We start from the raw sequence: 70,328 nt of genomic DNA, 5'->3' as shown, positions 1-70,328 counted from the left end.
ACCAAACACACTTTTAATTAAAATATCTCTCCTCCCCTCCCCTCCGTTAAAATTCCTCCCCTCCCCCCCCCCCTTCCCTCCTAATTCTCGAACCAAACGGACCTTATTCTCAATTTTTTTTCTTACTTTCTACTTTTTAAAACTTTTTTTAATCTTTTATATTTTTTTTGAAGGATTCTAAATAATGTTTTTATATATACCTCAATAAATATTATATTTTATTTTACTTTTCTAATTTTTAAACATTCTTTCTATTTTGCATAAACATCTCAATAAACTACATATATTACTTTCATCATATCCACTAAATATTTAATGTAATTTGTTACAATAAGCTTAATATTTTTTATTTTTTTATTCAACAAATTTGTTCAAAAAAAATTAAGATTATTTTTTCTTCAAGTTCTCTATTTATTTTTGTTTTGTTTTTCAAATTTTTTAATCTTTTTTTATTTGGCATAATATATCAACAAATTACATATATTACTTCGATCCTAGATGCTAAATATTTAATAATTTATTGGTAGAACTAATTAATGTCTAAAGTAATTTTAACATGATTTTATCAACAATTTTTTAATTTGTTTTTGAAAAAATATGTAATCTTCTATTTTGTTTATTATACACGGTGAATTCTAGGGTGAGGGTCCAATTAAGTCCCTCACCGGTGGACCACTTATAATAGCAATTAAGAACTATTAGATTAATCAAACATATACATCCTATTATACATTGTATACACTAGATCACACACATCTTTTTCATCACCCTCCTCCTCTCCCTTCTCTGCTACCAAACGTCCATATCCACCAATGTTGCCCTTGCATTAACATTTCTTGGGGTGCTTATGATGGCAGCCATGGAGAAGATGAATCAAGGTATTTCCCAAATGAAAGTTCTTGAAATATTATTTGGACCAATGTAAAGAAATAAGTCCTTGGTTCATCGACACACCTTTATTTTTCCATTCAATTTTGTTTAAGAAAAAGTAATAGAATTGAAAAAGATGTTGCAATGAAAATGAAATCAAAAGAAATGAGAATAATTGCTTGCTGCTCACTTTGTTTTATTTCTAATTCACTGAAATTATTAAACGAAATTATCTATAGATATGTTTTCCATTGTTGCCTCATGCCAAGGCATCAAGGACACGAAAACAAAGTTCAATTTAGGAACGTTCAGTTTCATTTTCTAGCCGCAACAATATCTTCTCTGTATGCTACTTACGTGACAACCGCGTATGAATTATTCAGATCTCCTATGAGTATTGTGGAAGATATGGGGGACATGATTGTGTGTAGCAATCTTTCAAAGTTCTATTTTTATTTTTAAAAAATCCGAACCTTTCATCAAATCCGACGATGTATAAAAAGTGGTTCACCGGTGAGGGACTTAATTGGACCCTCACCCTAGAATTCACCATCATATATGCATAAATTTATTTTCATTCAATATCTTTAAAAATATTTCACAATATTATAATCTATTCAACTAAAAGATAGTTTGTTTCAAAATATTTTAACTAAAAATAGTTTGTTTCATGGCTCCTATCATTTTATTAAATTATCAGAAGTACCTCCTAAAAAAAAAGTTCGAAGTAAATTTTTTACCTTTCTTCAAAAAAAAGAAGTAAGTTTTTAACTTGGGCTTCACGTATCCGCTATTCTCAACCCTAATTTCAAACTTATTTATAGAGAAGTGAGGGCAACTGGTTGAAAGAAAGTAAGTATAGAGAAAACGCAGAAGCCGTAATTCCTCTTTTTCACGTCTCAGCTTTGGAGTTTTAGTAAGTCAATTTACTTCAGAGTTTTCTTGAATAACTGGTTTTTTCTCTATTCTATTGATTTGTTATTATGCTCTTTGTTTGGTAGTTTAATCAAATCACAATCTTACAAGTTGTTGTATTTTGCAATCACACAGAAATATTTGACCTCTAACCAGCTCAAATCAATGACCAAAGAGAAAAGAATGAATTCCCACTGTGAATCAAGCAGCAAACGTAGAAAAAAGAATTTCCTTGAGGATGTTTCCCTCGTAAGAAAATCAAGCAGCAACCAAGCAAATGTTTCCCTCAGTATCGCTAAACATCTGTTCGCGAAACAACCTAACAACAACATAGTGTTTTCTCCACTGTCGCTTCAAGTTGTTCTCAGCATCATGGTTGCAGGCTCTGAGGGTCCCACACAACAACAGCTTCTCGACTTCCTCCAATTTGAATCCATTGATCATCTCAACTCCTTTGCTTCTCAGCTCGTTTCCATCATCCTCAAAGATGCTGCTCCTGCAGGTGGACCTCGCCTCTCTTTCGTCAATGGTGTATGGGTAGATAAAACCCTTTCTATTCAACCTTCCTTCAAACAAATCGTGTCTTCTAATTATAAGGCCACTCTGGCTTCCGTTGATTTCGTAACCAAGGTATGTTTCTGTATCTTCCTCTTTTCACTGCAATACATGCCTTGCTTTTATGCCATATTTATTAATTTTAAGCTTAGTTAGTGTTATGCATTATTAGTTGTAAATTAAATTCAATGGCTAGATGTATATCATTAGTATTAGTATTGCTATTGCAGTAGATATGTGTTATGGTATGTTTTGTGAAACTAATTAGTAATAATGGTAATTACAACATTAGTTGGTTCTGTGAGTTCCTTAGTCTCGCTCATAAGCTTCCTTATTAAATCTTTCCATTTCATGAATAACTTTCAAATTTTGTTATGGTATGCCTTGTTTGTTATTTTTTCCTTAATCTCGCTCATAATTAAGCTTCCTAATTTAATCTTTCCATTTAATGAATAACATTAAAAAGACATGAATGGAGATCCTTAAATTTTTCATAAAAGGGCATCCCATTGCACTAAAGTTGCCGCACACAAAGGGGATGGGAAGGAGTCACACCATTTTGGTGTATAGTACGTAACCTTACTCTCTTTTTTACACAAGAGATTGTTTTCAAAACTTGAATCTGTGACCTTTCAGTCACGTGACAACAAATTTACCGTTGCGCCAATGCTCCCCGTTTATCCGTAAACTTCTCATATTCTAGAATTTTGAAACTTAAATGTTCATTTGAGTAGGATTTTGAAGTAACACCTTAGGGCTTATTTATAGAAGGGAATGGTGATTATTACCAACATTATTGTCTCCTTTAGAATACAACTATTCGACTAAAATGAACTTAGTGCAACAAGTATCAACTTCTACGAAATCAATTGATGAATGCAACTTTTCTCTCCTTACAATTTTCTAACATCCAATTAATTTAGGATCATAATATATGAAAATATACCAATAAAAACTTCATTTCTTCTATTGAAATATTAGTGAAAAGAATTCAACTAATCTATTTGCATAACTAATTTTTAGACTTATAAGTTATAACTGATTTGTATAACTGGTTTTTAAAGGCTACTGAAGTGACTAAAGAAGTGAATTTATGGGCTGAAAAGGAGACAAATGGTCTTATTAAAGAAATTCTTCCTCAATGGTCGGTCGACAACTTAACCAGGCTCATCTTTGCAAATGCACTGTACTTTAAAGGAACATGGAATCAGAAGTTTGACGCTTCGACAACAAAACCCTATGATTTTCACCTTCTAAATGGTAACTCGGTCAAGGTTCCCTTCATGACCAGCAAGGAGAAGCAACGTATTAGTGCTTTTAATGATTTTAAAGTTCTCTGTCTTCCTTATGAGCAAGGAAAAGATAAACGTCAAATCTCTATGTACATTTTTCTTCCAAATGAAAAATGTGGTTTGCCAGCTTTGGTTAAGAACGTAGCTTCTAAATCCGAGTTACTACAAGACAAGCTTCCTTCCCAACAAGTCGAAGTAGGTGAATTTAGAATTCCAAGATTCGAAGTTTCATTTGGACTTGAAACTTCTGATATGTTGAAGGAGCTAGGAGTAAGATTACCTTTCTCACATGGAGGTCTGACAAAAATGGTGGACTCTCCTGCACATCAAGACCTTGTTGTTTCAAAAATATTTCAAAAGTCTTTCATTGAAGTAAATGAGGAAGGCACTGAAGCTGCTGTAGTCAGTGCTGTAACTAAAAGACGTATGGGTTTGAGTATGCGCACTCCAACTAGACTAGATTTTGTAGCCGACCATCCTTTCCTATTTCTAATTAGAGAAGATTTGACTGGAACAATCCTTTTTATGGGACAAGTGCTCAATCCTCTTGCTGAAAGATCCTAACTTCTTTTACCAGAATCAATTGCATCACCCGTAGATAACAAGCGAAACTATTTTTCTAATAGGATTGCAGTTTTTTGGAGGTAGTTTACGAATTTTAATATGATCTAATTGTGGGTCGAATAGATTAAGATTATGTCAGGAGTTGCTGTTCTTTTGAGGCTAATTTAAATTTATATTTTGATCGGATTTTGATTGAGGTTATTATTCATTATTATTTCCATATGAAATTAAAAACATGAATAAAAGGTAAGCCGGCAAGAAGCTGTGCTGCTAGGTGTTTTTCATGTGTGGGCATGTTGTTTTTTGGCCTGGTTGCTTTCTTATTTTGTCTGTCTTCCTTTATGGATTCGGCTATGCTGTTTTCTGACAGAAATAATTAAAAAATTAATTTCATTTTCCCTGATTGATTGATATAAATATCATTTTAGAAATGTTGCTCCATTTTATTGCCTATAAGTGATTGATGTAAATGTATTAACTTTTATTAATTCTTTTATTTTACAAATGAGGATGCTGATACATCTTAAAATTTGTAATCATAATAATTTCATTATGCTCTATGCAGCTAAGAAAAGGAAAAGTAGACTTGTGAACTCAGAATCCAGCTCACATAAGACTGATGCAACTCATAAAAATGCATCAGATCTTGTTTCAGATGATGAACATGGAAAGCAGCTTGTTAGGCCTCAAGAGAATGTTTTGAGGGAACAAGAAAGTAGTTTTTCATCTTAGATTGTTCTTCAAAGAAGGGATCAAATTTAGGATGAGAGAATGGTTTGAAAGACCATTTAATGGATGAGGAAAATTACAACGGAAATAATCACCACCAATTTGAACCGAGCCGACCAATTTTTTTTTTAACATCAAACAAATTTTATTTAGAAAGGTTATCTCAACCCACCAAAGTCCACCCCAATTAAACTATCTAGAAAGTTAACATACAACTTATAACACAAACAAAAAGACTCCGTTTTTTAACCAAGACAACCTCTTAATTGATTTCAACAGGCAATGCTCCAGTAGCTTCCTCGCCTTCATCTTGTTTTATCATGAGAGATCCCACATCTGGCATCCTGAGCTGTTGAGCAGATTTATTAAGGCCATTAATATCTCCATAAATATCTCCCTTATTATCTTTTACGTCCATGACAATTGGAGCAGCATCATCCTCCTAAATTAAAAGATATATAAAATTAATTCGGAAGAACAAATTGAGACACAAAAATAAAAATAAAACATAAACGAATCTAATCCAAGAAACCTAACATTGATGCTCGTTTTATGACAATGTCCCTTAGTGCATTCATACACTATTACTTCTTCGTCCATAAAAAAAAATTCCTCTAACAATATCATTACTTTAATGACTTAACACTATTTAATCTTTATTTTAACAATTTAATATATAATTTAAAGTCATACATATATTAATAAAGATTTAATGAAAATAGTTAAAATTATTAATGATATTTTAAGGTTTTTCAATGACATGTCATAGAAAAATATCACTTGAAATATGCAATGTGAACTTTTGTGAAAAAGAAACAATAAAATTGGTAACAGAAAATTTAGAGACCAAAATTTGAAGAAAGTTTTTAAAGAGACTAAAATATAAAAGTTGATTCCGTCAAAAAATTAAAAAGTTCACATACTTAGAGAAACCACAAACATTTTTTTTTGTCAACTAGCCTAGTTGCTAAAATTCACTTTTTATAGTGAATAAGAGGGGTGTCTGGGGTTTGAACTTCAGATTGACCTAGCAAACCACAAACATATTTATTCAGAATAATGTCACTAAATTGCATCCAAACTACAATAAAAAAAAAACACCATTTTGTTTCAAATTACTTTTATTAATTATATGATACAATAATAAAAATAAGCTTATATTGCATACCAAATAGTACGTTTTAATACTTTTTAATAATTTTATATATAAAGTATTTTTTTAATTTTCAAAGAAATGCTTAAAATAAACACATTTTCAATATGGAAATGAAAATAAAAACAATGACATAAAAACAAGGGAAAATTACACACACCTCCCTTGAGGTATGTACAAATGTCACTGACATCCCCTTGATTTCTCAAAAAACATTGACCTCCCTTATAAGTTAACACTGTTATAATTTTGACGGAACTTTTTTTTCCTCTATCAACTACAATTCTTTCCTACATTATTGACAAACAAATATATTGCACTCATGTTCATCCACCCACTTCCAGAATTAAAACACTCAGTAATTGTTTTCATGGCCATTTCCACTTAATAAAGTTAGTTCCTTTAAACTATAGTGAAAGTATCCGATTGACAAATTCAAAATTTGTCAAACAAGTTCCTTTATTCTCCAATAAATTTTTCAATTCTTGTATTCCTGATTTTCATTGAGTTAAAAAAAATTTGACCAACATTTGACTTTAAAACTATTCCCATATCAAATTTGGGTATTTTCTAAAAGAAAGAAAAAACGTATGGTTTGTATGGTTTTAATCGTTGTTTATATGAGATTGTTTGTGTTGATGAGTAAAATCTAGTTATCTCTTTACCAATAAAAAATTCTTGAGATATCTAGGAAAGTGGGGGTGTTAAAATCTGGTGACAAAATGAATGAATCGATAAACTAAAGAAGTAGGATGATGGAAGGGGATCTGAGAACGGAATCAAGCTAACGCCGTTTGGACAAAAGGGTAGAAGATACCTATTTAGTGAAAATTCAAGGGAGGTAAGTGTTTATTTAATAAATAGAGGGGGTGTGCGTGATATTTGAACAAACCTTAAGGGAGGTGAGTATAATTTGCCCTAAAAACAAACATATTTCTAAATCTTGAAAATTTGAAAATGAAAACAGTTTTAAGAAAATGAAAATATGAAATGATTATGCGAACAACACACACACACACACACACACACACACACACACACAGATATAAAGGATCCAATGACACCGGATGTAAGTGTTGTGATTAACAATCTCAACCATTGAATCCAATGGTCTATAATATACAACCTATCATATTAGAAAACAAATTTAATACGAGACACATGCAATTCTCTCTTCTTTTTCTTCTCTGGTATAGCAGTCACCGAAACCTAATTCCTCAAAGTGGAAATTGAAGCAACAACTTTTGTCTCCAATTGATATATTGTTGTATGGCCAATTAGAGATCACTCACGAATATGTACTGATATTTTCTAATTTCTTGTCAATGATGGAAGGTTCAAAATCTAAATCTAAGAACAATGACTTAAAGGGATGTTAGCCTAAGTCTTGGAACAATTAGTTGTGTAGAACCTACAATGCAGAATCAAGGTTTGTGAGATTATTGATGTTTCATAATATTAGACAATTAGCGGTTCTCGGATACACTGCAATGTGTTTTATTAGTTTCTTTTGTTGATATAATTTGAACCGTGAGATCAATTAAAATTAACGGTTGAGATTTGGTATAAGTCATTTGACTTGCACCTGGTGTCAATGGATCCTAACACACACACACTCATATATATATATATATATATATATATATATATATATATGTGTGTGTGTGTGTGTGTGTGTGTGTGTGTGTGTGTGTGTGTGTGTGAAAAATGTTGTATAAGGAACCTCACTTACCAGCTGCGTGAGAGTGCTATTGTACCTGAACAAAACAAGCGCAATTAAAAGACCCATAATTATGTAAACAAGAACCAAATGAGCATATATGCTAAATCATATAAATCATATAGAAGGCTCTCCAAGAATCAAGGTAAAGGTTATATAGACTGAATTGACAGAACTGGAAATACAAAAAATTATGAAAAGAAGAAAAGCAAATAGATATTTTTGTTAGGAGTTAGCTAACATCCAGACTAGCCTTATCCCCTTTTTTGTTGAACAAAAAACTCAATTGATATTCACATGAAATGTAAAGTAGCTGAGTGCAAAATGGTAGACTACATAATATTCCTTCTAAGACAAAGAATTATATATTCACAGCCCAAGTATCAAGCCTGTACAGTTCATCACCCATTGCTGAAAAGATTAATAAGAGACAAAAGTCACTGTCCAGGATCTCCACCACCCCGCAACCCCTATCCGGACAAAGGTTCCTCCAGAATTGTTCACGCAGACCTGCCCCACCATTCATTTACCAATAGGGATGTCAATGGGTACCCATGGGTACGGATAGTATGATATCCGTACCCGCCCTGTTAGATAAATATGATACCCGTGCCCGCCCCATACCCTCGTGGGTACCCACGGGTATTGAGGTATCCATGGGAATTCATGGGTACCCATGGATTTTTGATTTTTTTTTTGTACAAACAATAACTTTTTGTTAATTGCCAAAAAACTTCAACTTTTAAACATCCATTCAAAATTTCATAAATCATACATATAATTCATAGAAAATTCATAATTCTTACATAATCCATATGATATGTTTTATGATATGAATGAAGTAGAAACGTGAACTTAATAAGATGAATTAAAAAGATTGAAAATAAAAATAGTTTGTTAATGAGGAATCTTAGGTGGACAGCAAAATTTCTTTCAATAAGGTAACAATTTTAAGTAATAAGATAAGATATATAAGGATATTTTAGTAATTTACCTAATTTGTTATCGGGTATGGATACCCGTGGGTATGGGTACAATCAAATCCGTGTCCATATCCATATAATAATGGGTAGTCAAATACCCATTTATTATACCCGTTTAGTTGTCCACCCCGTGCCCGTGATGGATTTTACCCACGGGTACTCGTGGGCATGGGTATTTTTGCCACCCCTATTTACCAACAACTTACCTACAACAATTAAACGAGGTCCAATGTTTGCAGATGGGGGGAAGGCCGCACAAACAGGCAAATCTACTACCACCAACGAGTGGAATGGAGAGGAAAGCTAAGAGTTGAAACAGAGAAAGGCGGGGAGTATAAATCGACGATATAAGATTCCGGCAACTCCAATATTGCCACCAAAATGTTCAGTGGCCAGTGGGGAAGGTGGAGCACAGGTTGGGGGTGGAATGGTTAAATGCATAAATTATGTGGCCGTAAAATAATTACTTTGATCGAAACGACTAATATGTACTTATTAAATTTATTTCTTTATATATAGACAAGGATTGTCTAGTTTTTCAAGAGAAAAAAGGGAATATGGCTAAAAGCCCCATGATAGGGGGGATGTTAACTTTTCTGTTTTTAATATATACAAACACATTACAGGGGAAATTTGAGAACGAGTTTACAAAAAGAATAAGAAGAATGTGCTGATAATGTTTTTAAATATAAACCCAAATTGCATAGGAACAGATGAAAAAGATCATAAAATAATTAATGGGAACGAAAGGGAAACAACTGAGTAAAAAGCAAAGCAAAGCAAAGCTAAAATTACAATGTAAGCAAATTAGTGGGACCCGGGGCATGACACATGCATGCTGTTCTGAAATATCAAAATGTCAAGCATGAACATATTCAGGACAGGAAGCACGCTAAACATGGCAAATTAAAAACCCCAAATGACAAGCTACGAAAAAATGAGGCTAACTGGCTAAACATATGGTATGGTAAAGGGGGGTGGAAAGCATTGCTATGTATGAAATAATTTCAGATGCAAAGAAACATACTGAAAAAATGACAAACAATCTGGTGATAAGATTAAAATAAATTACCAAGTACTGGTCCCTTGCATCCTGATTCTAAAAATCTTTCTGAGATCCAAATAATCATAATCTCTTTTTCCAAATCCATACACATGGGCTTCGAAAGTTGCATATTCCTTGTCAGCATTCATGGCTTGAAATGTGATACGGTAAAGGAAAACATTAACCATTTGCGAAATAAACTCATCATTAACGACCAATTGGTAGTCGTTCTGAGTTTGTGAATTATAATCCCGTATTGCCAAAGTGACACATTTGATTAGCCTATCCTTTTCGATTTGATCTTTGATTTGATTAAAATCTGATAGAAAAGTAGAGAAAGGAACAATTAATCATCGATTAAATTAGCTACATTGGAACACATTATCATGTCATTAATCATCTTCCAACAAGTTAATTTCTTTCTTATGCTGACAGAATGAATATATATATATATATATATATATATATATATATATATATATATATATATATATATCCATTGAATTGCAGGGAGGGAATGAATAGTGAATCAACATAACGAGTAACAAACAGACTCACCACATGGTAACAGAGATTGACGAGAATAAGAAAGAAGAATCAATTATGATAGTTATAGAAATTAGGGTTTGTTCAAAGAGACGCTCAATTTCTCAAAATCCCTAAGCCCCAATTCTCTACAGTGGAACACATTATCATCTTCCATTAAATTCATTTAACCATATCCATTAACAAACATACAATATTGAGAATAATATAAATGTTAAACTCACTCACCAGGTGGTGGTGACCTTCGAGCAAATGGACCAAGACAAGATAGACAAAGACGATATCTGCTGACTATTTCAGAGGCGGTAGCAGCAGACGAAGACGAAGAAGAAGGATGATGTTGCATTGTTTGAAGTACGTCTGAGGGTTTGTTCAATTCCATTTCCATGACATCTTGTTTTATCACGAGTGATCCCACATCTGGCATCCTGAGCTGTTGAGCAAATTTAATAAGGCCATAAATATCTCCATAAATACCTCCCTTACGATCTTTCACCTCCATGACAATTGGAGCATCATCCTCCTAAATTAAAAAATATACAAAATTAATTCGGAAGAACAAATTGAGACACACAAAAATAAAAATAAAACATAAACGAATCTAATCCAAGAAACCTAACATTGATGCTCGTTTTATGACAATGTCCCTTAGTGCATTCATATACTATTACTTCATATACTATTACTTCTTCGTCCATCAAAAAAAATTCCTCTAACAATATCATTACTTTAATGACTTAACACTATTTAATCTTTAATTTAACAATTTAATATATAATTGAAAGTCATACATATATTAATAAAGATTTAATGAAAATAGTTAAAATTATTAATGATATTTTAAGGTTTTTGAATGACACGTCATAGAAAAATATCACTTGAAATATGCAATGTGAACTTTTGTGAAAAAGAAACACTAAAATTGGTAACAGAAAATTTAGAGAGACCAAAATTTGAAGAAAGTTTCTAAAGAGACTAAAATATAAAAGTTGATTCCGTAAAAAAATTAAAAAATTAACATACTTAGAGAAACCACAAAGATTTTTTTTTTGTCAACTAACCTAGTTGCTAAAATTCACTTTTTATAGTGAATAAGAGGGGGTGTCAGGGGTTTGAACTTCAGCCCCTGCATATAACAATGCATTGACCTAGCAAACCACAAACATATTTATTCAGAATAATGTCACTAAATTGCATCCAAACTACAATAAAAAAAAACACCATTTTGTTTCAAATTACTTTTATTAAATTAAATGATACAATAATAAAAAAAAGCTTATATTGCATACCATTTTACAATTTTTGTCTCCAAACTGTGAATTGATATATTGTTGTATGGCCAATTAGAGATCACTCACGAATCTGTATGTTATTTTCTAATTTCTTGTCAATGATGGAAGGTTCAAAATCTATCTGAGGATTGATATATTGTTGTATGGCCAATTAGAGATCACTCACGAATCTGTAATGTTATTTTCTAATTTTTTGTCAATGATGGAAAGTTCAAAATCTAAATCTCAGAACAATGACTTAAAGGGGTGTTAGCCTAAGTCTTGGAACAATTAGTTGTGTAGAACCTACAATGCAGAATCAAGGTTTGTGAGATTATTGATGTTTCATAATATTAGACAATTAGCGGTTCTCTGATACACTGCAATGTCTTTTATTAGTTTCATTTGTTGATATAATTTGAACATGCGATCAATTAAAATTAACGGTTGAGATTTGGTATAAGTCATTTGTCAATGGATCCTAACTCACCTTTTGTGAAGGTGTCTTTTATCAAGTTACTCTATGAGCATTTGCGAAAAGACACCAACTTACTTTTATGAAGGTGTCTTTTAGCAAAGTTATAACTAAAAAGTGAAAATCACACCTTAAGGTGTGACTTGATAAAAGACACCACCAAAGGGTGGCTTGTAACAAAACCCATATATATATATATATATATATATATATATATATATATATATATATATATATATATATATATATATATATATATATATGAAAAATGTTGTATAAAGAACCTCACTTACCAGCTGCATGAGAGTGCCATTGTACCTGAACAAAACAAGCGCAATTAAAAGACCCATAATTATGTAAACAGGAACCAAATGAGCATATATGCCAAATCATATAAATCATATAGAAGGCTCTCCAAGAGGTTATATAGACTGAATTGACAGAACTGGAAATACAAAAAATTATGAAAAGAAGAAAAGCAAATAGATATTTTTGTTAGGAGTTAGCTAACATCCAGACTAGCCTTATCCCCATTGTTATCAAAATCCCGACTTAAATCCTAAAATCCAGGATTTTGCGACTTTCTTCACCTTCAACGACTTAAATCCATAAATCCATAGTAGAATCCTAAAATAAGCAAAATCCATGGATTTTGATTGCGATTTTACAATTTTTTATAAACAAAGTCATTTATGACTATAAACTATTTATAACATATATTTAGTATTATTATTTTTTGGTAAAATCCATCGATTTTGATTGCGATTTTACAATTTCCTATATCGATTCTACAAAAGTCCTTGAGTAAAATCCTTCGATTCTGATTGCGATTTTACGAGTCCCGATTTCGCTATTCCCTTCGAACTTGAAGTAAAGTCCCGATTTTGACAACCTTGCTTATCCCCTTTTTCGTTGAACAAAAACTCAATTGATATTCACATGAACATGTTCAGGACGCTAAACGTGGCAAATTAAAAACCCCAAATGACAAGCTACGAAAAAATGAGGCTAAACCCATATGGTATGGTAAAGGGGGTGGAAAGCATTGCTATGCATGAAATAATTTGAGATGCAAAGAAACATATTGAAAAAATGACAAACAATCTGGTGATAAGATTAAAATGAATTACCAAGTACTGGTCCCTTTGATCTTGATTTGAATAACCTTTATGAAATCAATAACCAGTCTGAGATCTCTTTTGCTATACACATAGGCTTCGAAAGTTGCATATTCCTTGTCAGCATTCATAGCTTGAAATGTGATGCGGTAAAGGAAACCATTAACCATTTGCGAAATAAACTCATCAATAACGACCAATTGGTAGTCGTTCTGAGTATGTGAATTATAATCTTGTATTGCCAAAGTGGCACATTTGGTTATCCTATCCTTTTCGATAGGATCTTTGATCTCATTAAAATCTGATAGAAAAGTAGAGAAAGGAACAATTAATCATCGATTAAATTAGCTACAATGGAACGCAGAATATATATCCATTGAAGTGCAGGGAATGAATAGTGAATCAACATAACTAACGAACAGACTCACCAGTTGGTAACAGAGATTGACGAATTGCGTTTCTTCTGCGGGGTGCGCTTCTTCTGCGGGGTTTCAGAGGAGCAGCAGGCATTTTTTGACGTACGTCTGAGAATAAGAAAGAAGAACCAATTACGATAGTTATAGAAATTAGGGTTTGTTCAAAGAGACTCTCAATTTCTCAAAATCCCTAAGCCCCAATTCTCTACAGTGGAACACATTATCATCTTTCATTAACAGACAATATTGAGAATAGTGAATGAAACATAACGAACGAACGAACAACAGAACAATATAAATGTTAAACTCACTCACCAGGTGGTGGGGACCTTCGATCATATGGACCACGACGAGAAAGATGAAGACGAAATCTGCTGACTAGTTCCGAGGGGGTAGTAGGAGCAGCAGAAGACGAAGACGAAGATGAAGGATGATGTTGCATTTTTTGAAGTAAGTCTGAGGGTTTGTTCAATTCCATTTCCATGATTTCTCAAAATCCCTAAGCGGGCCTCAATTCAAAAAGGTTACAAACCCTAAGCCCCAATTCACAGAACAGGCAAGAAAATGAAAATTATTATGAACGGAAAAATAAATACCTTTGACGAGAGGAACCAAAGACGGTGAAGAACGAACGAAGAAGCGATGGAAAACGAACAAGGAAGAAGAAAAAAATCAACTCTCAAAACGCGATGAGATGAGCGAGGATTATTATCGAATCTAATGATGATGAGTATATATATATATATATATATATATATATGTTTTAGGTTACTTCAATTTACCATTTTAGCCTTCGGGTAAATTCTTGAATAACTGGTTTTTTCTCTATTCTATTGATTTGTTATTATGCTCTTTGTTTGGTAGTTTAATCAAATCACAATCTTACAAGTTGTTGTATTTTGCAATCACACAGAAATATTTGACCTCTAACCAGCTCAAATCAATGACCAAAGAGAAAAGAATGAATTCCCACTGTGAATCAAGCAGCAAACGTAGAAAAAAGAATTTCCTTGAGGATGTTTCCCTCGTAAGAAAATCAAGCAGCAACCAAGCAAATGTTTCCCTCAGTATGGCTAAACATCTGTTCGCGAAACAACCTAACAACAACATAGTGTTTTCTCCACTGTCGCTTCAAGTTTTCTCCACTGTCTCAACCTTCCTTCAAACAAATCGTGTCTTCTAATTATGAGGCCACTCTGGCTTCCGTTGATTTCGTAACCAAGGTATGTTTCTGTATCTTCCTCTTTTCACTGCAATACATGCCTTGCTTTTATGCCACATTTATGAATTTTAAGCTTAGTTAGTGTTATGCATTATTAAGTTGTTAATTAAATTCAATGGCTAGATATGTATATAATTAGTATTAGTATTGCTATTGCAGTAGATATGAGTTATGGTATGTTTCCATTCCAAATTAGTTGGTTCTGTGAGTTACTTAGTCTCACTCATAATTAAATCTTTCCATTTCATGAATAACATTCAAATTTTGTTATGGTATTTCTTGTTTGTTATTTTTTTCTTAGTCTCGCTCATAAAGGAGTCACACCATTTTGGTGTACGTAACCTTACCTTACTCTCTTTTTTTACACAAGAGACTGTTTCCAAAACTTGAACCCGTGACAATAATATTACCGTTGCGCCAAGGCTCTCCCTTTATCCTTAAACTTTTCATATTCTAGAATTTCACCTTTGTATGGGACTTAGCATGTAGACATACTTCTTCAAAAGAATCAAAGGCTTAAATGTTCATTTGAGTAGGATTTTGAAGTTACACCTTAGGGCTTATTTAGAAGGGAATGGTGATTATTACCAACATTATTGTCTCCTTTAGAATACAACTATTCGACTAAAATGAATTTAGAACAACAAGTATCAACTTCTACCAAATCAATTGATGAATGCAACTTTTCTCTCCTTACATTTTTCTAACATCTAATTAATTTAGCATCATAATATATGAAAATTATACCAACAAAAACTTCATTTCTTCTATTGAAATATTAGTGAAAAGAATTCAGCTAATCTATTTGCATAACTAATTTTTAGACTTGATAACTGATTTGTATATCTGGTTTGTAAAGGCTACTGAAGTGACTAAAGAAGTGAATTTATGGGCTGAAAAGGAGACAAATGGTCTTATTAAAGAAATTCTTCCTCAGTGGTCAGTAACTTTGTAATTTTCCATACTCCTTTGATCATATTAAATCTTACCATAGCTGTGCAATTTGTTCTTGAATCAACTCTTTCATAAGCTATTTCATCTTAAGATTCATTATTCTTAAACCCTTCTTTGGAAAATAAAAATAAAAATTGAAACATATGATTAATTAAAAAATTGGAACAGGGAAATGTTGTGGTTAATTACACCCTTAGGGAAGGAAATCAATGTGCGGATTTTTTTGCCAAGTTTGGTGCCTCTTCTGATGTTGAGTTTCTTCGGCATGAGTCTCCTCCGGTGAACCTCAAGAATCTCCTCCAAAGTGATGCGGCAGAAATTTTCTTTTTGAGAGAGTAGCTCTCTTTTTGCTCTTTTTCTTGTTTTTGTTTTAGCCTTGTACACCAAAAAAAAAAAATTAATTAAATAATGGTGAACCAATAAATTAATTAAATTCTAATTGAAAGTCTTAAATTTGTAAAAGTAAAAAAAGTCTTTTATCCACAAGAAACAAACATGGAACTGGATTCTTGGTGATATTTAAAACAAGGGGAAAAACATGGATCTTACTGTCCGAGTAGCAGAAAATGCAGTGACACTGAAGAGAGCCTTGTGGAAGGTTAAAATTTCGATATAGATACGAAATGTCCCCTGTATCTCTATTATTTGGTTAAACATGACTAGAGATATTAAAATATCAATGTGAATAGTTTGATTAAGAAAAACAAAAACCATAGCTTAGATAAAGCCAAAGAAAAACCGCTTGTCATATTAAATGTGTGCTTCTATATTTCTAACTTTTTTTTATTTTTTACTAGCGTTAAGACGGACGCTTCTATAGGATGTGTTATTGGTGTGGGGCTAAGGTGGAAAATGACTTGCATACACCTTATGACTGCCCTAGAGCAATGTCATGTAGGAGGTATTTCAATTCCTCTTATCTTACTTATTTCCTATGACCCCTTGTCAGGTTTGGTTCAAGCACCATGTTATGGCTAAGACGGGTTCGCTTTTCATAGTTGTTCTCTAGGAGATTTTAAGGAATAAAAATGAAGAGAATTTCCAAAATTTTCAGAAGGCTAATTGGTTTTTGTTAAAAATTATTATTTTTAGAGTAATATAAACCGGAAAATTTGAATAAAAAAGTTCAAAGGAAACTTAGAAAACGAAAAATGTTACATTTTATTGAATAACACAAGAAATTTTCAAAAAAATTATCAACACGACAAATATTTTCAAGATACTTTTCTTAAGGATGAATCATCAAGACACTTTTCTTCCTCGTTTTATACTCAAAAGGTGTCCAATAAAGAAAAGGTGAAAGAAGATGAGTAATATATTCTCAAGATCCTTGTTCCAAAAAAAAAAAAAATCTCTAGATCAAGAATGTTTTACAAAAATTAAATGAATTGACTTTATTATAGATTTAAAAAGCATCCAAAAACTCAAAATTTATAATTAAATTTAAAAAGGCCTCAATTTTTTAATAGTAGTGTTATTTGAACATCCATTTGTTTGACAACCAAATTGACAATCATATTTTTACAAAGAAAGATATGTATTGACATGAAAATTAAAGTAATAGAGAGAAAAAATAAAAATATGATATGAGAATGAGAGAAAAAATTGTCACAAAATTTGTTATAAACTATAAAGTGGTTGTTAAAATATCATTTTTCATTTTTTTTATTTGCACCGGGCCTCAATATGTGTTGTCTTGACCCGGATTAAGGTCCTATATAAACAAACCTTTCAAGTTTCATCACATTTGTTTTCCAAACTCTCTCAAAAAATAAAACAGCGTGATTTCATTTTCAAAATGGATCACAAAACTATGTTCTTTTTTGCATTCATCTGCATTGTTGTCGCCGGCATCGTCTCAGATCAATCACCTTCATTAAAGCTGTCCACATCACCTGCAACTACTCCGGCTTCATCATCGACAACAGCTCCTTCCAAACCAACATCACCAACCCCCGTTGCCTTTCCCATATCATCTCCTTCCAACACTGTCGTGTCTGGTCCGATGACCAAACTACCGGTTGCAGCCACTGTTAATACACCACCAAAACCAGCACATATATGCTCTCCATTGCCGACAGCTCCAATTTGGTCACCCCTGGCCGTTCCAGGTGGAGCCATGGAAGATGCAGATGATGAGGTTATTTTCTCATTCCTCTTTAATCGCTTCTTCTTCGTTGTTTCTATGTTTGACATACGCGCTAGTTTTCTGCAACGTACGTACGTTTTTCAAATTGGTTTACATGCTTCTTCCGATCTTAAATATAAAAGATTTCTGTTGTGTTTATTATTTTACTATTTTGTCAACCCAACTCTAAGGCCAAATGGTGTATAACCTGAACTCAAAGTTTAAGTTTGAAGTGAGCCACGCCATTGACGGTGGCTTGATTAGGTTAGGTTAAGTAGTTAACTCTCTTTTTCTTAAGAAAAAAAATTAACCCTTTTTTTTCTTCCATAGAAGGTAATTTAACTCTCTGAGTTAATTCAATTAAGGAAGGAAAATTAAAAAGAATAATTAAGGAAGGAAAGAAATAATTAAGGACGGAAAATTAAAAAGAATAATACGCACACTTAGGACTGAAATAGAAAATATTTTGCTACCATAAATAGTAAGGCTTAATTGCACTTTTTCCCCTATCTTTTGCTAATTGTGCGATTTTGCACCCTCTTTTTTTTTTTGAGCAATTTTGCACCCCATCTTTTTGCCCCCTTTCTGGTTAGATGAATTTTCTTGTGTTTAATTGCACTTTTGCCCCCTATATTTTTGCCAATTGTGCGATTTTGCACCCCCTCTTCCCTTTTTTGAGCGATTTTGCACACTATCTTTTGCCTCATTTTCCCTCTTTTAATGATGATTTTGAACAAAACACAATTGGCAAAAGATTGGCAAAACACAATTGGCAAAAAATTGGAAAAGTGCAATTAAGCCAAATAGTAATTTATCTATTTTTTTAGGGGAGTAAGACCATCCACAATGGTGGGTGCTTCACCTATTTAGCACCACATTAAATAGGCACCCCCATTGTGGAGTATAATCCATGGGTGGCTATGGAGAAGGGTGGTTATGGAAGCACCCCCTCTCTCTTCATTTTTCATGGGTCTCATTTAATAAATCTTAATAAAATAAATAAATTTTGTTGAAATGTAATAATATAAAATTATTTGTGTGTCCTATTTAATAATTTCTTTTAAGGTGCTGGGTTGGAGAAAATTGGTACGGTAAAATGAGTGATGTGGACATATGAATTCAATTTAAGCACCCAATTTAGGGTGCTCTGTTGTGGATGGTCTAATTATTCAAAGTAAATTAATTGCACATATATAATGACAGTACTTTATTACATTAGTTAATAGTAATTAATATTCACTAAAAAAATAAATAGTAATTAATATTGACGTCGTGATTGTTAGGCCGAGCATCGTGATTCCAGAATTCAAACACCATATACTTGTGTGTGTGTGAGTTTCAATGATTGTTTGTCATTTTGTTTATCTCAAAAAATACTGATTTGCTTACAACACTTTTCTTGTCGGAAAATGAACTAAAGATCTAATATTAAATAAATTAATTAAGTCTTAAAAGATAAAGTGTGTATCTGCATTTTATTTGGAAATATATTTAAGACTTAATTTAATGTTTGGTCCCTTATATTTATTTTAAGTTTCTCAAAAGAAGAAATATATACACTGTTTTTCCTTAAAAAAAAATATAATTATATACATTGTTTTGGAGTAACGTAAAGCCGAAGCAAAAGTTTTTCCATACTATTCGAAATAACACATAATTTTGACTATAGAAAACAAATAACATTGGCTTATGTTGTTTATCAGATCACAACACTGAAGTATGCTAGCATTATGATTATGATGGCACTTTGTTCTATCATTACTTTGGGAATATGGGAGCATCATCTTGCAAGACCAATAATGCACAACGTTAACAAAGTCTGAGGCAAAAAGTGGATAATGAAAATGGTTACTCTTGTTTTTAGGTCTTGCTTCCATAAGGAAAAGAAGGTTATATTTTTAAAAATGAAAACATATAATTTTGCCAGAAGCTAACACTATGGGAGGTTTCTACACATTGATCAAATAGATTAAGTGTTTAATTTGTTATATTTTCACATAGCTCGCGGAAGATCAATGTAATTCTCCCATAAATTTAGTGTACATATTTTTTTTGTTGACTAGACTTTTTTCAGAGGGACAACACTTATTTATTGTTCATCTATATACCATGTGTCTGTTTGGTAAGGTATAAAATTCAGCTTATGGTTTATAGTTTATAAGCTTTGTATGATTAAAAAAGACCCATTTGACAACGCCGACATTTTTAGACGAGCTTATACTTATTTTTATGAGCTTGCGGTGGTTTTTGATAAGCTAATTCAAGTAGCTTATAACTTAAAACTTATAGTTTTCCACTCCATCAAAATGGAACTCATATTCCATTCCATCGTTTGGATAATTCATGATGGGAACTGAGCTAACTTTACACTCCATTGTTTGGAAAGTTGACGTAATGGAATGCTTCACAGTTGCTTCACATTATAATTCCAAGTTGTATTGTAATTTCTCTACCTAATTCAATAAAAATGCTTCACATATAATTTCAAGTTGGTGCACTTGTCTTGTCACCTGTGTGGCACAAATTGGTGTAGGTTCCATGGGATGATATTGTGTAGCTTTGACTCGTAGAGATCTACTTCACGTACCACTTTATTTTTGTTTGTGATTCATTGCACTCTCACGCAAGAGAAAAAGAATGAGGAGTACAGGCGCAAGAAGGAAGAAAAAGGTAAAATAGAAAAGTAGGGACTAAATTGTAATTGAGTCAGTAAAGAATCAGAACATAAAGATTAAAGTTGCAGAACAAGAAGATTCTCGAAGTGATCAGCAGCGAATCTATTCAAGAATTTGCGAAATAACAAGCTTGAATCGATTTAAGAAACACTTGAATTAACTCAACACACCAATCAGAAAACCTGAACAACAAAAATGAAAGGCTGGAAGAAATGTAAGGAAAACTCCCAATTTTGTGTACTATTACATTTTTTCTGTGTAGTATTTGAAAGATCACTAATGAAGAGCCAATAAAAGAAAAAAAGAAGAGTGAATTTATGCAATTTGCCTAGCGAACAAAACCATTGGATGAGCTAATTTGGGGTCTTGCATTAGGGCTAATTTGCCTGGAGAATTATGCTAGTTTAGTGACCCACATGGATGAGCTAGAAAAGACTTTAAGACCAAGAAACCACAAATTTCCTTTCCTTGCTAGCCTACAAATACCCTAGAAAACTATCACTTTTTAGAATCAATAAATAGAGTACTAATTCAGCTAATTTTTAACACATTGATCTATCATATTGGAAAATTGAGAAAAATGCAATAAGAGCCAAGGTGGAGCATTGGAAGCTTGATTCCTTAGGTCATTCATGCAAAATATTGACATTTCCATATCTTTGCTGCAAGTTAAATAACTATGTGCAACTAATTTTTCATTGTGGTGGAATTAAGTGTAGTTATGAATCTATTGTAAATACTTGATCCGGATGGTTATATATAAATTTTGTTTCATTGTATCCATTTTTCTATTCCCATGCTTAATGTTTTTTGACTTGCACTCTGAAATGGATATTTTGATTTAAAAAGTGCTGGACATAGAATTTTTATCTATGGTACATGAAATATGAACATTTTTAGATGCTAGTTGTGAGACATTGAGATATGTTCAATATCACATACACACTATCGGAACATAATATGCTTCTTTATCATCTAATTGAGCAGGACATCAAAAGTTAAATGATAAAATAAATCTTTCAAGACATCGGAGATCTATAGAAGAGAGCAATAGATCAAGGTATTGCTGAAACTTTAGGGTGTGTTTGTTTCAAGTTTACCAAATTTATTCCTAGGAATAATATTCCTTGGAACATAAAGATGGAAATATTATTCCAAGGTATTTAGAAAAAAGATATTTGCTTAACATTATAATATTCCTGGGAACCATAAAAATAGGAATTATAATAGGAAATTACTCATGAATTTACGTTTTATTCCCGGGAATAAAATTTAGTAAACTTGTAACAAACATAGGCATGTGTATTCCTATCGTTTTATTCCCGGAAATCTACGAAGATAACTTGAAACGAACGCTCCCTTAGGATTATATATATATATATATATATATATATATATATATATATATATATATATATAATCAATAAAGGAAATACATTAGTGGATTAACTAATGAAACTTAATCCCTACAAATTTTTCTAGCTTGATACTTTGACAATCAACTTTTAACAAAACCTTAACCTAAAATAATTGAAATAGTTGTACCGTTCAAATTACCAAGTCATTGTGGATCGATAATTTAAAAATTCTTTGATACTGTAATTTGGCTTTTAGGATGATACCTCCTATATGTCTTGAATCGATTCAAACAATTCTTGAATCAATTCAAGACGTGGTCTTGTTTCAAAAATGTTATCCAAGCCTTAATTGAATTGATTCTAAACAATCCAGGTTATCCAAGCCTTAATTGAATTGATTCTAAACAATCCAGAATTGATTAAAAGATATGAAAAGTGATTAAAAACATTTAATTTGAAATGCAAATCGATGAATTTTAAAAAGAGTCTCTTTATGTGTGTGTGCCGAAACACTATTTATTTGGTCATGTGACCATAATAGAATGCCTTTGGTTCAAATATTAAAGGGATCTGATTGATCATATCTTTTAGAATCAATTACGGTTTTGTTTTAAAAGATCATAATAGCACTTTTTAGAGCTGATCTAAGGCCAAACTTGCATACTTTGTTTTGGAGATCAAAATTTGTCAGATTTTTAAAAACACTAAAACACTCATAATTTTCTCATTCATTAACCGAATTTGGTTTTGTTTGTTGCTTAACCACGGTGGAATCAAGATCCATAATCTAGTTTCTTCCTCATCGTCCAACAATGGTTCAGTAAGTCAATAAAATGTGATATCTATTATGTTTCCATTTGTTTACAAACCTTACCTCAAACTATTGTTCTTGTCCTTGATTAATTGTTAGTGATTTAAACCTGAAGTGATCATTTTCTTTCTTCCTTGATATTCATGAACATTCGTCTTCCTCTAAGACATGTAATTGATGTAGGATTCATCAAGTTCTTGTAAAGTATCTTTCGTTATCATTATCAAAATCCTTTAATCAGGTGTGTGCTTTTTAATGTATAACAAATCACAATTCTTTCATATTTGATATATGAGAAGGGATCCATTGACTCTAAGAGTAAGTATAAAGAGTTACTCCAAATCCTAACCATTGATTTTAATATTAGTTAATCGTTATGATCAATTGCTATTAATCCTCATTATTAGTTTTATATACTCCTTCTTCCTAAACGGTACCAGTTGTAAACAAAAACAAAAAAAAAAATGGCACCAGTGATACGAGAATCTTAATATAAACACCTTATTCCTGCCGAAGGATTTTTGATTCATTGTCTCAAGTCTCAACAATAAAGGTACTGAATAGTGTTGTATTGACAGCCACCAACCTAAAAGAATACTCAACCTCGAAGCAATGGCTTTATAAGAATTTAGGAAATTAGGGTTGTGATTCGGTGATTCTTTATGGTTTTTTTTACTTTTATGATTTTTATCCAACTTCTTTCTTGCGTTATGAGTTTTGATTAGGAATAAAAAAACATCATTCTTGATCAGTAGAATTCTTGATCAGAGAATGGTAAAGACAACGAAATTGGGATATATGTTTTTTAGGTTCACTTGTGTATCTCAAGTATTTGTTCCAGAGAAGGGAGTGTAAAATGTTCACACTAAGAATTAATAGCAATTAATCACAATCATTAATTAATATTAAAATCAATGGTTAGGATTTGGAGTAACTCTTTATACTTACTCTTGGAGTCAATGGATCCCTTCTCTTGATATATAGTGCGTGGATGTTGAATTATAGCAAGAAAAAAGAATGAAATATTATGTATTTTTAAATATTTAAATGATATCTATTTTAATGTATGTGTCCAAATGTTGTGCCCAAATCTTTGTGAACATATAAGTAATTTCCATTATGAAAAATGAATAATTAAGCTTCTAGATATTAAATATAATGATAAATGAATATTTTAAGAAATTAACCTTAGTTCATAAGAAAGTGAGGACAATTAGTCCGTACGTATCTTGAAAATAATGTACAAGCAAAAATATTTTCTTAAGCTATACAATTTCATTTTGCATTGAAGTCATGCAAATTTCTTTCCCTTATTAAGGGCCGACCAAAATGATCATTTCCTTTCCAATGTCTCTATAAGATAATTAACGTGCTTTGAAATCAAAGTAGAGGAACTTTTTCATCCCAACTACGTTAACAATATATATTTACAGAAGTTTACCATTGAGTGTAAATTAAGAAGCAAATTGAGATACGTACATAAGATAACGTATGTATGTACATTTGCTTCATGTGCTTACTGTGAAAATAAGGCCTTAAATTTCCATAAGCCATGTGTTTTTCCAACTAGCTTGTGTGGAGTTTAATTTTCCACAACCCTTTAATATGTCTCAATTGATCCACTCTACGAACATTATGCTGACTAAGTTAGTATCTTGTTGAAAATAAACTTTAGATATAAGTTGTTTTATTTTATCAATAAAGAGAAGCAATTATTTAACTTCTAAAATGTGCTTCCTAATAACTATCACCCTTATAAATAGAAGCAAAATGTGAGGCATGTTACATAGTCGTTGAGGGTGTGAAATACCTTGTTCTAAAGCACAACAATGTTTCATACAATGGTTAGGATAAGACATAATCCTGCTTTTATCATTTTTCACATTATGGTTTTAGTCAAACACATATGTCATTATGTTTATGTGTGTTGATTTTTTTTTAATCAAGTGCACTTACTTACTATAAAATGTTAATTTCATGCAGGAGTGTTTTTTCACATTGTTAATGATTCTAAGTATGTTTAAACTCGGATTGAGTAGCACAACAACTTTCAATGTATTGCAATATGGAGCAGTTGGAGATGGAAAAACCAATGATTCTCCTGTAAATTAACTATGATCTCTCATCATTTTATTTAGTTGCCTCAAAATACTCTTCTGCATGTGTAACATTAATAACTTATTATTTCATTTGCTCAATTCCTAATAATTTAAAGTATATGCTATAATATTTTTTCAATAGGCTTTTCTGAAAGCATGGAAAGATGTGTGTCAAAGCAAATCAGGCACATCTCGTCTCATCATACCAGCAGCCAAGACATTCTTACTGAGGCCAATAGCTTTCCGTGGTCCATGCAAATCTAATTATATTTACATTGAGGTACTTCTTAATTAATTTGATTATTTTTGCAATACATAACCTCATCAAGTGAAAATTTTGGAACTTGGTCGGTGGCTAAAACTTAAAAGCATAGTAAACATTAACTTCTGTGTTGTTTCAACTTTCAACCATAATTCCTTCAACGGAAAAAATAAAATAAAATAAGGTATTAAAAGGATGGATACATATTTGATAAAATTGTTGTTATATTTTTTTTTATAACCATATCATTGATCCTAAGTATTCACTTTTAATGAACCTCTTCTCTCAACCACATTTCTTTCATCCACAACGTTTGAACTTAAGACATTGCATAAGCGGTCCAAGTATAGTTCTACTCAGACCAATGTAACCTTGTGGTTGATATGTTACTTTGTTTAGGATAAGTATTCTATTTAAAGAAAATTGAATTAAGAAAAATTTCACCACCATTAATGTGAAGATCAATTAAGGGAATGAATTTTAAGTTTATAACAAATCATTTTTGTAATAAAAAAAAAAGTTTAACATAGTCATAATTTGCTATATATGAATGAATAAGTGATATCAACAAACATGATAGTGTGACACAAGTGGTGGGATGTTTTGATCTATTAATTATTTGATCTATGATTCAATCGTTTGTCGATGTTTATGAAAAAACATATGTTATAAGAGGTCAAATTTTTAAATGGATATCAATTACCTCGAAGATACCTTAATTTACCAAAGTATTTTTAAATGGATATCAATTACTTCGAAGATACCTTGATTTAACAACAAAAAAAAAAATGGTATAACAATCCATGGCCATCAATCTTTGATGTTATCATCATTGAGTTTTTCATTTTTAGTACTTTTCATCAAAAGTCGAAGCTTGCCTTTAGACAAGTAGTAAAATTCATTAAAGGTACGAATAACGAAATACTTTACAATGGAATAAAAAAAGAATAAAATAAAATAATCCACAAAGGAGAACAGTCTCTAGTTGACTAGTATTTTAATATAATATTTGAGTTAAAGTAATCTATTTAGTACTTTTGTGAACTCAGCTTTCAGGGAATATTGTTGCACCTAAAACAAAATCGGAATATTCAGGATCCCAAATAAACACATGGATTGGTTTCTCATTTGTGAATGGTTTGATTATAAGTGGAAAAGGGACTATTGATGGTCGAGGCTCTATGTGGTGGAAACAACCTTGCATAGGAAATCCACCACCCGTAAGTAAATTTTTATATGTATAGTTTTTTTAAGGCCAAATACCTCCCTGGGTCCTTTAAGTTTCACGTTTGTAACAGATAGGTCCTTTAAGTTTCAAAGGTTACAGATATGTCCTTTAAGTTTCTAAGGTTTCAGATAGGTCCTTTAAGTTTCGAGTTTGTTTCAGATAGGTCCTTTCTATCAACCTCCGTTAAGGACCTATCTGAAACCTTAGAAACTTAAAGGACCTATCTGTAACATTTGAAACTTAAAGGACCTATCTGTTACAAACGTGAAACTTAAAGGACGTATTTGGCCTTTTTTTAACTTAACCTTTCAACTTATGTTACTTAAATAATACACTATATACCTTTATAGTAATACTTGCATCATTTTTATGAATTTTTTTTTTTCCTTTTTCAGGGGACAAGTTGCCGTCCACCAACAGTAAGTAGTACCTACTCTTGTATTGATCCTTGCAAAATACATACTATAGACAATATTTTTGTTACAAAATTAAATTTTAGCTGTTACGTACCATATGAACTGGTATTTATTTTTGTGTGTGTATGGATGTATAGGCAATAACATTGAATAGATGCTATCGATTTCAAATAAAAGGATATACAAGTGTTAATCCAGCAAGAAGCCATATAACTCTAACAAGCTGCAAAAAGGGCATTATCTCTAACATCCGTTTAATTGCTCCTGGAGAGAGCCCTAATACTGATGGCATTGATATTTCTGCCTCAAGAGACATTCAAGTGCTTAACTCTTTCATTGCAACTGGTAATAATGTTTTAATAATTTGAACTCATTTCAATCTATATTAATTATTAGATCATCTTAGTGTATGTAAATAATCATATTGATTGTATCTAATCATATTATAGGTGATGATTGCATTGCTATTAGTGCTGGATCATCAGTAATCAAAATAACTGCTATAACATGTGGTCCAGGACATGGTATCAGGTTAGTAGTACTTCACTAATTGTGTATTGAGTGTTTTTAAAAAAAAAATATTTTTAATTAAAATGTTCAAGCTACTTTACCTTAATTAAGAAAATACTTATTTTAATTTGTTGTAGCATTGGATCATTGGGGGCACGTGGAGACACCGATATTGTAGAGGATGTGCATGTGAAGAATTGTACGTTGACTGAAACATTAACTGGAGTAAGAATCAAGACAAAGCAGGTAGTAATTAATTCACCAAAATAACTAACATTATTGGTTACAAACTCCATGAGTATTAATTTCTTTAGCACTACTACTATAAGGTTTTTCACTTATACTATAATTTTGGTCACATGACTTAGGTAAATTATTTTATTTTAAATTTTAAATGTAATCATTCAATTTCTATTGTATTTCTGAACAGGGTGGAGGTGGATTTGCTAGGAGGATCACGTTTGAAAATATTAGATTTGTTCGAGCCCATAACCCCATTATGATTGACCAATTTTATTGTGTTAATCAAATGGTCTGCAAAAACATGGTAACTCAAATAAATCATCAATTCCATTTTTCTTATATATGTTACTCCCCAAAAAATAAACTAAATTTCTACAACTTGCATTGTAACAATTTTTTCATTGAATGTTATGTGTAGACTAAAGCAATCAAAGTGAGTGATGTAACATATAGAGGGATTAGTGGAACATCATTAACAGACAAGGCAATAAATTTGAACTGCGACCAAAATGTGGGATGCTCCAACCTTGTATTTGATCGTGTTTATGTAAGATCTGCTGTTCCTAAGATGAAGGTTTTCTCCTTCTGCCATAATGCTCATGGAAGAGCCTCACACACCAAACCAATTCTAAACTGCTTGCTCAAGTAGCTAGCTACCTCGGAGCTACCATATAATATATGCTAGTTGAATATCTTTTTTTCTTCTTCCTTTGGAATCATAATAGTTGCAGATTATTTAGATTGTTGTTGTGTGATTATTGAATAATAATCCGTGTACGATTACCGTGTCTTTGAATAAATTACTATTTAGAACAACAACGCGACAATTTCCCTCTAAATCCGACTCAAGGTTAGGGTCGCACTTGCTCCGTTAGCTCAATCATGCCCATTTGACATTGTCTATGAGTCATACCTAACAATCTCTACCTTGGTGAATATCAAACCACTACGAGTATTTGTTGTATAACGTTAACACTAAGAAACATGTAACATCGACATGTTTATCTCAATTTCCCAAATTTTTTATTTAAAAAAATAAAATAAAGAGTGAAATGAGAATAGACATGAAGCAATGAAAAAAGGAAGGAGAAGAATGAGTGCACAAATTACTCATGAACATGTTTCTACATAACAAAATTAAGCCTTGAAAATTAAAATACAAGAGAAAGAAAGTCTAAGAAGCCAACAATAGTAGTCTAATCCTATTTAGCAGGTTTCCACTAGTACAACACAACATTTCTTTACAATATATTTTTCTACTGCAAAAACATGTTCATTATTCTCAACCAAGTAAGTAACTGAATCAAATTTCTCCATCTTGATAAGATCCTCAACAAATCTGCAAGGTGTAAGAAAAATTCACTTCATCAAAACTTCTAGGATATAGCAAAAATCTAAAATAATTCAAAATTTGTCAAACCATTTAAAAAATGAAAATGTCACATAAAAAGATAAATAGATTTCAAGTCTATTTCATTTTCTAAACATTAACACCTAAGATGTCAATTTTCTCTTAACAAATGACAAAATTGTTGGGGGAAACAAAATGAAGCTAATTATATGAGTTCAATTTTGTACCAAATTACCAAAATCTAATAGTATCTTATTAATCTTAGTATCTTCGTATATATCCTGCATAGTTTTCACTTATCATCTAACATAAATTTTTCTCAAAAATCAATGGCCAACACTTTCAACATGGACGTAAGAGAGGATCTACCATACACATGTAATCAACATTCTATCAATTTCTCAAGTTCACAGTATAAAGCCAAAACAACATACATGACATGATTAGATACAAAATTGCAATATGGATTTGATAATTATATGATGTAACATACCAATGCATAGAGACATACCATAAACTTAATTAGTAAAACCTATATGGAGGGTCTCAAACAGCTCCTCAGCCATCTTGTATCCAGCAACATATCCGAAAAGCTTTAAAACTTCATCTTCATCAAAGTAAGTAAGCAATCCGTAAATCGTCAAAATCAAAAGAAATCCGAGAACCTCCAAAGAATTTTCAGTATTTTCTTCCATGTTAGCTTTCAACTCACGCGCTAGCTTCAACGCTTCATCTCTTACACAAGATTTAATATTTGGTGAGATTGTCATCAGTTTTTCTAGCAGATAGATGCGGCTTTCATCAATAATCACAGCTTCGTCTCCCTTCTTAGGCAGTGGAATAATGGGGTTCAGTATTATATCCAAAACGATTTTTGCTGGATCTGATGATTCTCGCAAATTATCTAGAATGTCAATTTCCTCACTTGCTCCATCAATGGTGATGCTTAATTGATCATCCATGTAAGATGTATCTGCATATTTAGATAGCAGATAGTTAAGCTCTGTGATCAAATTTACAGAAACAACAAAAAACGAAGGTGATCATAGGAATTAAAAAAGATATATACTAACAGTTTCAAAGTCGATATAGAACCTTAAATGAATCACTGGAGTATTGTTTAATTGATTGATAATTATATCCAAAACTACACTATTGGCTATATGCTTGAAAAATTTAATGTACATTAATATAGTAATCTATCATTAGCAGTACCATATTAGTTTTAGGATTAAAATACAAGAGTTTTTTGCATTTAAGAGATTCTAAAAATGTTCATAAAATTATTAAAAATATCCACATCCATAAAAGAAGTTGTTGAAATGAAATTCTTTCAATAAAATAAATGAATAGCAACATTTACCAAATTCTTTTTCTTCATCATATTGTTTCTCTGTGAACTCAAGCTCCTTTGGTTGTCCACCAAAATTATTCAGCTTTGACTTAAGATCCTTGATTTGTACTTCAATCTGATTCTCTTTTAACTCGAGTGCTTTGACAGATTTGAGATTATCCTCAACTTGCTTTTCGAATTGCTGCATTTTTACTTCGAATTTCTCTTCCTTTGTTTCAAACATTTTCACTAGACCTTTAAATTCCTCCTCTTTTGATTGGAACTCCTTCACTTTTCTTTCAAATTCCTTTTCTTTTGATTCAAAATCCTTTTGTTGTCTCTCGAAATGTGTTCTTTCTGATTCAAAGTTCTTTACTAGGCCTTCAAATTTACCCTTTTTAGATTCAAACTCATTTACTCGACCATCAAGTATATTCTTTTCGGTCTCATGTTCCTTAACTTGAGTCTCCTTATTTTCTAGCTCTTTGCAGCACTTCTCAATAGCTCTCTTTATGGACCGCAATCGCCTCGCTTCTACTTGTTGTCTGTTGCATTCCGCAAATGATTTTTTTAACAATGCAAGTTCTTTCCTCAGCGAGGAAAATGAATTATCAGCTGATTTTCCTGGCTTTTTATTTATATTCGATGAAGGAAGATCTTTAAATGGTGATGCCTTTGATTTCTTATTCGAAATTTTCAAGGAATTGTTGCTATCGAATTGCCTCTTAACTGGCAGTGTAGTAGTATCCATCTTCTGAACACAAGCATCGAAATTCATCATTCAACTATAGAATCTGAAAGGAAAAAAAAAATACATGAGAAGAAAAAACCAACAAGCTTCCTTGAAAAATTTATAGTCCAAACTCAATCATTGAGTAATACACACAAAGAACAAGGACAACGTAAACAGATGTAAGCGTTTCAACATATAAATATACACTTTTTTTGAAGTCTAAGATTGCAAGGCATTGATTTTTCTTGACAAAGACATCAAAAGCATGAAAAATAATAACAAGAAGTAGGGTTTTAATAATTAGTTCCAATTGAGATACTTACAATACAAGCAAAGAAGGTATTAAGATCCTACAAACATCCTAGGCTTCCAACAAAGATTCCTTTCGACAACAAAGAAAACACACTGGTCCTTAAATTCGATTGTCCACTATTTAATTTATTTATTTTTTTTCCTTAGAAAAAGAGTTCTAGCACTTTTTTTTATTATTAGATTTCTAGCACGATTCAATATTGTTTGCCAAAATCACGATCGATTCAAACCCAAACATAGACTTTTATAGATGCTGTTACATATTGAAACAAGAAAATTTGCATATAGATAATAAAGTAAAGCTGTGAGTAACTAGTAACATAGTCTAACTAACATGAAATCACAACTTGAAATAAAAATAACAAAGGGAAAAAAAAGTGTAAAGAGCATACCAAATAAGCTCTTTCAGAAACCGTTGTTTCTCCTTAGGGGCTTCTCTATATTTATAGTTATGAGATGAGATGAGATAGGGGTTTTGGAGTGATTAAGTAACAACTTTTTAGCGTGAGTGAGAAGAAAGTTAAAAAAAGCGAATCAAATCAAATCAAATTTATACCAAATTTAAAAACTAAGCTAATTTTACTGAAACAGTTTTATTTGATTTGAAAATATATTATACTCACATTATATATTTTCAAACTAAATCTAGCACCCCGGATATTTCGCGAGTGAATTTCGTGAATATAACAATTTTATTTTCCCTCAAAAAAACAACAACAAAAAAAATTGACAAAAAAAACAATTTTATTTATCTATTCTCTAATTATAAAACTTATTTATACCAAAAATAGAATCTTACCCCTTCTTAATCTTATGACACGTCATCAAAATTATATTCTTTTGTTTATTTTGTTTCAACTTCCCCCTATTTGTTCTCTTTTAAAAACAAATTAAAACAAATTCACTCAATAAAACACAGTAACTTAATCAACAAACAAACTTAATTTTAATCCCAATCTAAACAAATTTTCTTATAATTCAACTTTTATAATTCAACTTTTAAATATCTAAAGAGTTAAAAAAAACTAATTATGAAAGTTAATGATCAATAAAAACACAATTTTCCCTAAAAAAAAAGTAAAAACACAATTTTGCCACATCTTAATATTTTGACACCTCAACTTATATTTATCTTTTTGAGTCTTTTGTAACAAAAGAACCTATTTAGCTAAGAGAGAACATAAATTTCAAAAGATTGATATGATTTTGCAACAAAAAGTTTCTTTTATATTGATGTATCTTTTTTTGGTGGTGGCCGGGGTTTGAACCTCAGACCTTACATATATTATGCATTGTCCCTACGAGATAAGTTCACGAGGACTTATATTGATGTATCTAAACAAACTACAGTATATTATTTTTTTAAAATGATTTTATATTACCATAAACAAACACAAAATAGATTATGATATTTTTATTAAAATTTAAAAAAAATCACTAAATTATTGAATGTCAATATTATTTTTATTTTAATTCATAACAAATAAGCCCTACGGGGTTTGCTATAAATCTAAAAAAAAAAACTTTAAACAAGAATATAATTTTGTAACACAAAATCCATTTTATATAGTTGTATCCAAACAATTTTTTTTTCAAAGAGGTAAAAAAAACTTTAAACAAGAATATAATTTTGTAACACAAAATCCATTTTATATAGTTGTATCCAAACAATTTTTTTCAAAGAGGTAATTGTTATTATGATAAATAAACAAACACAAAACTGATTCCAATTTTTCAAAAATAATCTCTAAATGATTGCATATCAAAATATATATAACTTTTTATTCAATATCAAAATATATTTTTATTTTATTAAACGCGAAACATATATTCAATTTACATTTATTAAAAATAAGTTTTGTGATTGTACCAATTTTTTTATGATGTTCATGTGCTTTTATCTAACACTGAGTCTATTCGATGCACATAACTAACTTCCTATGATTTTATAGTTTTTAGGATGCAATAGAACTACCTTCCTATGAGTTTTTCTTTTGTAGGTAATCCAATGAAAAAAATGACAATTGTTTGCATATTTAGACTAAAAAAAATATTCATAAATACATTTCACTTATCAATAAAATAACAAAATATGGTTGAGACAGTTAACTTCGATACTAACAAAACATTGAAAAAATATTTTCATTACGAAAATCAAATAAAATTCAATAATTTCTGATTGATAATCACAAAATAACAAAACATCATTCTTAAAAAAAAATAACATAACTTCAAGAAGTTACAAAATATTTATTACAAGGCATATATCTATTTTTCAAAAAATTAGTCATTTTCAAGATTGCTTCTTTTCTAAAAATACTCAGTCAAAAGAAAAATTATATTAAATAAAAAGAAATAGATAAAGAGTCTGAGGGCATTAGACCTGACTCAGGTACAACTCAAAATGGGGATACAACAAAATAAACCAGACCAAGTGGATAAACCCAAATCTATCCTAACAAAAATTCACTAATCACGGGCGCAACCTAGCAAACCCATATACGGGCGCGAAACCAGGTTACAAAAAAATATGAAAAGTGAACCTCTGCGAAAAACAATTAATGGATCGACCATCAACGCAGTAAATAATACAGTTTTAGAATTTATAAACAGGACTCATAACGACATCTTTATCAATATGAAATCTTTACTATTTTAAATATTTTTACATATAATTACACTAACCTCCCTTAAGATCTTCTTAAATAACACAAAAACCCGCTCTATTTTTTAACTAAATACTAATCTCCTTTTTTTTATCAAATTGACAAGCACTTCTTTTATAATATAACATGGTTTAAACTCTGTTAATTCCATTTATTTTGAGCAATTAACTTCTTCATACAAGTATGAAACTCATTTAATTTTCGACCATTTTGCTTTCCGTTTTTCATGTAGGTATTTTTCCCCAACTTATTGTTCCTGGGTCAAGGTGGTTTAATTTATTTTTAAACTCTAATGTAATTAAACGAATATATCGAAGATTATTTCCTTTTCATTGATCAACCACAATGTCCACCCACCAAAACATTTCTCATTTCTATATTCTTTTTTGATCTCTTATGTAATTGTCGACGTTAGATTCTATTTGGTGGTAAAAACAAATGTTGTTATTGTTTCTCCATTGCGAGAAAAACACTTCATTTAACTTATTTGCGAAAAGAGAAAGCTGATACAAACAAACCAAAATGACTAATTAAATTGTATATTTACAAAGTGATTAAAATGGATAAAATGAAGGGAGATTGATGTGTTTCAAAAATTAGAAGGGATGTCTGTGTTATTTAAGAAAATCTCAAGGGAAATCAAAATAATTTTCCCTTTTATCATTAACGTCGGCTTTATCATTGGTTTTTTCTTATCTTCTCAATTCATATAACATTGCAATGTGCTTTGATGCACACCCCTCGCTTTGTATTAGCCCGTGCGGAGCACGGGCCCGTGCTTAGCACGGGTTAGTTGGTAGTGATATAATAAAAAACATGAGATCTTTACTATATTTTTTTGGTTACAGATCTTTACTATATTTAATATTTTGACATATTTTTTCTACTACGCTATAATATTTAATAAAAATTATTTCAATGTTTTTATCATTAACGTCAACTTTATCGTTAATTTGTTTCTTATTTCTCAATGCATATAACATTGCAAATGTGCGTAGCACGGGCCCGTGCTTAGCACGGGTCTGTTGCTAGTTTGCCTTAAAAGATGACATTATGAGTTTTTTATCAGAATTTCATCGGAATGAAAAGTTGACAAAAGGAATAAATAGTACTTTCATACCTCTTTTCGCCAAGGTCGAAAGCCCTCAACGGCTAGCTGATTTTCGGCCTATATCTTTGGTCGAGTGTTTGTATAAGTTATTTATTGTCTAAGGTGTTCGTACCAAACAAACTGAGAAGTGTGATGGGCAATATATAAGCTCATTCAGATTTTATTTAAGGAAGATAGATTCTTGATGGAATTCTAATGGCAAATGAATTGGTGGATGATGTTCGGCGCTGAAAACAACAAGAGTAATTATTATTTAAAGTTGATTTTGACAAGGATTTTGCTTCGGTCGATTGGCGGTATCTGGATGTTGTAATAATTAAAATGAATTTTTCAACTCTTTGGCGAAAATGGATCATGGAGTGTTGATTGTCAGATATAGATAAGTGTACCAAATTGTTTACCAAGTAATAAAGTGTAAGTAGAGTATCGTATCCACGGGGATTGTTGTTTCAACTAGGCAATTCACGTTACTTATTTGAGAACAATTAATAAAAACAACAAATAAAAGATAAAGGGGGGTTTTGCAATTTACTATGTGTGCAGCATATCAAAGGTTTAGAAGTGATTTGTTTTGATTACAGAATGTTAGCGGCGGTTAGGATTCTTCAAATCCCCTCTATTTGTTTGTTAGAAGAAATTAACAATCAAGCATTATTAGTTTTTAGCTTTTTCTATCTAAGTGATGAGTTCGTGGTATTTTACTATCTATCAGTTGTCAAGTTGCACCTATCACACGGGTTCATACATGTGGGGTCTTACTCTCTCAGAGGTTTGGGTTTATCGCCCTCCAACTGTCAGTTGCAACCTTACTCCAGAGTTTCTACACGGTTCAATGTTTAGGGTTGTCAGTCCTATAGAGAGATACACTTCTGCGCGTAAAGTTACGTTTAGGTTCTTACTTTCTCAGAGGTATTTGAAACAATGACGGATATTAGGGTCCTAAGTTCTCTGTCCTGAAGGTACCCTCGTCTATTTAATTTTAGAAGGACATCAACATATTCTCCCTCGCGGTAGTTCTACAAACGAGCAGCCCTATCTCGTCTACCTTACCACGGATTTTACAAAAATAACTGAAAAACATGCTAAGAATAATGTATGATGACTTGTCATCAAATGTGTAACCACGGCTTCTGTGTTAGTTCCAGTGAATGGGTACCCGACCGACGAGTTCAAATTTGAAAGAGGATTACGACAAGGAGACCCCCTCTCGCCTTTTTTCTTTTTGATAGATATTGAAGGCCTTAATATTATGATGAATGCAACAGTTGAGGCGGGTCTCTTGACGAGTTTTAAGGTTGGTCGCTTGGATAATGTCTCGATCTCTCACTTACAATTTGTAGATGATACTTTATTAGTGAGAATCAATAGTATCCGCTCACTTACAATTTTGTTTTAAACTATCATATGTGTGCTTTTAGCTAGCTCTTCTGGTCCCTTTGAATAGAAGACATCATATTGTTTTTGATTTCTTGTCCTCAAAACTAGCATATATCTAGATTGTTGTAGTGTGATTATTGAATAATAATCCTGTACAAATTACTGCGTCTTTGAAAAAATTAGTGTGTAGAACAACATCGCAACAATCTCTCTCAAAATCCAACGCATGGGTAGGGTTTCGCTTCCTTGTTCGTTCATTCCTGCCCATTTGATATTGCCTAAAGTCATATCCAACAATCTTCCTTGGCGAACATTAAACCACTACGAGTGTGTGTATATATATATATATATATATATATATATATATATATATATATATATATATATATATATATATATATATAATATCAAATTACTTCTGTCAAAAATATATATCGAAATAGAGACACACTATATACGTTAACACAGTACATGATTATATACTTGGGTTAATTATGTTTTTGGTCCCTACAAAATTGCGACCTTCTAAGTTTAGTCCTTACTTAATTTTAATAGCATTTTTAATCCCTACAAAAAATTTCTGCACTCAATATTAGTCCTTACTCAATCCAAATTTGTTTAATTTATGCTTAAACTCTTAAGTTTTTCAACAATTTTTTACAAGCGTGTTAAGAACGTTATTAAAAGGTCCTCCGAAAAAAATATCGCAAAAATTTGATTTCTACGTCCATATTTTTGTTACTTATATCTTAAACTTTTGTCGTTTTAAAAAATTCATATTTAATTTATTTCATGTTAAAAAATTATAGATTTTAGTAAATGAACCTTTCATAGTGTTCTAAACTTGTATAAAAAGAATCGTTAAAAAATTTAAGAGTTTAAGGATAATTAAACAAAATTTATTTTAACAGGGACTAAAATTATAAGTAAAATTTTTTTTGTAGGGATTAAAAATGCTATTAAAATTAAGTAAGGACTAAACTTACATGGTCGCAATTTTGTAGGGACCAAAAACATAATTAACCCTATATACTTCTGGAAGTACCATTAAGAAATTAATTTAAATTATTATTTTATCCTCACTTTGGAAAGAAAAGCTAAAATTGCTTCAAACCACCTTAACCGAAATTTGAAAATTGATTCGTCACATAGTATAACAGAACTCTAACTATTTTCGTTGAACTCAACTGATGTTGTAATCAATGGTTAATTTAATTCAACAAAAAATAAGTTTTCAGCTACACAAACCAATCTCAATACCCATATTAGCTCTTATTTCTTTGAGATGGATGGTAAGAGTGGATAACAAGATAATTCAAACTAAAATTGATTGTCATTTTCACATTCAACTTCGTTACAAAAAAAATGAGTACACGCATGAAAATGTTTCTACGTAACAAAACCCTCGAAAATTAAATACAAAAGAAAGAAAATCTAAGAATCCAACAATAAATTTTTCTAGTGCAAAAACTTGTTGATTCTTCTCGGCCAATTAACTTAATCAAATTTCTTCATCTTGATTTCTCCAAAAAATCTGCAAGTTGTAAGAAAAATTCACATCATTTAAACTTCTACAATGCAGGCTAAATAAGTTCTTGTTAACAAGAAACTAACAAATTGGTTTGAATAATTCAAAATTCATCAAACCATTTAGAAAATGAGAAAGATACATAAAAAGATAGATAGATTTCAAGTCTATTTCATTTTCCAAACATTAACACACAAGATACCAATTTTCTCTTAACAATTGACAAAACTGTTGGGGGAAACAAAATGAAGCTAATTATTACATAAGTTTAATTTTGTACTAAGTTACCAACATCTCATTACATCTTATTAATCTTAGTATCTTTGTATATATCCTGCATAGTTCTTACTTCTCATCTAAAAATATTTGACTTTGGCAAATTTAAACAAGAGTTTATTAGGTACAAAATTGCAATATGGATTTGATAATCATAAGCATAGATACAAAAAGAGATATATTGGTGACTGACAAAAGAATTTCTAAATCAACATACCAGAGACTTTATTTGCAAAACCCAGGGTCCTACACAGCTTCACGGCTATCTTGTATTCAGCAACAGACGCAACAGAAGCAAAAAGCTTGAAGACTTCATCTTCATCAAAGTAAGTACGCAATCCATAAATCGACAAAATCAATAGAAATCCGAGAACCTCCAAAGAATTTTCAGAATTTTTTTTCATGTTAGCTTTCAACTCACGCGCTAGCTTCAACGCTTCATCTCTTACACAAGATTTAATATTTGGTGAGATTATCATCAGTTGTTCTAGCAGATAGATCCAGCCTTCATCAATAATCACAGCTTTGTCTCCCTTCTTAGGCATTGGAATCGTAGGGTTTAGTATTATATCCAAAACAAGTTTTGCTGGATCTGATGATTCTCGCAAATTATCTAGAATGCCAATTTCCTCGCTTGTGCCATCAATGGTAATACTGAATTGATCATCCATGTTAGATGTATCTGCATATTTAGATAGCAGATATAGTTAAGCAACAAAAATTGAAGGTGACAATAAGAACTAAAAAAGATATATACTATGAAAGCATGTAGAGAAAAACATTATACTAACAGTTTCAATGTCAATATTATAGCCAAAACTACAAATAGGACTTTTATGTGTGTGATATTGAAACTGGACAAGCTTTTCAACTATATTGACTAAGCTATACTACATTAACATCACTAAATTTTTATTTTTTTTAAATATGTAGATCAGGTTATTAAAAATATCAACATCAATTAAAGAAAGATGAATAGCAACATTTACCAAATTCTTTTTCCTCATCAAATTGTTTCTCTGTCAGCTCAAGCTCCTTTAGATGTCCACCAAAATTATTCAGCTTTGACTCAAGATCCTTGATTTGTACTTCAATCTCATTCTCTTTTAACTGGAGTACTTTGAGATTGTCCTTGACAGATTTGAGATTGTCCTCAGTTTGGTTTTCAATTTGCTGCATTTTTCTTTCAAATTCCTCTACCTTTGTTTCAAACATTTTCACTCGACCTTTAAATTCCTCCTCTTCTACCTGGAACTCCATCACTCTTCTTTCAAATTCCTTTTCTTTTGATTCAAATTCCTTTTGTCGGCTCTTGAAATGCGTCTTCTCTGATTCAAAGTCCTTCACCAGGCCTTCAAATTCACCCTTTTTTGATTCAAGTATATTCTTTTCAGACTCAAGTTCCTTAACCTCGGTCTCCTTATTTTCTAGCTCTTTGCAGCACTTCTTAATATCTCTCTTTATAGACCGCAATCGCCTCTCTTCTACTTGTCCGTTGCATTCCTCAAATGATTTTTTTAACGATGCAAGTTCTTTCCTCAGCGAGGAAAATGAATAATCAGCTGATTTGCCTGGCCTTTTATTTATATTCAACGAAGGAATAGCATCTTCATCTTTGTCACGATCATCATATAGTGATACCTTTGATTTCTTAACAGGAATGTCCAAGGAATTGTTGCTATCAAATAACCTTTTAACTGGCAGTGTAGTAGTAGCCATCTTCTTAACAGAAGCATTAAAATCCATCTTTCAACTATAGAATCTAACAAGCTTCATTTAAAAAAATTCTAGGTCAAACTCAATTATCAAGTAATACATTAAACTACAGATGCAGAATTAGAATCAAAAGATAAACACAAAGAACAAGGGCAATGTAAACAGGGATAAACTTTTCATCATATAAATATAAATATACACACTTATAAGGTTTAATAAAAAGTTCCAGTTGAGATACTTCCAATACAAGTTAAAAGGTATCAACATCCTTAAATAACATGTAAATAAAGTACAAATATCCTATACAGCCGATTGAAAATATGTATCTATAACAAGAGAAAACACTGTCATTCCAATAACTATGTATTGTTTAGATGAACGATGAGTTTGATAAAATCATATCATGGTGGTAATACTCTAAAAGTGTAGTTCTGTTTTTGCCAAAATAATAATAAATCACCATAATTCTGACAATCTCACTATCAATCCAAACATAGTTTATACATGCTATTAGTGTACAACACATGAAGAAGAAGAAAAAATACATGACACAAATTCTACTAAAACCAATCTAGTATAACGTAACATTCATAGAAGGAGGCAAGGAGCATACCAAAAAAGCACTTTCAGAAAGAAAAAGAAAAACTCTTCTTTTTGTCTCACTGTTACGTCTGCCTTTAAAAACTCATTCAGGGTCTCTATATTTATAGTTATGAAATAGGGTTTTGGTTTTATCAACAAGAAACTATTTTTTAGGAAGCATCCGGTTTTATTTGATTTGAAAATATAATATACTCTAGTTAGAGGATATATTCTCAAACCAAATCTTATTTCAAAAAAATATATATTTTCAACCCAAATCTAGCACACGGTTTTTTTTTAAAGAAAATCTAGCACACGGTTGAAGGGTTTTAAATTAGGAAAAAATATTTCATGAAATAAGGAAGAAGTATTTTCGTGAGTTACTATTTTCTTTTTGAAATAAAAATTAGTGAGTAACTACTTTCTTTTTTTTAAATAATTCCTGAGTGACTATTATTATCAGTCTTTTTTTTTTTTTTAAGGCAGTTATCCCTCTTCCAGAGATTTAATTTTCAAACTATTAAAATCAATTAAATGTCTCTAAACTATTCTTTCATCCAAATATTTACTCCCTTGGTTAATAAAATTAGTTGTTTTTCATGATAGTTTAAGTATTAGATACATGTATTTTTCATAATCTGGGAAAAAAATTTACTGAAAAATTCAATCAAATCATTTCATAATGTCACCAGGTTAGTTTCTAAAATATCTATTTGTCATGATTTGATTGGATCCACGTGTAAAAATGTTATAAAATGTCAGCGTATAGAAATCAATCTCATAAAAACATGGATTGACGTGCAAGTTAGTGTTCATCTTTTCGCTAATATAACATATGGTTAAATATGTTTGTAGTCTCGTTAAATATACCAACACTCGTTTTTAGTTCCTCTAAAAATTTCCTTCGAACAATGACATGGCTTCAAAAAAGTCACTTGGACCCGATATGAATGACTTAAATTAGAGGGACCAAAGTTCGATGGAATTTTTTTAGTTAGAATAGAAAAGAAAGTTGGTATATTTAGAGGGACCAAACTTATATTTAACCATATGACATAATAGTGTCGTAACAAATTATTATAAAAGGGGCTTTAAAAAAACAAAAATTAAATCGTTGTCGTCTTTCCTTGCAATCTAATTCGGTCTCTGACAAATAAATAATATCAAATTAGTCACTGACGTTATCCTACACGAGACAAATTAGTCCTTATATTACAATGAGAGTCAGGGTTTGAATTGAGCCTCTTATAAAAATGTTTGATAGATATATACTAATTTGGATACTATGTTATATCAGGGGACTGAATTGGGCGCAAGATAAATGTGAAGAAATAAATTGGATCATTTATTCATAACATAATGTAATAAAAGGGGCATTCAAGAAGAAAAAATATCCTATTTCTGTTTGGCTAGCCAACCCAAACAAGACTCGTCCGTTTCATTCTTATGTATTTCCCTTTGCCAACAAAACATCCTATTTCTGTTTCTCTGTCTCTGTATGTGCATATGCATGTGCATGTTTATTACAATCATCACAACCTTCCATGGGGAAAAAGTCGCCGTTCTCCGATATTGAGGCGGCTCGTTATCCCCCGCCACCACCGCCTACTTTCTACATGCCACCGCCAACACAATGGTTCTCATGGTTGGTGCCACTCATTTTTTTAGCCAATATTGCAATGTTCGTGTATAGCATGTATATCAATGATTGCCCTGGCTATTTGAATGAAGATGATTGCCTTTGGTATCAATATTTGGGAAGATTTTCTTTTCAACCTTTCAATGAAAACCCTCTCCTTGGCCCTTCTGTCCGCACGTGAGAATCTTCTCCCTCTCAATTTCTCTCTCACATAATCATCATCATCATTTTAAATATCATGGTATAATGTTCAACAATGTACCTGGCTTTCTCATTAAAATATCATGGTATATTGCATTTTCATATTGAAAAGTTAAGATTTTTGAAATGATGAACATTTAGAATTTTTGAATCATCAATTTGAATGATTATGTCAAATGCATGTCCTGGATTACTTCCATGCATGGGGTTTTAAAATGTGGTTTGCAACAGCAATTGCAGCCGCAATATAACAAAAAATTGAGGTCTCTGCAATGACGTCGCAGCTACAATATCAACTGAATCGACCGCATTTTGCCGAAATATAAAAAATTGCGGTGCGCAACAGCAATTTAAAACTATGCTTCTATTGTCTTACTTAGATGGTATTCAACATAAGACATAAAATGAAAATGCCTACAATACATGCATGCATAGGAAGAAGACGAAAAAAACAGTGTTAAGTTTCATCCTCTTTTGTCAATTGGTTGTTTTAGGGTTATTGTGTTTACATTCTGCAGGTTGAGGGTATTAGGAGCTCTTGAAAAGGACCTTGTGGTGGGTGAAAATGAAGTATGGCGGTTCTTTACTTGCATGTTTCTTCATGCAGGAGTTATACATTTACTTGCCAATATGTTTAGTCTTTTATTCATAGGAGTTCGCCTTGAGAATGAATTTGGATTTTGTAAGCATATCTCAATTTCTATTGAGTTTTTTTTTTCAACAAGTTGAAACTCTTTTCTATCTTTGTTTAGTTGATTTACTTATTATATTTATTCTTGGATTTGGCAGTGAAAATTGGAGTTCTATATTTGCTTTCTGGCTTTGGTGGAAGTTTGTTATCTATTTTGCATTTGGGAGATGCTAAAGCACCAAATACCGTATCAGTTGGTGCATCGGGTGCACTTTTTGGACTTCTGGGAGCCATGCTTAGTGAGCTTCTAACCAATTGGACTATCTATTTAAATAAGGTACTTTATGATGATATATTTTGTTGTCTTGAAAGAAAGAAAAAAAAATACATAGGGTGGGTGTGTGCCAAAAAGGACAGTGTTCCGTGACTCGGGGTGCAGGGTGGAGAAACCCCTTACACAGTACAGTTCAAAGTTAATCTTGTAAATTGGACTGTAGCATTTAAGTACTGTAAATCATAAGCTTGATTATAAAGAGGCGTTGTAGCCTCTACGGTCAAAAACACAGAGACAATTTGGTCATATCAAGTGATCAAATATGTGTTTTCTCTACTTGCATCTTTTGTATCTTTTTACTTTTGAACCAGGGCTGTTGTTCTAACAGATAGATTTGAAACCATGTTTACTTCTACAGTGTGCAGCTCTAACAAGTCTACTTCTCATCATTGGCCTAAATTTGGCTGTTGGATTTATACCTCATGTGGACAATTCAGCTCATATAGGAGGATTCCTATCAGGATTTTTCCTTGGTTTTGTTATTTTAATGCGCCCTCAATTTGGTTATGTGAACAACAAATATATACCACCAGGATATGATGCAAAACGTAAATCCAAGTATAAAGGCTATCAGTATTTCTTCCTGGTCTTGTCAGTCATTACGCTACTTATCGGGTAAGTAATTCATGATTTTCTTTGAGTTCAATTTCGATACAGTGTTGTCAATGTAAACAAATTTACACCGCCAAACAAATCACTATCATTTCATGTGTGTGACTTTTTGAATACTTATGATTAAAGTCAAACGTTTTTAATAATTTGAGGACTTTGATTGATTGGCAATGTAAAAAGTATCAACAGTGACAATGTATATAAATTTAATCATTTCTTTTTTTATGTTCAATTATAATGATGGAATTTGAATTTAATCTGTATTGGTTAACCTCCTTTAACTTTTGATGTAATTGCTCATTTGACAGATATGCCTATGGCTTAGCTACATTGTACATAGGAGAATCAAATGATGTATTTTCCTTCTTAGCGAATACTGAAAGTTAACTGATTCTGATTCCACAGCCTGTTCTTTCAGTTTTCATCTACTGTCCAAAATCGCCCATTTGAAAGTGTATACCTCCAATTTCTTTTGATCAAAACTTGTACATGATCGCAAATGCTTCTCTGAATTATGGTTTGTACACTATCCAGAAGATACAGATACAAATTCCACTGCATGAGATGATATCACCAACTATACAATTATCTATATGACCTTTATATGGATATAGGAAATTCCTAGTATTTTGGTTCATGTGGAATAGTGTTTGTGCATTGATCATCGTTTAACAAAAAATGTTCTGTTCTGTATTCTAGAATCGACTATATGTAGATACATCATCAATGAATATTTATTAATTTTTCGGTGGAATGATTAGTTCATCTAATAGGAACAAGAGTTGAGGCTTTGATTCAGTTTACTTATTATGTGCACTGATTAAAAACTTTTATATTTCTTATAAGTACTTAGAAGTTGGAGACTTATTTTAAGGATTTGGTGCTTTTCTTTTTCTTATATATAATCGTTAAGTGTCAGATCAGCTCAACGAATAAGTCTTGATTGAGTGTAATGATTCCTGGTTAACCTGAGGAAATTATCTGAAACTTGATATTTTCGCATGAGCGTAAAAAATGAGTTAAGGCTTAGACTTAAGAGAGTTCAGTTTAGTTAGACATAGTTAAAAAAGAAAGGCGAACAAGAAAGACAATGACATAACTTATTTTATTGATTCCTTGATGAAGCTAATGAAGAAATTGGAAGTATCTGTTGATAGAAATGAAAATGCAAACCATTTGAGACAGAAGATATTATTACAAATTGATGTTCTATCCTTCCATCAAGTAAAACGATTATATCAAGTTAAAGCTTGTTTGCTATGCTTTACAGTACATATACATGTAGAATTTATTCAACTCGAAGATTTGAGGATAACTTACTTAATTACACATTACTGTTATCACTAGTATTCATACCAGGATGATGCTAGATTTCACATGATTCAGAGCGACCAAAAACCGTGTAACGGTTATTTGCAACATTGTCATAAACAAAATCCCTGACAAATCTGCAGTCATCGATTGCATATATCATCAACCTTGTTTCTCTTTAGCAATAAAACAACATTATAAAAATGGTGAAGGACCTATAAAATATACTTACAGAGGCATTAACTGAAGAAGAAACGCTAGCTGGGGAAAGGGCAAGTCTATGTATTCCATTATCTTCAACACAGCCTCTGACTTTATGTATGATCTATAGAATAAACCACCAACACCAAGATAAAATTTACATTTCCTCTTTACTCACAAAAGGTAAGATAAGCGCTTATTATATAAGTGTTTATGTATAAGTTATTTCCATAACCAAAGATAAAATAAAGTCCGATTGTTTTCATAGGTTATTATAAACAACTTCTGAAAATCAGCTGAAAACAACTTATGGACATGTCATAAGTTGTTTTCGTAAGTTCTTCCAAACAGTCGTACAAGTACTTATGTCAATATAAACGCTCAAATAAGTCAACTCAAACAGACTCCTGTTATAAGAGAGTAATCCATTGAGCTGAGAAGATAATTGAAATTTTAACAGAACGAGGATTCTAATTGGACTGAAACTGTTTGACACATAAAACCTTAATCTCCTAGTCCCTGGAGAAAGAGGTTACTAATCTGAAAATTTCTGGTCTACACAGTTATGATTTTTGAAACGTGAAATTTGAATAGACATACATACCTATTATTTTCAACAAGTACAACACTTGAGATATCATCAGGAGCTCTTCCTGATCTCCTGAGTAACATCTTGCCAGCTTCACTCTGAAGAGCTTCATATCTGATTGACCTGTCAAACCCATCCCAACAAAATATGAATAAAACAGAGAAATGATATTTGCATACACAAATTCAACAACAAATTATTTGGTTAATGCAATTCAGTTGATGGACAATGAATATAACGATGTGAAAGAAAATCAAGGTTAATGGCATTCAAAAACTTGGTTAATTGTGTTCAGAGAATGGTCAATGAGTTGCAACCTTTGTAGCACTAACACTTCTAAATTCCAATAGAAGCCGTGTCCGGTGTCCGATACATGTCAGAGTCCAACACTTACACATGGGATCACATTCAATTATGTTATTTTTCAAATTATTAACGGTGTCGACGTGTCTGGTATTCGTGTCTGTGTCAGTGTTTTTCACAGGTTGCGACAGATTGTTATATTCATTAACCATCTACCTACATAGTTACCCATATATTTGCATTGACTTGGCCATGAATTGTGTAAATCATCTATTGACTTGGCCATGAATTGTGTAAATCATCTAAATTGTTATCAAATTTTGATGTCAAATGACAAAATCGATGAAGCACAGACGCAAACACTGACAATGACACATCAACACCGATGATAATTTGAGAAAATAATAGAATTAGACTCTATTAGTTGAAACAATCCAAGTTAGTTAAGAGTCAGTTTTTACCGTTAAGAGTCGGTAACTCATCCTTACAAAACCGGCTTGTACGTTGAGGAGTGCCTCCTCTTTAAAAACTCTTCTCAAGAATCCTATCTATCCGATGTGGAACTAAATCCCACCGAGTGTTGGCCGCTAACACACCCCCTCACGCTTCAGCCTGGCCCAATGGGCCTGAAGCGTGGACGATGCAGGAAGCCCAACGATAGACCCAACCAGGCTCTGATACCATCTTAGAAATCGTGGTTGGGCCTAACACACCCACCAAACCAGATAATGTTGGGCGTAGGGGTGTATTGGGAAAAACCTCAATTCCACGTAATTAAAGATCAAATCTAAAAATAGTTTATAAAGAGTGACACCCTTAACCCATTTGGGTTGGTCTCGTAATGTTGGCTTGAGACCTTGGAGTGTGCTCCTCTCAAAGTCCCGAGTTTGATTCCTCTTAATGTCAATTTGATGGGCTAAGTTCATTATGTTCTATGCTCTGGCTTTAAATGGGCCCCGTAAGTGGACGGTGGGATTGAACCCCTCAGATTAATCGGAGTTTGGCCGGGATATCGAGTTTAAATAAAAGAAGTGACGACACCCTGACTTTATAAACCGGTTTTGTAAAGATGAGTTGGGTGGTCTAATATAAAAATCTAATAAACATTGGACAGCCCATCATCAGAAGTTTCGTTGCTACCATAAAACAAACCTAAAACAAACCAACTAAGTAAACTAATCAAATTCTTTATGTTACTAATAACTATACAATAACACAAGATAACTAATCTATTTTGTCTCTAATTAATCCAATTTTTAATATGAAGCATAATCAAAAGGATATAACAATTAGTAGAATATAAAAGAGATAGATAATTTACTTATTTCGATCATTATCACGAACAAACTTCACTCCACCATTACACAAGTTACACACCCCTGTATGTCAAAATCATCAAAATAAACAAAACATGCATCAAAAAGACGTTTGTTACATTGAAAATACAAAGAAGAAGGGTTGTGATTATTATTTTACCATCAAATAACATGATGGGTCGTTTGTCTTGGTCGAAGAAGCTTGAAGTTGCTTCTACCCAGTTCACGTTATCACTTCGAGGTTGTGACAGAGTAGCGAAGGTTGTGGCTTTTCGTGCACGTGGTGGGCACGTGATTGATTTCACGCGCCCAATATTACAAGCATGAAGCTGTAGTTGAAGCTGAAGAGCCATTGAAATTGAAATGAAACAAGAAGCCTGCGAGGAAGAGACGCGACTCTGATAAATTATACAACCGTTTTATATATTAAAAAAAAAAAATTAGTTTATTTTCACTTTTATAATTGTTTACTATATTTCTATTTTATTGGTGATGTTGGAGCCAGCAAGCTTGGTTTTATTTATTGTAAATTCATCTTGAAGTTTAGTTGGGATGGATTTGCTTTCCTCAAATTTGTAAGGATTAATTGGTAAATTTATCATTTTATTTGTCAATACAAAATTAACTTATTTTTTCATAAAAAAATAATAATAATGATGAATACAGGTATATATCTTAAAAATATATATATATCCTAAAAAAAAAAGTTTGTTTTTCATAATGGGTTTAGTGACGTTCTAATTTATGATCAACCATCCTACACTTGCTACTATTTTAATAAATAAAAAAAAGCATTGATAAAATCATAATCAATGTTTTATTAATATTTTGAAATAACAAGTAAGGTGACTAAAAAAAAAATCTTTTCTAAGAAATTTAATTTCAATTAAGGGCTATTTTTGTTATTTTAGAATGGAACCAAGCTTTTGAAAGATGTGACTAGAAGAAATTAAAATAAAAGTATATTGGATGGACAAAATAAATACAAATTCATATATTAATGATTTCCTATTATTTGAAAACAAAAATTAGGTCAAATACCACGTTTGGTCCTCTTAGTTTGACAGAATTCCCAAGTTAGTCCTTTAAATTTCAAAAGTTTCAAATAGATCCTTTTAGTTTGACAGAACTCCCAAGTTAGTCCTTTAAGTTTCAAAAGTTTCAAATAAGTCACTGAAAGTAGGGGTAACGGTGAAATAATTTATCAATTAAAATGACCTATTTGAAACTTTTGAAACTTAAAGGACTAACTTGGAAATTCTGTCAAACTAAGATGACCTAATTGAAACTTTCGAATGTAAATGACTAACTTGAAAATTATGTCAAACTAAAATGACCAAAAATGGCATTTGACCTAAAAATTATGTCTATCAAACCCAAGTTAAATGACAATGTCCGTTATTATTAGATTAAATATCTTTGTTCGAGTTTGAACACAAAACTCCAAAATTGTATATGAATCTTGTCATAGTTTTTGTCACTTCATATATTGACAAAAAAAAAAAACTACTTTTTATGGTGTTAATTATATAAATTAAAATAATTTGATCATACTTTATAAAAACATCAAAATGTTCATTACATCCGATTATAAAAAAAAAAAGTATTTATTTATCCTCATATCCTTCTTCTTTTTTTATTTGAAAGAATTTATCCTCATATCCTATCTCATCTAAGAAAAATAACGAAAAATGCTGATATTGCGAGGTTGAAAGCGGGGGTTCGAACAACGATCCTTCCACTTTGCATGTGAGTTTTAATGGTTATTTGTTCTCTTTAACAAAAAAATTATTATCTCGATGTGTATAACTCAATTGGTAAAGACATTTCACTTTTTTTTTTTGAATCTGCAAATATTATTAAACGCCATCCCCGCAAGACGCAAGGTATGGACGAAATAAGATACAAATGGTGCCGCATATAGACGGTACACCATAACCACCTAAAAAACCCTAAAGATAAACCCACCAAAACACATCACCACCTAAAACAGACTCCTAAAAAACAAGCATTGTAAACACAGTATCTACCACCGCCCATCGTCACTACTCACCCCCAAAGAACACCCTCAAAATAAAACACCCAGACCCCGACACCCAAGCTGAGCCACATTTCGAAGAGCACCTGACCGAAGGATCATGCAGCTTTCACAACCTCGCGACCTCCGATCCACCGAAAGAGCACAAATCTAAAGCCCAAAAACCAACTTGAGTCAAAGAACTGACTCCCGATCTCGAATCAAAAGTGATCGGCCCACCAGACTTTAGAACCAAATTAGCAGGGCACCCCTCGCCCCCGGTACACCAGAGAAAAACCAAATCAAGTCAAACAAAGATTGCAGCTAGGCCCCGACTCCCGATCTCGAAGCCAAATGAATCGGCCCACCGAAAACCAGCACACAATATGTAAGACAAAAGACATGGCATGCGAAGTTTAACCAACCAGCAAATCACAAGGAAAAGGCTCAACACAACGGGACACACACCCTCCAAACTCAGTAAACACCTAAACCAGCCAAAAGGCACAAACAAGAGCTAGTGACGACGAACAAGGACCCGTGTAACAAGGTTGCTTCCAAAGGAAATCACCCCTACAAGCACACGCCTCCTCACTTAAAACAGTAACCACCACCACACATCATCACCCCTACCACACTTCACCACCTCCACGCATCACCACCACCACCACAATTGAATAACCTTCACCACCAATGCCTCACCACCGTGCATCACCACCACGGTCACTACATCACTACGCCGTCAAACATCCTCACCAAGAAATAAGGAACAACACAAACATAATCTAAAGGAGACAAAATCCAACAACAAAACACGGGCAGCGACGCCGGTTTGAAGCGGAACCATAACCCATACCATAAAAAGGCGGCCGCCTGTGACAAGGAGAAATTGTTCGTCACCGTAGTACAAAGAACCAATGGTGGAGCAAAAACGGCGGATCCAACACCACCACACAACCAAAACTGCCACCCCAAGCTTGTCACACACAACCCAAAGCCGAAACCTCCTCATATCGCCGCATCACCTCCACCAACAACCACCATTACTGCCTCACATCAGCCCCTCCTCACACCACCTAACACCACCAAAAAACGTGACCACCATGACAGCAATCTGGACGACGAAATCCAGATCTAACACCACCACGAAACTGTCGGAAAACTCCTCCGGTAGAGCTAGATCTAGCATAATCGGGCCATGAAAACGGAGGCCGAACAAAACCGATCCTTCCGGGTTCCAAAGCTAATGAAACCACTGGAAAAAAGGCTACCGCGAGAGACCACCGGAGGTCGGGAGATGTGGTGGTGCGAAGGGATGCGCCTCGTCGCACCACCGCGGTTAAAGATCTACATCTTAGAAGATGGAGGTTGGATTTGAGGGATGGAGGGAGGCGTACGCGTTTAGTGTAGAGAGAGCGTTTAGTGTAGAGAGAGGTCAGAGGATATTGGTTTTTAGAGAGAAAATCAGTAAAGACATTTCACTTATTCAATTTAAAAGTGAATATCATTAGATTACGTGACAAAAAATATATATAGAAAATATATATTTATTACGTTTAAAAGATAAAAATATAATTAATATTAATATTTGGTACAAAGATAGTAGGAGTATTTGTTTTTATAAAACGGTAGAAGATATTCTCTAACCGTAACTGCCTACACACTATTAACATAATTACATCCAATGGGAAAACAGAATTACGTAACACTGACACCCTTAACCGAATTACATCCAATCAGAAAACAGATAATAAAATTAGACATTTTTTTTCACTCTATGGTAAGAAATTAATAATTAATATATATAATAAAAAAAAATGCGCTTTCTCTTGTTTTGTTTGGTCCTTGGGTTTCTCTATTTGTATTTGTTGGTAGCAGAGAAATTTCTTGAGTCACTCACTCACTCAAGAAATTGGTAGCAAAATAGAAGCAACAATTTTCTCATTCAAGAAAGAAACGCAATGGGTTTCGTTGGTGACACTGTCGATTCCATCAAATCTCTTCAGATCCGTCAGGTCCTCACTCAGGCTGTTAGCCTTGGTCAGTTCTCTCTTTCCCCCAATTCAATTCAACTCAATCAATTCAACAAAATAATAAACTGTCTTTACGTTATACAATTTATATTTGGTAGCTACATTGATCTGGGTCCACTTTGAAACCGTCGAATTTTGATGTTTTTGATGAAAAATCTTCACTTTTTTATTTTTGTATTTTTAGGGTTTATGTCAAGAATTCCAATTTTAATCAATTATTATATGGGGTATCGTTTTTTTTTCCTTTCAATTTTAGATGTGGGTTTATCATCAATTTAGTTTATAATTCAAGGTTTTTCGTGTTGTGGTTTATGGGTTTATTGATAAATGGTTGTTTATCTTTAAGGATTTTGATGAGGGGAGATTGTGAGGAATTCTAATGTTAAGGGCATGTTTGGATTGGCTTATTTGAGTTTATCCAATCATATAAGTCTGTGAGACTGTTTGGAAGAACTTATGAAAACAGCTTATGACATTTGTTCATAAGCTGTTTTTAACTTGTTTTTCATGAGTTCTCGAAGATTGCTTTTGAAAACAGCTTATAGCTCATACGAAAACTATTTTTTTATTTAACTTTATTTTATCTTTTTGGCTATAGAAATAGCTTATACATAAGCACTTCTCACGATAAGCTTCTATGCTATAATCTGTAAATAAACTGTTAATCCAAACAGGGCCTATGTAGATTATATGAACGGCATAGAATTGCTTCCAGATCATTGTTTTATTCATAGAACTTGTTTTCCTTGTGTTCTGCTTCAGGCATGATTGTTACGTCTGCACTGATAATATGGAAGGCATTGATGTGCATCACTGGCAGTGAATCTCCTGTTGTCGTTGTTCTTTCTGGAAGTATGGAACCGGGATTCAAACGTGTAAGCAAATCTTATGCATCGAAGCCTTAGTAATTCTGTATCTAATATTTTCCTACAATAACAGTACAGTGTCATCAAGAAGAGACAAGCTGCATATATATATATATATATATATATATATATATATATATATATATTCAAATCGTCTGTTTCTTTCTGATGCTAATGAATATTGGTTTTTGCAGGGGGACATCTTGTTCTTACACATGAGTAAGGATCCAATTCGCGCAGGAGAGATTGTTGTATTTAATATAGATGTAAGTTCACCTCTCTGTTGTATATCCTGTATGTTTTACTTACTTCAATTCATATCTATATTTCAGCATTTTCAGATTCTTTGTATTCTGTTTGATACTTTCCTTACTGACAAAATCTGTTGGCATGTACCCTTTTTTTTCCTTTAGGGGCGAGAGATTCCGATCGTGCATCGTGTAATTAAGGTAAGCTCAGTATTTTGGTTGAATTTAGTATGTTCTTTCATCAGTTGCATCATTGCTGAATGTGACTTTGAGACGGAGTGCTCTCTGCACCTTCTCATGTTAGAGCCTTGGATCATGAGATGATCCACACATAATTGTCTTCTGGCTGGAATATTAGGAAAAAGTTGTTCACAGTGCTGGATGGAGGGATACATTTCATTTCTTGAATGTGTAGGGATACCTATTCAAACTGTAACTACATAATTTACATGACAGAATGAGCTTACCAAGCTTGATTTGGGTGTGGGTCCATTTTTGTATCTGGGTCCTATCAACATAGTCACTACCTGCTTTTAGTTCTTATTTATCATAGCTCAATAAAAAAAAAAATATATAAGGATCGATACATTGTGAACTGATGCCATTGGAAGTTCCTCCTTCACTTTTTGAACCTCTGTGCTGTTTGAACTACTTTCATCAATATCTTGTCATTTGCAAGTGGCAACTTGTGGAAACTGGAGATTGGAGAGTATCACTAATCTGAGAAATAATGGATAAGATTGATATTACCTGGATTGATCTTCATGCGTTGAATGATAGTTAAGATTGTCCTGTTTGAGACTCTAAATGCTTGATCATTTTGTAGGTACATGAAAGAGGAGATACTGGGGAGGTTGATGTTCTCACAAAAGGTAGTGACTATAACTGAAATACTGACTGCTGAATTTACGCTCTACATATACAAACCCAATCTCAATAGTGAATTTGATCCAATTATATTTCCTTTTTCTCGTTTAGTTGTCAATTTATATAGTGGTTGTCTGATAATGTAACGCCCGTCTCTTGTATTTTGCTGTTTTTGGTAGGAGATAACAACTATGGGGATGACAGGCTACTGTATGCTCATGGCCAGCTTTGGCTGCAAAGGCACCACATTATGGGTAGAGCTGTTGGGTATGTATAGCATTTCTCATAGACTTGTAACATAAAGATTAAGGTTATATGTTTTTAAGTATCAAGTCTTGAACTATAATAAGAATGAGATCTGTGATATTAAGGTATTATGCATGGTTTATGCTTGAAGATACCTACTTGTGGAATATCTATCACTTCTTGAACCTTTGAACATACCAAGGGTTTATCCTAATTTATCCTACGCTAATTCCTACGGTTTGCATTCCTATAGAACAAAGCATGTTTCGAAATCATTGTATGACATTCTGTGTTAACATTGCTTGTATTTGTCAATGGCAGGTTCTTACCTTATGTTGGCTGGGTGACAATTATCATGACTGAAAAACCTATCATCAAGGTTTGTTTGCTCCGCCAACCTATTGTGTTATCATTTAGCTGAAGTTGGTTGTTTTACATTTATGTATGTTTATGGTGAAACCTATCATCAAGGTTTGCTTATGGTGAAACCTATCATGATTTTTAAACCAATGGGCTATGATTTTCCACTTTTCTCTCTCAAGTCAACTCCTTACATTAGAGCAAGTAGATCCTATAATTTGAATTGCAACAAGTATGAAGTGTGCTAAAGCTGTCTCTTATGTTTTGCAGTATATTCTCATCGGTGCTTTGGGGTTGCTCGTGATAACTTCAAAAGAGTAAAGGAAGAATCTCAATCAAATTACGGTCTGACCTCGAATAGTACTATGAGCAAATGTCATGCTTTTTTTTAACTCGAAGGTGTCATTTTGTACCATTAACAGCATAATATTAATTAATACAAAGTAGTTGGATTTTATAATTTATTTTGGTTGTTTGTTGGTTGATTGAAACCCCCCCTTCCTTTAGTATCTTGGTACAGTTTTAGCTGTGCATGTTTGGTTTCACTTTTAGAGGAGACAAAATTGATTTTAAAGCCTCAAAAAAAAAAAAACTGATTTTAGAGGTAAGAGTGATAGATATTTTTGGATGTTTTAGAGTAGAATTTATTTTGCCTTTGGAATTATTTTAACTTAAAGCTCTTCTTCAAAAAAACTTGTGCTAAAATTTAGTTTCTATCTCCAATTAGTAGTTTTTTAGATTGGAACTTATATTTCGACCCACTTTTATATCTAATCCTAAATCACTTGATAGTGAGTGAAATAAACGCAAAAAGGAGTTGAATTGTAGTTTAAATGTTCTCTTGAAAACGATAATTTATCAAACAAAATTTCATTTTGAAAGTTTAAGTGGTTTGAAATGTATAGGTGGTTAGGCGTGGCTTCGGTGTGCTCCTGGAAGACCTATTTGTTTTACTTCCATTTCACTCATAATTGTTTTACTAAAATTAAACATAATTATTGAAAAAAAATGTTAATTAACAAAAAAATATCGTATTTGAGATTGGTGTAGTTAGAAGGGAGATAGAAGAAGATACATAAGTTTGGCTCCTGCAACAGTTATTGGATATAATGAAAAAGAAGGTTGCATTATTGGTGATAACTGTGGTGTTGATACAAAATGTCATAAAGAAAATATTTTCAAGTGCCCGCCATAGATAAATTGGAACCAACAATAGTGATTGAAAATTTTTATAAGGACTAAAAGTTGAAGAAAATTTTTAAAGGGACTAAAACGAAAAATTGGTATATTTATAAGGACAAAAGACATACTTAACCTCTTACAAATACTTAAATAAAAAATATGAAACGAGGCGTTTGCGTATTACATTGAGCCCATTTTTTGGCCGACCCTATTTTTCGAAATCAAAAAACAATTAACACAAAGAAGGGACCGATATGACATTATGAATTTTAAAAAATGTTTATAGTAAGTGCAATAGTGTAAAGGGTGAAATCTTCAAAAAAAAATGTGTAAAAGGTGATACTACTCTAAAAATATGACATTAATAACTCACATTTACCTTACCAATCAGTTGAATCATTTGATTCAATTGTGCAAGTGCAAGAGCAAGAGTGTCAAGCATACAGTAAAAGAAGACATGTATATATGATGCATAGCTCACCGCTAGGTGTGCAATAAAACATGAGTAAAAACTATTACAATGAACTCCAAAATCCTGATGATCCACATAAAACAAAATTTGATCAATCACGATCCCCAAACAAAGTAGGATTGAGATGCTCTGGCTCAATCAAACCAACAAAGCTACATTGTCATTCTTCCAAACAAAGGTAAAATAAATTGACATAAACGGAATATAATTTAAAATGCTTTCAGATCTTTTTTCTTCCAGGGTACAAACTAATTTGAAGAAATGATAGTCAAAATCCAGTTTCTCATATAGCAACTTCCCTCTCCTATCAGTAACCAACAGACAATGTAACTACTGTACCAATCTTTGTCTTTCGTAAGCATCGTCGTGTTCCACCTGAAAACAATGAAAATCAAGATTGTGATATCAGGTTTGGAACCTAAGGTTTTAGGCATTTCTTATTTTTTCAAACAAGAGAACACTGCCCACAAAATTACAGCAAAGTGTGTGGCATAATCTGTTACAACTTTCGGAATGTAATTTTGCTAAACCAGACAAAACCAAAACTATGCAATACATCAAGCAAAAGAAAGGGAAGTCATAAGGGATTGGCTTTGTGGTCAACATACAAAACTGGAGGCATCAGCTCTATTTTCAAACTCAAACAAAATCTGCACTTTACCAACATCATCTATCTCAACAGTTCAGAGCAATGCGATTCCAGTTTGTAGCATCATTTATTTAAAATCAGTAATAGGAGCCTTCAAATTATAACAGAACACTGACAACTGTATATATAGGAATTCTGATACACCCAAAGTTCCCTAAAGAAATGGTTGAGTTGTCGTACACAGAAACTGATTCATAGCAGTGCAAGACAAAATACCCAATAGCAATTAAAAGAACAGATAGTTTTTTGTAGTTTATACAAGGAAACAGTATTAAATTACCTCAATGAGGACCTTCGTTTTCTTTGATTTAGTATCAAGGGCATCCTTTTCAAGTTTCTTTGAAGCTAAAGTCATTTTCCTTTTGGCTTTCCTCTGATTACGTGCTTCAGTTTCTTCGTCTTCACTGCTTCCAGCTGCATTAGTAGATGTCAAGAAATTATTGCTTTTTAAAGTGTTTCAAATTTTTAGACATCAGCATTAGTAGACTGAGCATTTGAATTATTAGCCATTGCCCGTTAGCCATGCAGAAAGCAGCACTCTAAAGGTCTGGTAATATACATTTGGGGGGTAGAGGGGATTATAACCTTTTTATCATTTGAATTGCTTGTACGAATAATAACTTGAAACTACAAAAAGCAATGTGCTATTAAAGCTAAGATTTTAAGTACAAAGAATAGAAAGATCTGACTGCGGTATCTAGAAGATGTTGAAAATATGACAAGTAACTGGAGGATAAATTATGCAGCAAAATAAACTATGATAATATCACTCATTACTATGTTTACCCACCAGCTCAATGAAAGAGAAGTCACAAAACACTCTTAACCATCATACCATGTGTATCTTGTTCAGAATACTTTGTATCTTGGCTTCAATTATGCAAAACCAAATTACTTGATGAGTGAAGAAATATTTCGCAAAGCATTTTCATACCTATTTCACTGTTACACATACTTTAGCTTGAAAAAAATACTCCATGCATATTGCAAAGCTTCTAAACTACTCCCTCTGTCCCTAAGTATAAGACCTTTTACAAACTTTTCTTTATCCCTTTTAGAGTACCATTGGAAAACGTATATTATGTTTCTCTTATGATATCAATAATTGTAGGGATAAATATGTAAAACTAACACAGCTTTTTGACAGATTAATTACTGCACCTATTTTTCTCAATACTCATGATTTTTGTTTGAATGGAGGTTCTTATAATAAGCGACGGAGGGAGTAAATGTTACCATTTTCATGATCGGCATCATTGCCCTGTGACTCATGAATTGCAAACGCACCAAAATCTTCCATGTCATCTTCCTCTTCAAGTTCATAACCTTCTACATATTCTACTTCTGCTTCCTGTTCAATTTGAAAAGAAAAAAAGACCCAGAGTCAACATTACCAAGTTAAGTCTCTAAGAACTTTGTTTTCAACACAATCCACAACAGAGTAAAATGAATTATAAAATATGTACCTCTTCATCCTCTTCATCAGCAGGTTGAAGCTTCTCCATATCAAGAACTTTATAGTACGCTTCAGTAGGATAGTTGAATATTTCACCTGGTTGCGAACCTACATTTTGGAGGCGTCCCACTATCTCCATCTCAATTTGCTAAGTATTATTCAAAAGCAACAATGAGGACAGCGAAGATAACATATAATTTAACATGTGTGGGTAACATTAGGATTAACTATAACCTTATCAGTCTGAATCTCCACTTCAGTACGCACTTCTCTTTTATCAGCATAAACTCCTTCTTCAAGGCGTTTAGTTAGCTCATGCTCAATAGCCTAAGTAATATTCAAAAGCAACAATGAGGAAAGCGAATACAACATATAATTTAATATGCATGGTAACATTAGGATTAACTATAACCTTCTCTATAGCAGCCGCTGTTTGAGCCTTTGCTTCTCTTCTAGATTCTCTCTTTGTCTCTTTCCTTGGTAGTGTTATTATTTGTTCCCTGTAAAACAACATACCAACATGATCAAACAGGCTGCTTTTATGGCGAAACTGCTATGAACTTTCACTGAAGACAACAACCTAAAAGATAGTAGATCAAGGAGATGAAGAATTCTCACACAAATGTACATTTATAATAGTATTAGGGAAAAATCATATACAGATATATTTGGGTTGTAATACACCGAATGTGAGATCGTAAATTTCATATACAAAATCAAATACAAAAGTTCAAAAAAAAAAAAAACAAATACCAATAAAATCATAACATTCACATGAAATTTAATTAAAATACTGGACAAGGTAATTCACCCTAAAATTAAATGGGGTGAAAATGATTTGGTGGAATAATACACCCACTGTGAGATCATAAATATGGTATATAAAATCAGAAAGAAAAAAAAACAAAGGAAAAATACCTATAAAATCGTAACACTCATAAAATTTAATTCAAATACTTGACAAGGTAGTTCATCCTAAAATTAGATGGGGTGAAAATGATTTGGTGGAATAATAATATTTTTTAAGAGTGTTTGGGAGTTGAGATAGAAAGAGGCATGCTTAAAAACCCAGGATGATTCAATATACTACAAACAGATCCTTTAGGAGTCTTATTATTCCATATATACTAATATCATGACTACATCAGTACACTGCTTTGGGTCCACTATTACAAGTAACGAAATTCTAAATATCTAATGATTCCTAAATAAACAAATATGGTACAAAAAGTAGACAAAAATATGCAGGAGCAGGATAGACTATGGCAAAAAAAAAAAAAATCAATCAGATATAGGAAAAGGGAAGCAATATCTTTCTAATGTAATTTTCCCTTTGATTAAGCAAATCCTTCATTTAAATTACTTATCAGCATGAAAAAAGTTGTATATTTTGGAAAGTATTTAAGCATCAAATGCCAAATGCCTAGTACAAATGTTATTTAAAATATTGGGTGAATATTAAAAGTGAGGCAAACATTGTATAATTACATCTAACAAGTGGGAGAACGGATTCTTCCCAAACTGAATTGAAAAAATGTTAAATCCCCTAAAATGGATGTTTTAACACCGGATTTAAGGATGATAATACCAGCAAAACATCTTTTTGTGTTGTCTAGCTGCCAAAAATGATAACAAAAATCAAACAGCGGTCTAAATATGCGTGCACTTAATTTTTTTTCCTACAATCAATTACTCATGAGGGTTTGAGGTTAGGCATCTACTGTCCACCCCACTTTTTTCATGTTCAATAACAAGTATAAAAGATGGGTTTACAAAAATTGTTTCCCGTATAAAATATTTTCATATAGGAAAAAAAGGTAAAGCAATATGGCATTTTTTAAATTATTAGTGAAAACAGGAAATAAAAATATAAAAAAGGTATTTTAATTGATTTTTCAAATGTTCAGAACCAACATGCAGAAATTAAATAATATGCAGCTTGGAGTATCAGTTTCACAAGCTTCTTGCAGAATGATAAGGCGCTGCTTAACAAGATGCAAATAGAATTCAGTTCAAACCTTGTTTTCAAAGCAAGTTTCCTCATACGAATCCGCATCTGGGTCATTTTGGTCAATCGTTGTTTTATCTTGTGTACGAGAAGCTTTGGCCAATACATCTGTTAATGCAGAAAGGTAAGGCAATCTCGACAATTACTTTCAAGTAAAATGTCAAATATTTAAATGTTGCAAAGACTACATAAATATGCAGTACCAGATGTTTGTCGATGACTCCAAGTGCCTGTTCGTAATTCCTAGGCAGCTTAACTCTTTCCCACAAATCCTTTGGCGTATGAGCTCTTTCAATAGTCTTCATGTAAAGGTAAAAAACTCCTACAACAGACATTGCAATTGTATCATTGCTTGCATTCTTTATCACAAATTCTCCACTTATTACATTTTCCACTCACAAGGATACAAATATAAAATTATTACATAAGGATACATGAAGAATCAAAAAGCATAAATAAAGTGAGATATCAAAATTAATATCCAACAGGGCCTCAATATGTCCTTTTCTTCTCGTGGGTTCTCCAAAGAACCAAACTTTCACCTCAGCTCAGGAAAAGTATGCAGATTCTTATAGACAAACGTTAGTTGTTAGTATAAGTAATCAAAATTTGAACTTGGGACCCTCTTCTCTAACTCCTTTGAATGTCTGAGCTCAACTACTTGAGCTATGACATAGAGACCAAAAACATGGAGTTTCCTTCACATCACACAAGCATTTCATAACTACGTCCTAATTTCTAGCTGAAATCTAACACGATAAAAAAAGATGTGTAAGCAAAAGTACCTTTGTCTTCACGAATGGTGGCATAGCGACTATTAGCTAAAGGGCAAGAGCTTCGGTTACAAATTCCAGTGACATTGTAAGGGTTTCTACAAAAATTCCCCGTCGTAATTCTACGAACACAAAAAAATGGAAAAGAAAAGAGGTGTTAAATAATTTGAAAAATAAACCATCAATTTAGTCCATAAACTTCACATTCTCTCCAATTTAGTCCCTAAACTATGTAAATATAATAAGTAATTCCTAAGGTATATAAAATCATTCAATTCAGTCCCTACTATTAAGACGCTAGGGTCTAATAGCCTCTTTGGATTGGCTTATTTGAGCTTATCTATAGACATAAGTTTTGTGAGACTGTTTGGAAGAACTTATGAAAACAGCTTAGTCCGTAGATTGTTTTCAGCTTATCCTCACAAGTTCTTCAAGATAACTTATGAAAACAACTTATAACTTATCTGTAGAAAATTGAACTTATCTTATCTTTTGCTATAGAAACAACTTATAATACACATAAGCACTTATCATGATAAGCTTATCTTTTGCTATAGAAACAACTTATAATACACATAAGCACTTATCATGATAAGCGCTTATACTATAAGCTCCAAATAAGTTGTTTATCAGAACAGAGGCTAAATCAATGGATTTTCAAATACTGTATTGACAGAATTCATATACTTTAGAGACTACTTATTGTATTTAAATAGTGTAATGACTAAATTGACGAGACAGTGATAGTTAAGAGACGAAATTGATAAATTATTCTAATTTGAAACAGGGAAAGTGTAGAATTGATATACTTGGTCATGAAACTGCAATGATTGTGTCTGATAACTTGCCATATAACCTCATCGTGCTGCATCTTTGGAATCAAACTTTAAGAGTTCTACAGAAGAAGAAGAAGTTATGAACAGAACAATTAGACATGGCATTGAAAATTCGATGGAAAATGAAATTCAACGATAGAAAAGCAGCTTGTTTCGTTACCTGTGGAAGCTGTTCTCCGGCAACCGTGTAGGTGTGACAGCGGCGAGGTATGAAGTGTCTGTTGTTTTGAGTTTAAACGAAAACCTCGCACTAGGTCACGAAGTCGATTAAATCAAAATACCTAATTAGCCCTTTACAATTTTATCGGGTCATATTTAAAATGAAATGTTAACGAGTGCTCCAAGATACTTTTTAAAATTCATTAATATTTATCAAAATATGTGTATTCAAACATCGGAAATCGAAATACTACTTTTTTAAAGAATACATCATCCGGTCACTGTTTACTGCTTTATTTTCCAACTCTAGGGTGGAGTTTGTTAGGCGACAAGCCAACGAGACTGCTCACGCTCTTGCAAGAGAAGCCCTGTTACTAGCTAGTCCCGCCGTTTATTTTGAGATACCCAATTGTATTGAAACTATTATTATCAATGAAATGCCATAAGTATGTTTCCTTCAAAAAAAAAATCATCCGGTCACTGTTATAAACAAAAATTAATATTTTAAATTCATTCAATAAATGATGTATGTGGTCAGTAATAAAGATCACATACATCATTAATTCAATAAATAAAAAAATTAATTTTTGTTTAGAGATCGGAGGGTGTAATTGTTTAATTTAGAATGCTTAAGTGTCTTCGGGACACCCGTTATCAAGACACATATTTAAATTAGTTTGAAAATTTATAGAGGATTATTTATAAATTTGTTTTAGTAAGAAATTTTAAATTAATTTGATATTATTTATGATTTCATTCAAATCTTTGAATTCGGTTGGAAAAAAATTGAGTGACTAAATTGAGAACTATATTGAATTTTATTAACTAGTTGCTCAGTAATATATGTCTTGTCATAGAACACCAAATCATTGTTAGTAGATTATATGAACCACACGGTCGTATGCTAGATCAAGATAAAACCTCTCCTAGATTTCTCTCTCCAATGCACCACAAAATACCCCTAAACAAGACTCAGTGCATCCCTTAGAAAAAACTAACTCCCAGCCAGACCATCTCAAAATCCTATATCAAACCCTAGACGCAACCCCACATGCAATAAACAGATGATTAACGAACTTTGGCTCCTCCCCGCATAAAGCACACATGACATCTGCCTCATAATATCTCAAAACTCGACATCGTAGAAGGTTCACTCTGGTTGAAATCCTATTATCCATATACTTAATGACTTAAGGTTTTGAACGGATATGTGGTGTATCCCGCTTATAGTTCTGAAGCACCGACTCATTGTTGCTCTAGGTGTTCCCCTGAACTCCCCAACATCTCAGTCACATATGGAATGTCATCGAAGGCTATATGAGATAAAGATCCAATGTTTATATTTAAACAGTAGATCTTACTCAAACATAATTCAAATGAGTACATTACACAAACTCAATCAAACCACTATGCTAACTTAATTCAAGTACGTTGGCACTAAGGGCATTGCAATTATTATCATAAAATATTGAGTTTGATTGGTGTAACCAAGACCATCCACAACAGAGCACCTCCACTTTTAGTGCTTAAATGGACTCATTTTTTCCACATCACTCATTTCACAATAGTACTTAACATGAACCAATTTTCTCCAACCCAGCACCGCAAAATAAATTACTAAATAGGTTTCACAAATAATTCTATATCTTTACATTTCAACATAATTATATTTATTTCATTATGATTTATTAAACGAGATCCACAAAATTAAAGTGCTTGGAGGTGGAAGAAGTGGTTGAGGAAATTAAAGTGTTATCTTGGAGATGGATGTTGGAAAGGTTGGATACTCCATCTTGTCTTTTTTATGAATGGTGTTGGAACCCAAGGTTTTGCCTTGATAGGTAGTGGAGGGAGGTGGTTTTTGGGTGATTCTTTTTTGGTGGTTGGCTGGCTGCAGTTGTGCTTGTTTTTGGCGGTTGGGGTTCGGGTGTTGCTTTAAGGTGGCAGCACCATGCTGCTGTCTTGGTGTGCAGTGCCTTGTTTCTTCTCCTTGCTCCTGTTAGTTTCGGTTTTGGCTTTAAAGGTGGCGTTTTGATGCTGGTTTTCCTTCTGTGTTAGTTTGTGTTAGGGGGTAGGCAGTTTTGCGGCTTCTACTGTTGTCCTTGGTTTCTTTCGGTCCCTTTGAATATTGGTTTTTTGGGTGATGAGGTGTGGGTATGCATATGGCCCACTTTATGTATACTCCTGCCTCTTTCTTCAGGAGGGTTCCTTTTCTTTCTTGGTTGGTTAATTGTAGGTGTTGACGCAGGGGTATGCATGTGGTATGTTCACTTGTATATGTTCGCGTCATTACTCTTATGAGTTTATGGGTGGTTTTTTAAAGGGTTTTTGTTCGAGCCGGTGTTACTAAGGCAACCGATTTCCCCTTCTTTGTATTTTTTTCTCCACCCAAGCTTATTAGTGCTTCTTGCACGGGCTTGTTGGTTAATAATATTTTGCCGATTCAAAAAAAAACGAGATCCACAAAAAATGAAGAGAGAGAGATAGAGAGGGTGCTTCCATAACCACCCTTCTCAATAGACACCCAAATATTAATTTTCACAATCGGAGTGCGTATTTAGTATGTTGCTAAATAGGTAAAGCACTCACCATTATGGAAGACCTAATAAAACTAGACCGTTTACCCGTGCTACCGCACGGGTCATTTACATTGAAAAATAATATATGAAAATAAATGTGATGGACTTCATGGAGTTACCTATTAACATCAATAGAGAAAAAATGAAGCTTGCAAGAAAAAAAATTAGTTTGAGTATTGCGATAATAGTTGTTTCATAAATATTTTACCAATACATACATGACCAAACATAAAAGATAGTCACGTATATTAGGACCAGTCTCCCTTGAAGAAAAAAATATTAGGACCGGTCTTGTGAAATAAGTTTAGATTCACCTGTGACAAATTAAAACATTAGTTTCACAAATTTGTTACACCATAACATCAATAGAGAAAAAATGAAGCTTGCAAGAAGTTGCATATAATGAATGCATTGTTCAATGGCCAATAATAGCATGACTAATGTATTCTCAGACAGCCACTCCACCGTGAGGCAACTTTGTCAATTTTTCTTTGTCTTTCTCTCGGATCATATGAACTATGCTTATGACTGGCTTTGTTATTCAAAAACTTAACTTATAATCAATTGTGGTTTGACATCTTTCTTTTTTATAATAGAATATGTGATTCACACCTGAAAATTCCCAAAAAAAAAAAAAACTACAATTGTTCAATTACCTATGTCATATAATTAAAATTAGGAATGTAAAAAAAGTCAATATATTCTCAGTCATTTTATTCCGCTGTTTTTTTTTGTCGTCACACCATCTCTTAATTTCTTAAACAACATCATATTCATATAAGAGAATAAACTGAGCAATACAAATGAAAGAGGATAAGTATAGATAATTACATAACCTAACCATATGGTCAATTTAAGAGGAACAACCAATACCTTCTCATCAATTAGCATATTAGAGAAATCATCCACAAAGGTATGCGTACCTTTGTTTTTAACTACTCCCAGCCTGTGAAAGTAAAGATTATACAATAAGATTAGAACACTTGAATAACATGGTTAAAAAAAACGTAGAAAATAGCTTACTTTGTGTCATTGACATCAACAACAAACCTGGTGGTAAAGCCAAAAGATCAGGAGGAAAATGATCAAATGCAACATATAATGAGTAAAAAAGGAATATGAGAGATTAAGATGATTTAAAGCCTAACATTTTTTTAGGTTTTACGTGGAGGAATGTAAAGGGACACATCCTATAGTGATGGTATAAAAATAAAAGGAGTTACAATAATTAATTTTTTTTTTTGGTACAAACAATAATTAATTGTTATTTACATATGAATAGGAATGTAACCGACCGTTTATTTATTTTTTTATTTTTTTAAATGAATGAGTTAACACTACTTGTAGATGAATAAATCGTACAAAAAAAAACAGCCAGACGTAGTTGAAAGATGTAAGAATAGATAGTGGAAAGTTACAAAGCTCAAATGGTGAGTTACATAATAAATATAAGAATTAATATATGTAAATGGAAATATTTAGCAAATAGATGAGTTACAAAATCATGTGGACCAATAACAACAAAGCATCTTTGGCGCCAAAGAGTAGTAGAATTAGGGTTGGCAATTTTTCTTAGCATTGTTATTAGTATTAGAAATAAGTTAGAAGATAAGAGTTGTGCTAGATATTCACACATGTCCCAACTATAAGAGAGAAAAGAAAAACTATTTTTTAAGATCATTGAGTAATTGATGTATATGGTCTATATTCATTGAATAACTGATGTATTTGTCCACTATATATATCATATACATTAGTTACTCAATGAATATGATAAAAGATTTTTTTAGGTGTCATTAAACAAAAGACCAAATGTTAGAGATAATGTTGAAAAATATACATTCTTAATATTTTTTCTAGTGTTAACCATCTGATCTGATTTTTTTTGTTAAGTAGCCTAGTGGCTAGAGCTCACATATTATAATGTGGTGAAATGAAGTGTCCGAGGTTCGAACCACGACCCCTACGTATAATATGCAATATCCCTACTAATTGAGTGCTCACGGGGATCTAACCATCTGATTTTTAAGGAAGAGGAATTCGAAGTTAAACCAAAACATAAGTAAAACATATTCCACCCAATAATCAAAATTCGTTCGAGCTCTTAAAACCCACCTAAACCCAAATCATTTTGCTTAATAAAAAAAAAGTTAGTTTCATATAAAAAAAAAAAAACTTAGTTTTATAAGTGGTTTAGTTTTTTTTTTTGTTTTTGAAACAATAAGTGGTTTAGTAAAAGGTTGAAAATCTCTAGTGTCACTATCCTACGTTGGTTGGTTTGGTCGATGGGTCATAATAGTAATTTAATGGAAAAATCCATGGATGAGAAATTGGGGAAAAACCCCATTGAATCTCATGGTGGCGTTGTTCATTGCTCCTAAACCCTAATTCCAATGTTCTTCACCATTGTCGAAGAATTCGAGCATGATCCTCTCACTCTTTCCCTGATCATGCTAATTACCTCTCTGCGATCCACTCGCACTCTCTTGAAAATTTTCGCACCTTCTTCCACAGCCATTAAAACCCTAAAACCTTCAAAACCCGCTCTTGAAGTCCCCAAATCGGAGTTGAAACCTTCAAAACCCGCTCTTGAAGCCCTCAAATCGGAGTGGAAACCTTCAAAACCCGCTCTTGAAGCCCTCAAATCGGAGTGGGACCCACATAAACTCTTCCACATCTTCAAATCCAATGCCACCAATCCCATCGTCGTTGAAAATCGCTTCGCCTTTTACGACACCATTTCGCGTCTCGCCAGTGCTAAACGATTCGATTACATTGAGCAATTACTCGAACAGCAGAAGAAGTTACCGCAATCACGCCGTGAAGGGTTTGTTGTAAGAATTATTACATTGTATGGTAAGGCTGGTATGATTCAACATGCTTTGAATACTTTTTATCAAATGGGTGATTTTAGATGTGTTAGAACTGTTAAATCTTTTAATGCTACGCTTAATGTTTTGGCGAAAAGTCGAGATTTTTATGAAATTTTGAGGTTTATAGATGAGGTTCCTAGAAGATTTGATATTAGGTTAGATGTTTATTCCGTTAATATTGCTGTTAAGGCTTTTTGTGAAGCTGAAAAGCTGAAAGAGGCTTATTTGTTTATGTTGGATTGTGAGAATAATAAGGGTGTTAAGCCTGATGTTGTTACTTACACGACTCTTATTTCGGCATTTTATGATCATAAGAGATGGGAGATTGGCAATGGATTATGGAACCGGATGGTTTTGAAGGGTGTTATGCCGAATCTTCATACGTTTAATGTTCGGATTCAGTTTTTGGTAAGGGTTAGGCGAGTTTGGGACGCCAATAAACTGATGGCTTTGATGCAGAGAAATGGGGTTACACCTGACGAGGTTACCTTAGTTTTGGTTATCAAGGGTTTTTTTCTGGCGGGTTATCCAGAAATGGCGATGAGAGTTTATTCCGCGTTGCACGATAAGGGTTATAAGATTAGTGCTAATATTTATCAGACCATGATTCATAATTTGTGTAAGAGAGATGATTTTAGTCAGGCATATACTTTGTGCAAAGATAGTATGCGAAAAAATTGGTTTCCGAATGTGGATACCATCTTTATGTTGCTGAAAGGCCTAAAGAAATCTGGGAAGATTAATAAAGCAAAGGTGATTGTTGCATTGGCTGAGAGCAGAAAACCTCCATACTCTTCCAGTTATTTGGCTTCAATGCAGTCCATATTGTCTGGGAACTAAGGTTAGTGGAATAGGGAAACTCGCTGAGTTTGACAGAGCAGTGGTCCAAATGGATCTCATATTCTTTGTATTCTATTCATTTGTACATCTTGAATATTTAAAGTAACAAGCCGGAAAATTTGACGGCATCTCATTTATACAAGCTGTCAAGCACTAATTATTTCAACTCAGTTTGCTCATTGTACCTTCCTGAATAATATTTCGACCAAGATCATATTTCAGAAGGCAAATACCCTATAAACTCTTGTAAGTTGTGAAGCACTCTTCCCTTCAACATTCCTTCCCTCTGCCACACACATAAAGCGTTTTTTTATTATTACTTCCATTGCCGGCAAATCTTGCATGTTCTAGATGCACGTGTACAGTCTATTCTGTTCTGTTATTTTATCGAAGAAAGTATTTCTGTGGGGTGATTTATTCATGGATTTTTTTATTCATGGACTTTTGGGGTGAATTTCTCGTGTTTGAGACCCTTACATATCTTATAAAATTACTTCTTTTTTGATGTATGCATATGCATGAATAAATGTCATTATATGAATGCCAATATAGTCAAAATTGTTTGTCTTAAGATACTTATGGTATAGGTACAGTAAATGATTTCAGAATCATGGTGGTGAACACAATACTCATTTTTAACAAGCTTGTTACTTTTGGATATTAATGATCAGATATATACCTTTGAAACATTTTGTTATTCATTTTCTTCGTACAAATCACATTTTGGTTATCAATGTGTCGGCTGGTTTTATGTTCTTTTATATCATCTTTTGAACAAGTTCTTTTATATTATCTTATTCTAGATATGTCACCCATATGTTTAATTTAACCTTTTGATATGAATAATTATAATTCTAAGTTAGTTGTTGGATGATATATAGATTTTAGGATTGCTGTTTTCTGACTCGGTAGAATGTGAAGTTAAATTAGAACTGACCCCAGATTCCTTGTCATTGAAGTGAAAAAGGAAAAAGTATTCTTGACATGATCTGGAAATTTCTGGAAGTATTTTGATGTACAATGAGCACCCTTATTCAGGTTCTGATGCTGTCTGGAGAGCGTCTTTCAGCACTGTATAATGTATGCACATGGTTCAGTGAAGTACTTGTTGAGGGTACAGGTCTTTACGGAGATGGGTTATTGCTTTTGAACATGCATTTCATTTCTTACGCGTCAGCGGTTGAAGCTGGGCAGTAGCTGAATGTTCAATCAGTTTGAAGGTATCCCATTATTGTTTAAGTTTGGTTTAAGTGTATTGAAGAAGTTGCACCGGCCTTCTGCTGTGAAAACTATTGTGAAGGGTGTATGAGGGACAAATGAACGGGAAGGGAGAGAGCATTATTGCATTGGAAGGCAAAATTGAGCTTAAATTTTGTGATTATTCATAGACATGAAATGTTCGGTACACGACCATGGTGACATTGCCCCGTTGATTATTTTCACAGTCCTCAGCTAAACACGCGGACAAATTTGACTGAACAACTACGCAGATAAAGAGCATGTACAGAAAGAGTAATGCTACACAGGTAGAAAAATATAACCTAAATTTTGACAGAATACGGGTGAGGTTGCTGGGTGTAGTAGAGAGTGGTAAGGAACATGCCTACAGGCAAAAGATTCTGACAATATTTTTTCTTTCTAGCATTCTTTTTCGTAGAAGACATATGAGAAGCTTCATTCTTAATTCCTCTTTTTTTTTTAAATAAATATTACATTCTTGATAATGAAGCTTCTCATATATGTAGAAGATACATGAAAGCATAAGTTGAACAGTTATTCTTGTTAATACTTAGTTTTGAAAATCATCAAAGTTTCTTATCATATCATTTTAACTTTACTCTTCTCACCATATCTACTCCTTTTAGTTTAGTGAAGTCCTTTGAGTTTTTAGAAAGTTTCATAAGTGAAGCGTTTTTTTTTTGACAGGAAATAAGTGAAGCGTTTTTATGTATTGAATACAGCTTATTTTTTTATTCAACCGATGATTAACCTCTGTTTTGTTTACTCTGAACTCATCATCAGGAATCAGGATAATCAAAGTTGAACGGTTGTGCCACATGTCACGTTTTACTTTGTTAACAAACATATTCGTTAAACGTTGAGCCTCTCAAGCTTCATTGATGATTGAGATGATTTTTTTTATCAAAATTCTGATGTCAAGTACAATGTTTTTTTTTGTTGCTT

General features: G+C 32.5%; 9 protein-coding genes across 12 annotated transcripts; 5 read left to right on the top strand and 4 right to left on the bottom strand.

Moving 5' to 3' along the window:
* The first annotated feature begins 1,861 nt into the window (after positions 1–1,861).
* LOC146951458 (serpin-ZX-like) lies at positions 1,862–4,375 on the top strand. The gene is made up of 2 exons (XM_085747439.1): positions 1,862–2,415; positions 3,405–4,375. Exons 1-2 carry the CDS (start codon positions 1,951–1,953, stop codon positions 4,194–4,196), a joined length of 1,257 nt encoding a protein of 418 aa, XP_085603565.1. The 5' UTR covers positions 1,862–1,950; the 3' UTR covers positions 4,197–4,375.
* Positions 4,376–5,045: 670 nt separating this feature from the next.
* On the bottom strand, positions 5,046–14,359 carry LOC146951457 (uncharacterized). Of its 3 annotated transcripts, none has more exons than XM_085747436.1 (9): positions 14,249–14,359; positions 13,968–14,161; positions 13,665–13,760; positions 13,249–13,537; positions 12,412–12,436; positions 10,601–10,895; positions 9,854–10,145; positions 7,811–7,835; positions 5,046–5,367 (listed from the first exon to the last, which is right to left on the bottom strand). In XM_085747436.1, the coding sequence occupies exons 2-9, from the start codon at positions 14,134–14,136 to the stop codon at positions 5,188–5,190; spliced, it is 1,371 nt and encodes a 456-aa protein (XP_085603562.1). In that variant the 5' UTR covers positions 14,137–14,161; positions 14,249–14,359; the 3' UTR covers positions 5,046–5,187. The 3 variants fall into 3 exon arrangements, with proteins under 3 accessions (XP_085603562.1, XP_085603563.1, XP_085603564.1); XM_085747437.1 differs by having other exon boundaries at positions 13,968–14,151; XM_085747438.1 differs by lacking the exon at positions 7,811–7,835.
* Positions 14,360–24,586: 10,227 nt separating this feature from the next.
* LOC146951456 (putative polygalacturonase At3g15720) lies at positions 24,587–28,374 on the top strand. Its single transcript, XM_085747435.1, has 10 exons — positions 24,587–24,644; positions 24,784–24,903; positions 25,042–25,179; positions 26,211–26,381; positions 26,785–26,808; positions 26,943–27,150; positions 27,255–27,336; positions 27,453–27,561; positions 27,746–27,862; positions 27,977–28,374. Exons 1-10 carry the CDS (start codon positions 24,630–24,632, stop codon positions 28,205–28,207), a joined length of 1,215 nt encoding a protein of 404 aa, XP_085603561.1. The 5' UTR covers positions 24,587–24,629; the 3' UTR covers positions 28,208–28,374.
* A 1,053-nt stretch (positions 28,375–29,427) lies between these two features.
* Positions 29,428–39,992, bottom strand: LOC146951455 (uncharacterized). Its single transcript, XM_085748738.1, has 4 exons — positions 39,235–39,992; positions 38,463–38,927; positions 30,273–31,022; positions 29,428–29,882 (listed from the first exon to the last, which is right to left on the bottom strand). Exons 1-4 carry the CDS (start codon positions 39,989–39,991, stop codon positions 29,428–29,430), a joined length of 2,427 nt encoding a protein of 808 aa, XP_085604864.1. The 5' UTR covers position 39,992.
* A 1,866-nt stretch (positions 39,993–41,858) lies between these two features.
* On the top strand, positions 41,859–44,763 carry RBL5 (RHOMBOID-like protein 5). The gene is made up of 5 exons (XM_085747448.1): positions 41,859–42,359; positions 42,902–43,065; positions 43,173–43,351; positions 43,707–43,963; positions 44,269–44,763. The coding sequence occupies exons 1-5, from the start codon at positions 42,088–42,090 to the stop codon at positions 44,345–44,347; spliced, it is 951 nt and encodes a 316-aa protein (XP_085603574.1). The 5' UTR covers positions 41,859–42,087; the 3' UTR covers positions 44,348–44,763.
* A 347-nt stretch (positions 44,764–45,110) lies between these two features.
* LOC146951453 (Putative thiol-disulfide oxidoreductase DCC) lies at positions 45,111–48,074 on the bottom strand. Its single transcript, XM_085747449.1, has 5 exons — positions 47,841–48,074; positions 47,686–47,743; positions 46,077–46,184; positions 45,504–45,596; positions 45,111–45,408 (listed from the first exon to the last, which is right to left on the bottom strand). The coding sequence occupies exons 1-5, from the start codon at positions 48,031–48,033 to the stop codon at positions 45,327–45,329; spliced, it is 534 nt and encodes a 177-aa protein (XP_085603575.1). The 5' UTR covers positions 48,034–48,074; the 3' UTR covers positions 45,111–45,326.
* Positions 48,075–51,393: 3,319 nt separating this feature from the next.
* On the top strand, positions 51,394–54,781 carry LOC146951452 (Peptidase S24/S26A/S26B/S26C family protein). Its single transcript, XM_085747434.1, has 8 exons — positions 51,394–51,737; positions 52,493–52,605; positions 52,791–52,862; positions 53,010–53,045; positions 53,671–53,716; positions 53,891–53,978; positions 54,279–54,336; positions 54,588–54,781. Exons 1-8 carry the CDS (start codon positions 51,659–51,661, stop codon positions 54,636–54,638), a joined length of 543 nt encoding a protein of 180 aa, XP_085603560.1. The 5' UTR covers positions 51,394–51,658; the 3' UTR covers positions 54,639–54,781.
* A 1,159-nt stretch (positions 54,782–55,940) lies between these two features.
* LOC146951451 (protein mak16-like) lies at positions 55,941–61,897 on the bottom strand. Its single transcript, XM_085747433.1, has 11 exons — positions 61,854–61,897; positions 61,667–61,752; positions 60,870–60,979; positions 60,288–60,406; positions 60,095–60,192; positions 58,489–58,576; positions 58,311–58,403; positions 58,087–58,224; positions 57,857–57,971; positions 56,901–57,034; positions 55,941–56,346 (listed from the first exon to the last, which is right to left on the bottom strand). The coding sequence occupies exons 2-11, from the start codon at positions 61,726–61,728 to the stop codon at positions 56,302–56,304; spliced, it is 1,002 nt and encodes a 333-aa protein (XP_085603559.1). The 5' UTR covers positions 61,729–61,752; positions 61,854–61,897; the 3' UTR covers positions 55,941–56,301.
* Positions 61,898–66,621: 4,724 nt separating this feature from the next.
* LOC146951450 (Tetratricopeptide repeat (TPR)-like superfamily protein) lies at positions 66,622–69,968 on the top strand. Of its 2 annotated transcripts, none has more exons than XM_085747431.1 (2): positions 66,622–68,390; positions 69,183–69,968. In XM_085747431.1, exon 1 carries the CDS (start codon positions 66,825–66,827, stop codon positions 68,142–68,144), a length of 1,320 nt encoding a protein of 439 aa, XP_085603557.1. In that variant the 5' UTR covers positions 66,622–66,824; the 3' UTR covers positions 68,145–68,390; positions 69,183–69,968. The 2 variants fall into 2 exon arrangements, with proteins under 2 accessions (XP_085603557.1, XP_085603556.1); XM_085747430.1 differs by having other exon boundaries at positions 66,670–68,390; positions 69,104–69,968.
* Positions 69,969–70,328: the final 360 nt, after the last annotated feature.

This window comes from Medicago sativa, chromosome 2 (assembly GCF_051527215.1).
Source record: "Medicago sativa cultivar Bolivia chromosome 2, Bolivia_mono, whole genome shotgun sequence".
In the NCBI taxonomy this organism is placed as follows: domain Eukaryota; kingdom Viridiplantae; phylum Streptophyta; class Magnoliopsida; order Fabales; family Fabaceae; genus Medicago; species Medicago sativa.
The sequence above is the reverse complement of the archived record's forward strand: the minus strand, read 5'-3'. Positions and strand labels throughout refer to the sequence as shown.

What these genes read in the sequence shown, in the direction of transcription:
- LOC146951458 (XM_085747439.1), top strand. Translation starts at nt 1,951, where the DNA reads ATGACCAAAGAGAAAAGAATGAATTCCCACTGTGAATCAAGCAGCAAA. An exon ending in CCGTTGATTTCGTAACCAAG is followed by an intron (nt 2,416 to 3,404) that starts GTATGTTTCTGT and finishes TGGTTTTTAAAG; the next exon opens with GCTACTGAAGTGACTAAAGA.
- LOC146951457 (XM_085747436.1), bottom strand. Translation starts at nt 14,136, where the DNA reads ATGGAAATGGAATTGAACAAACCCTCAGACTTACTTCAAAAAATGCAA. An exon ending in TCGAAGGTCCCCACCACCTG is followed by an intron (nt 13,761 to 13,967) that starts GTGAGTGAGTTT and finishes TCTTATTCTCAG; the next exon opens with ACGTACGTCAAAAAATGCCT. An exon ending in TCGAAGGTCACCACCACCTG is followed by an intron (nt 10,146 to 10,600) that starts GTGAGTGAGTTT and finishes CTTTTCTATCAG; the next exon opens with ATTTTAATCAAATCAAAGAT.
- LOC146951456 (XM_085747435.1), top strand. An exon ending in CTAATTATATTTACATTGAG is followed by an intron (nt 25,180 to 26,210) that starts GTACTTCTTAAT and finishes TTGTGAACTCAG; the next exon opens with CTTTCAGGGAATATTGTTGC. An exon ending in GCATAGGAAATCCACCACCC is followed by an intron (nt 26,382 to 26,784) that starts GTAAGTAAATTT and finishes TTCCTTTTTCAG; the next exon opens with GGGACAAGTTGCCGTCCACC.
- LOC146951455 (XM_085748738.1), bottom strand. Translation starts at nt 39,991, where the DNA reads ATGGATTTTAATGCTTCTGTTAAGAAGATGGCTACTACTACACTGCCA. An exon ending in TGATGAGGAAAAAGAATTTG is followed by an intron (nt 38,928 to 39,234) that starts GTAAATGTTGCT and finishes CTAAATATGCAG; the next exon opens with ATACATCTAACATGGATGAT. An exon ending in TTTTGCAAATAAAGTCTCTG is followed by an intron (nt 31,023 to 38,462) that starts GTATGTTGATTT and finishes TCTATAGTTGAA; the next exon opens with TGATGAATTTCGATGCTTGT.
- RBL5 (XM_085747448.1), top strand. Translation starts at nt 42,088, where the DNA reads ATGGGGAAAAAGTCGCCGTTCTCCGATATTGAGGCGGCTCGTTATCCC. An exon ending in CTTGGCCCTTCTGTCCGCAC is followed by an intron (nt 42,360 to 42,901) that starts GTGAGAATCTTC and finishes TACATTCTGCAG; the next exon opens with GTTGAGGGTATTAGGAGCTC. An exon ending in TGAGAATGAATTTGGATTTT is followed by an intron (nt 43,066 to 43,172) that starts GTAAGCATATCT and finishes TGGATTTGGCAG; the next exon opens with TGAAAATTGGAGTTCTATAT.
- LOC146951453 (XM_085747449.1), bottom strand. Translation starts at nt 48,033, where the DNA reads ATGGCTCTTCAGCTTCAACTACAGCTTCATGCTTGTAATATTGGGCGC. An exon ending in ACCCATCATGTTATTTGATG is followed by an intron (nt 47,744 to 47,840) that starts GTAAAATAATAA and finishes TTTGACATACAG; the next exon opens with GGGTGTGTAACTTGTGTAAT. An exon ending in CGTGATAATGATCGAAATAA is followed by an intron (nt 46,185 to 47,685) that starts GTAAATTATCTA and finishes TGGGTTTGACAG; the next exon opens with GTCAATCAGATATGAAGCTC.
- LOC146951452 (XM_085747434.1), top strand. Translation starts at nt 51,659, where the DNA reads ATGGGTTTCGTTGGTGACACTGTCGATTCCATCAAATCTCTTCAGATC. An exon ending in ATTATGGGTAGAGCTGTTGG is followed by an intron (nt 53,979 to 54,278) that starts GTATGTATAGCA and finishes TGTCAATGGCAG; the next exon opens with GTTCTTACCTTATGTTGGCT. An exon ending in CTGAAAAACCTATCATCAAG is followed by an intron (nt 54,337 to 54,587) that starts GTTTGTTTGCTC and finishes TATGTTTTGCAG; the next exon opens with TATATTCTCATCGGTGCTTT.
- LOC146951451 (XM_085747433.1), bottom strand. Translation starts at nt 61,728, where the DNA reads ATGCAGCACGATGAGGTTATATGGCAAGTTATCAGACACAATCATTGC. An exon ending in GAGTCATCGACAAACATCTG is followed by an intron (nt 60,193 to 60,287) that starts GTACTGCATATT and finishes CTGCATTAACAG; the next exon opens with ATGTATTGGCCAAAGCTTCT. An exon ending in TGGAGATTCAGACTGATAAG is followed by an intron (nt 58,225 to 58,310) that starts GTTATAGTTAAT and finishes AATAATACTTAG; the next exon opens with CAAATTGAGATGGAGATAGT.
- LOC146951450 (XM_085747431.1), top strand. Translation starts at nt 66,825, where the DNA reads ATGTTCTTCACCATTGTCGAAGAATTCGAGCATGATCCTCTCACTCTT.